Source organism: Pogona vitticeps, chromosome 2 (assembly GCF_051106095.1).
Source record: "Pogona vitticeps strain Pit_001003342236 chromosome 2, PviZW2.1, whole genome shotgun sequence".
Classification (NCBI taxonomy): Eukaryota; Metazoa; Chordata; class Lepidosauria; order Squamata; family Agamidae; genus Pogona; species Pogona vitticeps.
In genome coordinates this window covers 30336730-30408369 of record NC_135784.1, presented here as the reverse complement: position 1 = coordinate 30408369, position 71640 = coordinate 30336730, and the positions used below count along the sequence as shown (strand labels likewise).

Here is a 71640-nt window from a genome sequence, read left to right as displayed (position 1 = left end):
GGGCAACCTCTCTGGGGAAATCTGGAATCTAGAAAAAGTCTATTTATTCACCTGGGCTCAAGCCCCCTCCCCCCGCATTATTTCCTAAGTTTACTCTACCACATGTGATGGTCTTTTGGAGTAGATCATAGATCAATGCAGGAGGTGCACCTACCCATTCAACTTGCAGTCCAATGCTAGGCTGTGCTGTATAGGCACCACAGAAAATACTAAAGCAGTGGTCCCCAACCTTGGGCCTCCAGATGTTCTTGAACTACAACTCCCAGAAAACTTCACCACCACTTCTGCTGGCCAGGATTTCTGGGAATTGAAGTCCAAGAACATCTGGAGCCCAAGGTTGGGGACCACTGCACTAAAGTACATTCCAGAACAACAGAAAGGGAAGTTATCCTATGCTGGCTATGAGAAAAGGAACCCCAAATCCAATACTATGGCATCACTATTGAAGGGCATGCAAAAAACTCACAAGGGTTTATGCTCAGGGCCATTCCTCTGGGGACGGGGTGTTTGTCTTCTCCAGCACACCTCCCTGCCTCTGTTTCTCCTGATTGGATGACACCACCTGCTCTACTCGCTCAAGCAAAAGGTGAGCAGGACGAGGGATGTGGAGGAGGAAAACCTTTGGTTTGCTTTTCTTGTCAGTTCTTTTTCTCGGGGGGAGGGGGGTCCTCTTTGGGTTTGGGGTCTTTTTGGTAAACCCAAAAGGCTCCACTACTGCTACCTCATTCCCAGCACTCTCTACCAGTCTATCTCGACGAGCCGTGATGTCTGAAAACTTTGCACTAAGCAGGCAAGTCACTGTGCAGTCCTCACAACCATCATAGACTCCTCACTCTATGTTCCTGACAATCAAATATCCCACGACGAGAAGCCCCATTCCTTCCTCCCCACAAGGAGTATCCTCCGTGCAAGTGGATACAGGCCCATCACCTGAAGAAGGTTTCCCTCTTGTCCAGATATGTGTCCTCCAGCCCGGAGACTTCCAAGCCCAGCAGCTGAGGAGCTGCTTGCCTGTGTGTAGAACAATGCCTGAAGGTCCCTGGAAGTCTTACTGTGGGCCCTCTCTGTCTCTGCTTCTCCCAGTCTGCAACCAAGACCTCAAGGGAGCGAAACTGTTCCCTGAGTTCATGGAGCTTCTTGCAACAAGGACACACCCATGACTTTTGTCCAAGAGTCATATAGTTATACATATGACTTTCAGTGCAAAACAAAGGATAGCCCCCAAACAACTAGTCTGACTGCATGTAGATATGTTTGTTGCTCTTGTTTAATCATTAAGTCGTATCCGACTCTTCGTGACCCCATGGACCAGAGTACACCAGGTGCTCCTGTCTTCCACTGCCTCCCAGAGTTGGGTCAAATTCATGTTGGTAGCTTCGGTGACACTGTCCAAACATCTCATCCTCTGTTGTCCCCTTCTCCTCTTTTCCCAACATCAGGGTCTTTTCTAAGGAGTCTTCTCTTCTTATGAGATGGCCAAAGTACTGGAGCCTCAGCTTTAGGATCTGTCCTTCCAGTGAGCACTCAGGGTTGATTTCCTTCAGAATTGATAGGTCTGATCTCCTTGCTGTCCAGAGGAATCTAAAAAGTCTCCTCCAGCACCACAATTCAAAAGCATCAATTCTTCAGCAGTCAGCTTTCCTTATGGTCCAGCTCTTACATCCATCCATCAGTACTGCGAAAACCATAACTTTGACTATGTGACCCTTTGTCCGCAAGGTGATGTCTCTGCTTTTTTAGATGCTGTCGAGGATTGTCATCGCTTTCCTCCCAAGAAGCAGGTGTCTTTCGATTTCGTGGTTGCTGTCCCCATCTGCAGTGATCACGGAGCCCAAGAAAGTAAAATCTGTCACTGCCTCCATATCTTCCCCTTCTATTTCCCAGTAGGTGATGGGGCCAGTGGCCATGATCTTAGGGTTTTTTTATGTTGAGCTTCAGACCATTTTTGCACTCTCCTCTTTCACCCTCAATAAGAGATTCTTTAATTGGTTGTTGTGGGTTTTTCGGGCTCTTTGGCTGTGTTCTGAAGGTTGTTCTTCCTAACATTTCGCCACTCTCTGTGGCCGGCATCTTCAGACGACAGCACAGATTCTTTAATTCCTCCTCACTTTCTGCCATCAAAGTGGTATCATCTTATATCTGAGGTTGTTGATATTTCTTCCGGCAGTCTTAATTCCAGTTTGGAATTCATCCAGTCCAGCCTTTCACATGTGTTCTGTATGTAAGTTAAATAAGCAGGAGACAATACACAGCCTTGTCACACTCCTTTTCCAATTTCCCAGTTGTTCCATATCTAGTTTTAGCTGTTGCTTCCTGTCCCACATATAGATTTCTCAGGAGACAGATAAGGTGGTCTGGCACCACCATTTCTTTAAGAACTTGCTATAGTTTGTTTTGGTCAACACAGCCAAAGGGTTTTGCATAGTCAATTAAGCAGAAGTAGATGTTTTTCTGGAACTCTCTGGCTTTCTCCACAATCCAGCACATGTTAACAATTTGGTCTCTAGTTCCTTCAAAAAACAGGCCCTGGCTTCGGCACCCTTCACACCCACAGTCTGGTTCCAATATGGGGATGACACCTTCACAATTTAGAACCACAGCGAAGAAAAACTGGAAGAATTTCTAAACCATCTTAACAACATCCCCCCAAATATTTAATTCACCATGGAAAAAGAAATAGAGGGCCAACTCCCATTCTTAGATGCCATGGTCATACAAAACACTGACCTCCTATTGGGACACAAAGTCTACAGAAAACCCACCCACAGACCGCTACCTACACAAAAACTCCAACCACCACCCACAACAACAAAGACACATAATCAAAACACTGGTATCAGAACTGTGAAGCTCAATTTCTCAGCACCGAACTCAACCATCTGAATTGGGCCCTACAGGCAAATGGCTACTCCAAGAATGAAATCAGAAGAGCCATCAAACCGAGAAAACAACACCAAACTGAAGAGGAAAAACAGCCACCCACAAATAAAGTATTTCTGCCATACATCAAAGGGGTCACGGACCGCATGGGGAAACTTTTGAAAAAACACAACCTACAAACAGTATTCAGACCCACCGCAAAAATACTACAAATGTTACGGTCAGCAAAGGACAAAAGGGACCCCCTCACCACTGCAGGAGTATACCGGATACCTTGCAGTTGTGGACAGCTATATATTGGAACCCCAAAATGCAGCATTCACACCAAAATCAAAGAACATGAGACTAAAACAGACTAAAACAACCGAAAAAAATCAGCAGTAGCTCAACATACCCTAAAACAAGCTGCACATGAAATTCTATTTCAAAATACAGTGGTGCCCCGCTTGATGACAATAATCCGTTCCAGCAAAATCGCTGTACAATGAAATTGTCGTCAAGCAAAATAAAAAAACCCATTGGAATGCATTGAAAACCATTCAAAGCATTCCAATGGGCGAAATACCATCCAGCGAAGATCCTCGTTAGGGCGGCCATTTTGGCTAGAGTTTAAATCTAGATTTTAAATTTCAGTCTAGTTTAAGCTTTCGGCACTAACCTGTGTTTCCCCCCCACACTTCTTTTATCCTAATCCTGTTGTGCTTGGGCTCCTGCTCATGAGGAGACTCTGGTCCTAATCAGAGTAGACCTGCTTAGCCCTGAGCTGTAATTCTCTGCAGGAACAGATCCCTGTCCACTTCCTGCCTTGCTCCTTTTCTTATCTCCACCTGTCTTGAGCCCTGTGTCCTACTTACTGTCTTTTTAACCTCTCTCAGGGGTTAAATGAAATACTGTACACTTAAACATTTCATTTCAACCTGTTTCTTTATGTTTTATGCAGTGGACATGTCCACAAAAGCTTACATTAAAGTACAGTATAATGGTTAGTCTTTTAAGGTGCCACAAATTTTTATCTTTTTTTTTGTCTTGTCTTGTTTCTTTGAGTTTTGCCTGATATTCTTGCACAGGCTAATAGGGCTACCTATTCTCTCTATATTGTTTCCACCTTCATTCTCTCCTGGTCACATAGTGTCCTTCCATTAGGAATTCAGCATTCCTAATTAGGGTTTCTCTTGGATTTCTTTAAACTTCTGGAAGAGATCGCTTGTCTCCCCCCCCCCCAATATGTTGTTGTCTTCTTTTCTCTGTGGTTTTTATGTTCCTTTTAAAAAACCTATGTGGAGTTACCTAAATAAACATAACATTGTCTTTCTTTATTTCCATTTATATAATCTGGCTTTGACCCAGGCAGAGGACCCGCTATCCAGATAAAACGTGGGGCACAGTTATCTGGTGCTGACTTAGAATGGCCTTTGAGGTGAAGGTCCCATGTCTCTTCATCTAGCTCATTCAGATAATTAAAAATCTCTATGCATATAAAGAAAAAAGTGGGTTTGGGAGGGAGGGGAAAAATTGAGACCAAAAACGTTAAATCACAAAACAGAACAAACAAACCACTCGCATAACAACAAAAAAGCATACCAACCCACTTCAGCTGAAAAAAGACGCCTGGTCCAGATAAAGAGCCACACAGAGTTGAAATCGGAAGGCCAAGCTTTCCTAGCCCGAAAGGGTTGCCCAAGGCCTTCAGTCCAATGAAGAACAGTCACAATTATCTCTGAGGTTACAGCCGAGTTCCTCTGGAGTGGCCCAAAGATCAAGGGGCTGCCCCTGAAGGCAAGCAAGGGCTACGGGATGGTCTAGGCCGGGCTTCCCTACAGCAGCTTCCTTGGATTTAAGAAGAGTTGGAGTTACTGCACTCCTCTCTCAAACCACTAGAGGGCAGTCAAAGTCTAGAAAAAGAGACCTTATGACAGATGAGCACAAACCGAACCATGAACCACAAAACCTGACAAATTGGACTGGTTCCTGGTTCGGTTTGCAACCCAGTGCAGGAATCCTATTTTGGCAAAGCAAAAGAAAGACCCAAACTTTTTTCTCTTTGGCATTTCATTTGTTTCAGCAAAATGGATGCCCACCTGCTCCTTACCACTGCCCTTGTCACCTCCACCGACCTGCCCTTGCCCCTGCTGCCTTTGCCACCATCGCCACCACCGTCAGGGGCAGTGGGCCAATTTCCCTTCCTGCAACTTCTACGCATGTGCCCACCTATCACCTGAGCAGCGAGCACATGTGCACTGGCTCTGAGAAGGGAAGCCGGCTTGCTGGCTCTAAGTTTCCCTGCACAAACTAAAAAAAAAAAAAAAAAAAAAAAAAAAAAAAAAAAAAAAAAAACCTGAACCATAATGAACCAGTTTTCTAGGTGCCCATCTATAGACCTTATCCAAAATGTAGAGTAACTAATATTTCCTTCATCCCTGGATCCGATTCCTTCACACCATCACTGTGCAGTTGTATTCTCCCTCCCATATTTCACACTCCCCTTACCTTCCAGGTTTCTGAAGCGCAGTTCCTCCTGATCCCTGTTCTTGTTCAGATAGACATCAAGGACTTCATTTTAAGAGGCACGTGTTCGAAAGACATGTCAAGAAAGAGGACAAACACGTTATACAGTGATTTCACTCATTGTGGAAACAGTCATGAACACTCAACTGAAAGCTCCACAGATTCTGCAGAGAATGTCATTGGCATCACAGCCTCGACTGCTCATTATTCTCTTTAAATTTTTATCATGTACTTTTACAAGAAATGACTAACATTAAAAATGTATTATGTCGATGTTGAATGGCAGACGAGCTGTTTTGGATCTACATGTTTTGTTGCTGCGGAAAAGCAGCCCATTCATCTTGCAATCCAATCTTAAACTTTCCTATGTAGAAGCACCAGAGAAAAGAGTGAAGTACATTCAGGTACAGCAGAAAGAAAAATATCTCCTGTGCTGCCTACGAGGACAGGAACCCCAAATCCATTACTATGGCTTGACTTTTAAAGGCCATGCAAAATAAATAAATAAACCACATGGGTTTGTGCTCAGGGCCAACCCTCCTGGGGAGCCTCTTCTCCAGCACACCTCCCATCCCTTGGTTGGATGCCACGACGCGCTCTACTTGCCCAGGAAGAAGGTGAGCAGGACAAGGGATGTGGAGCAGGAAAACCTTCGGCTTGCTTTTGTTGCCAGTTCTTTTTTTGGGGGGAGGGGGGTCCTCTTTGGGTTTGGGGTCCTTTTAGTAAACCCAAAGGCTCCACATTTTTCATGTGCCTTAATCTCAGTTTTCCTCGTTAACGTCCCTGCTCTGGACCAAGATAAGCCCTACAGCACCTTCAAACCTACTCCAGAGAATCAGAGTCAAGGAACAGGCATCTGCTCCCAAAGCAGGAAGTACAAAAGGGCAAGAGAAACAAATGGAAATCATCAGGTGTGTGCACTTGGCAAATTTCTGCAGTGATCATGGAGCCCAAGAAAGTAAAATCTGTCACTGCCTCCATATCTTCCCCTTCTATTTGCCAGGAGGTGATGTGACCAGTGGCCATGATCTTAGTTTTTTTGCTTCTTGTCCCACGTATAAGTTTCTCAGGAAATAAATAAGGTGTTGAGGCACTCCCATTTCTTTAAGGGCTTGCCATAGTTTGCTGTGGTCCACACAGTCAAAGGCTTTTGCATAGTCAATGAAGCAGAAGTAGATGTTTTTCTGGAACTCTCTGGCGTTCTCCACAATCCAGCACATGTTAGCAATTTGGTCTCTAGTTCCTCTGCCCCTTCGGAATCCAGCTTGTACTTCTGGGAGTTCTAGGTCCACATATTGCTGAAGCCTATTTTGGAGGATTTTGAGCATAACCTTGCCAGCATGGGAAATGAGTGCAATTGTAGGGTAGCTGGAGCATTCTTTGGCACTGCCCTTCTTGGGGACTGGTATGTATACTGATCTTTTCCAGTCCTCTGGCCACTGTTGAGTTTTCTAAATTTGCTGGCATATTGAATGTAGCACCTTAACAGCATCATCTTTTAAGATTTTAAATAGTTCAACTGAAATGTCATCACCTCCACTGGCCTTGTTGTTAGCCAGGTTTTCTAAGGCCCACTTGACTTCACTCTCCAGGATGTCTGGCTCAAGGTCAGCAACTACCTTGTCTGGGTTGTACGGGATATCCACATCTTTCTGATATAATTCCTCTGTGTATTCTTGCCACCTCTTCTTGATGTCTTCTGCTTCTGTTAGGTCCCTCCCATTCTTGTCCTTTATCATGTTCATCTTCGCACAAAATGTTCCTCTAATATCTCCAATTTTCCTGAACAGATCTCTGGTTTTTCCTTTTCTGTTATTTTCCTCTATTTATTTGCATTGTTCATTTAAGAAGGCCCCCTTGTCTCTCCTTACTATTCTTTGGAAGTCTGCATTTAATTTTCTGTAGCCTTCCCTATCTCCCTTGCATTTTGTTTCCCTTCTCCTTTCTGCTATTTGTAAGGCCTCATTGGACATCCACTTTGCTTTCTTGCATTGCCTTTTCTTTGGGATGGTTTTCGTTGCTGCCTCCTGTACAATGTTACGAGCCTCTATCCAAAGTTCTTCAGGCACTCTGTCCACCAAATCTAGTTCCTTAAATCTGTTCTTTACTTCCACTGTGTATTCATAAGGGATTTGGTTTAGATTATACCGGAGTAGCCCAGTGGTTTTTCCTACTATCTTCAGTTTAAGCTTGAATTTTGCTATGAGAAGCTGATGATCAGAGCCAAAGTCAGCTCCAGGTCTTGTTTTTGCTGACTGTATAGAGCTTCTCCATCTTTGGCTGCAGAGAATATAATCAATCTGATTTCAATATTGCCCATCTGGTGATTTCCATGTATAGAGTCGCCTCTTGTGTTGTTGGAAAAGAGTGTTTGTGATGACCAGCTTGTTCTCTTGACAAAACTCTATTAGCCTTTGCCCTGCTTCGTTTTGAACTTCAAGGCCAAACTTCCCTGTTGTTCCTTTTATCTCTTGGCTCCCTACTTTAGCATTCCAGTCCCCTAGAATGAGAAGAACATCTTTCTTTGGTGTCAGTTCTAGAAGGTGTTGTAAATCTTCATAAAATTGTCCAATTTCAGTCTCCTCAGCAATGGTGGTTGGTGCATAAACTTGGATTTTTGTGATGTTGAAAGGTCTGCCTTGGATTCGTACTGACATCATTCTATCATTTTTGAGATTATATCCCATTACAGCTTTTCCCACACTTTTGTTGACTGTGAAGGCTACTCCATTCCTTCTATGGGATTCTTGCCCACAATAGTAGATATGATCATCATCTGAGCTGAATTCGCCCATTCCTGTCCATTTTAGTTCACTGATGCCCAGGATGTTGATGTTTATTCTTGCCATTTCCTGTTTGACCACCTCCAGCTTCCCAAGGTTCATAGATCTTACATTCCAGGTTCCTATGCAGTATTTTTCTTTGCAGCATTGGACTTTCCTTTCACTTTCAGGCACGTCCACAGCTGAGCGTCCTTTCGGCTTTGGCACAACTACTTCATTAGCTGTGGAGCTACTTGTAATTGTCCTCCACTCTTCCTCAGTAGCACGTTGGACGCCTTTCGACCTGAGGGGCCCATCTTCCAGCGTCATATCTTTTCGCCTTTTCTTTCTGATCATGGGGTGTTCTTGGCAAAGATACTGGAGTGGCATTGCCATTTTCTACTCCAGGTGGATTTCGTTTAGTCGGAACTCTCCACTATGTCCTGTCCGTCTTGGGTGTCCCTGCACGGCATAGCCCATAGCTTCTCTGAGTTACTGAAGCCCCTTCGCCACGACAAGGCAGCAATCCTAGTAGATAGCAATGCTAGTAGATAGCAAAAGCAGTTGCTATGTGTTGTATCTGCTGCTATCTCACCTTTACCTTGACATGCTTGCTTGTTCTTTGATTAAGCTTGCTTTTTTTCTTCTTCTGAAGCTAAGGCATTTTGTTCAGTTTTACCAGCAACCTCTTTTTGGTATGTATTTTTTTTTTGTCTTGTATGTTTAGTAAAGTTTATGTTACATTTTTTACATACAAGCTCTCAGTTTTCTTTTATTAAGCCGCGCATGGCAAATGGGTGGTTTCAAGTATGTTTGATATTTTTATAGTAGATTCATATTGAGTTACTTCTTTATATATTGTTTGTTTGCTGTCTTCTTTTTTATCCACCTTCGCTGCTCACTGAGTATCCTACACTGCTGTTTGCCCTCATCCAGCCCATTACTGATACCAAGCACCGGTTTAGAATCAAGACAGCTTCCTTGGGATTATATAGAAAGGAGAAAAAGAGCTGGGTGGTGACACTGAATTTCAAAACTCTGGACAGGTTCTCCCAGCAGTTTCATGTACAGTCGTGCCCCACTTAACTATTACCCCGTATAACAATGAATCCGCTTCACGACAATGTTTTTGCGAACGCAATAGCGATCGCAAAACAATGTTTTAATGGAGTTTTTTCACTTTGCTATGATCGGTTCCCTGCTTTGGGAACTGATTCTTCACATTATGACGATCAAAACAGCTGATCGTTGGGTTTTCAAAATGGCCGCCAGGTGCTCAGAATGGCTCCCTGCTGTTTTTAGGAGGCATTTTTTGCTAGACAGGCACCCGAAAATGGCTGCCGTATGGAGGATCTTCACTGGACGATTAGGCATTTCGCCCATTGGAACGCATTAACCAGTTTTTAATGTGTTTCAATGGGTTTTTTAATTTCGTTTTTGACATTTTCGCTCTGCAGCGATTTTGCTGGAACAAATTAACGTTGTCAAGCGAGGCACCACTGTAGATGTTAAGAAGCATGGGGGGCAAAGCAGAACCTTGAGGGTAAGCTGGATTCCCCTAGCACCACCTTCTGAGTCCTCCCTTCCAGGAAGGACTGGAGCTACCATAAACCAGTGCAAGATTCAGAGACGGTCCAGAAGGATACAATGGTCGTTGGTATAGTAAGCTGTTGAGAGGTCCAACAGGCCCATGCTCCCCCTGTCCAGTACCCAACACAGCTCATCCACCAAGATATATATTGTTAATTGAGAACAATGTTTCCCCTAATTTTCCAGAGTGCTGGACAGGGGCTCCATCCCATGCACATGGAGTTCTAGCAGTGACCAGAAGCAAATGGATGGCAACACTGATTTGGCTGTGCACCTCTGATGCAGCACTTGCAGCCTCACATAATTTACAAGAAACATTGGAGAGCTTAACTGAAAACATCTGACTGCAGAAAATTACAGTTTGCTCACAGAAGCACTAAACTCTACCTTTTGAAATGAACTAAGATAAAAACTATGTCTATGCCTCAGAAGAGGACAAAAAATAAGGAAAGGTATGTAGATTCTTATAGTCTGTTATTGCTTTTATCAAGACAAGCATTCTGTCCTGGAGTTGGCAGGAAAAATACAGAAACAATCAGAACAAGACCAGGTACTTGTACAGGAACAAATGCTCCCTCTGGATGAGACCCATTCTGGTTTTGCCAACTGTTTCTGGGCAGAGACGATGCAATTACCTATCTCCTTGTTTCCTTCATAATCACTGGAGAGCCAGCGGGAGGGCATGAAATCAGACATATTTCCTGAAAGACCCTTCTGTCCTTTAGTAAGATGCCGGGCTACACATTTCTGGAGGCTTTTTGTTTGTTTGCCACACACATAGGGAATAAACCACACTTGTAGAGCTTCTGATCTTGACTCACCTGGAATGACAAGCAAAGCAATACAAGAAGGAAAGGCCAAAATATTCAGGGCAGAATTTTCTTGAAGGACAACTGCACACAGGGTCTCACACATGGAGAAGGAATGGCAACCACATTAATCAACAACACTCTGTAGTGGTTGGCATCTCCTGGTGAGATGATGGATGTGGGGCGTGGAGACCAAAGGGGTTGGGGTGAGAATGGTCTCTGTCACTCCTCCCTGAAATTCAGCACCTGTCTCCCAGCAAGGAAAGAGCACAACGTTCCTCAGATCTTTCCCAGCCTGAAATGCCTTGTTCTGAAGCACCTGTAGCACTGTCGGTGGTGTCTAGAGAGACCTCTTGTCCCACCAAGGGACAGGCAACCTTCCAGGGCCTCCCACCCGTAAGGTCTGAGACTGGGGAAAGATCCCTCCAGCCATGCTAGGCACCTTGCAAAACCAGAGTTTCTTCCCACTGGATCCACCCAGCCTGTGTCTCACTCTCATAATTAGAGAAAGGGGAGAGGAATGGAACCAGGGGCACAGCCACACGTCTTCACTACTGCTTTTCAGATGAGATATAGAGAAGAATAAGGGGGGGGAGCTGGTTGCATAATTTAAAATTGCATGCCTTCAAATCAATTCGAACTTCCAAGGTTTCTAGGTAGAGATGATTTACCATTCCACCTCCTATGGGCATCCTATAGGGCTGTACAGTTTCGGAAGGTAAAGGTTCCCCTTGACATTTTTAGTCCAGTCGTGTCCAACTCTAGGGGGCGGTGCTCAAGCCATAGAGCCAGTGCCTGTCCGAAGATAGTTTCCATTGTCACATGGCCAGCATGACTAGGGAACACCTTTTTACCTTCCCACCGAGGTGGTACCTATTTATCTACTCGCATTTACATGCTTTCCAACTGCTAGGTTGGGACGGGAGCTCACTCCGTTGCGTGGATTCGATCTTACGACGGCTGGACTTCTGACCTTGCAGCACACAAAGGCTTCTGCGGTTTAGCCCGCAGCGCCACCATGTCGGAAACCTCTGCTTAAAGGTTGTAGCTGCACTTCCTAGCAGGAAGAGGCAGCTGCCAGCAGGCGGGGTAAACCCTTATTCTGCCCTTTCAATTAGAGGCAGAGCATAAGATTGGATTTCAGCCAATCCTAGTTACGATTAGGGAACTAGTATCCTATCTGAATTATGTAATCATGCTAAGTAAATAAGTAAATAAAAGAGCTCTTTGGACAGCTGCGCTGTCTACTCCTTGAACAAAGGGGTAGGTAGACAGTAAAATACAGCTTGCCCATGACTACAGAACCTGGCTCTTTTCCCAGGACGTGACAAAAGGGAATCAAACTTCTAACCTCTAATTTGACACAGAGAGAGACCAGCTCAGCTAGCTTGTTGCATACATTGGTGGGTATTGAAAAGCCAGGAAAACAAAGTACATTTGCCATAACAGCTTGGCTCCTAAGACCCTACTGGCTTTTCAGTTATTTCCTTAATAAGGTTTTCTGCCCTGCTCCTTTCTTTAGCCAGCCACGTCATCTGCCCCTTTCCTAAGACGAGTTTCTGTTCAGTCCCTGCAGGCTTCCTTTAGCCAAGGCTGTAGCCGAAAGCCCCGCCATTTTAGAAGGAGGGGAGGCCTGAAGCGAGTCCTCTCTGTTCCCACAGCCAGACGACGAAAGCACCCGCCAGTCCCGCACCGAACAAAGCCAGGAAACCCAGGCCCACACATAGGGGTCGAGAGAAGAGCCTGCCGCCACAAAGGGGGCAGCGAAGGGGGTTTTCTCTTCTCCTGCCGGAAAGCGCGCCACAAAGCCCGCCGCTGCCAGGCTGCCTCTCGGGCCCTGAGGCAGTTGCTCCGCCGGGAGAGTTTGCCCGCCCGAACTTGGGAGGCGAGCGAGGCGACCGACGCCCACCCAAGGCACGGGGCTCGTCCTCGGGAGGCGGCCGTGCCAGGCGGGCCCGGGGCGAACCCTGGCCTTCGACGGCACCCCCTCTACGGCCCCCCCGTCCAAGCCCTCCTGGTTCCTTCTTCACACAAACACCCCCCGACTCCCCCCCCCTGCCCGCCCTTCCCTCTCCCTGTGCCCTCGCCCTGGCTCTCTGAAGGGGAGACGGGGCTCCTTTGCCGGGAATTGAACTCACCGTCCCCGTCGCCAGACTCGACACGCAAGGGACCCCGGAGAGGCGACTGGCTCCGAGCCTAGAGACGGGAAACTACTGTACAAGAAAAACGGCTCTTTCGGTTTCTGCAAGAGCTTTGACACAGGAAAAAAGTAGGGGGCGTAGGGGCGGGCCGTGCCCGTTGTTTCTTTCCGGGTCAAAAAGAATAGGATTGGCAAAGGGACAATGATCTGGGTAGAAGATGAATCCAGGACGCAGGGATTCCGATGATTTTGTATGTTATTCTTCTGGGATCCTAGCCACCTCACCTTCAAATCATAGATCCCCTCTATACCCACCGAGGGCAAGACAGGTACCGTGGATCCTTCAACGCACAGCTTTGAAGTGATGCAGCCTCACTCCACCCCACCCCCCAAAAAGATGAAGAAAATCCTTAAATTTTGTAGCACGCGAAAGACTAAACGAATTACTGTAATTTTAACCTGAGCTTCCGTGGATCAACATCTCTCAAGTCTCTTCCTCAGACGCTGGACTCCCAGGAACTGGCACCTTGAACAGGAGAACTTCCCTGCAGACGCTGGAAGTTGTTTTTTATTTATTTATTTATTTATTTATTTATTTATTTATTTATTTATTTAGCACTGGCTTTTCTTTTCTCCCAAGTTTAGAAGCTTTGCTTGACGCTCCGTTCATCAGAATTTCCACTCTAGGGAGACCCACTTGACATTACCCTTAGGTTTCTGGAGATGCCACCCTGCGCTCATCCTTTTTCCAGAAGGCCTTCAGTTCTTTCAACTACAGGTGCTGTTAAGTCGCCTCCAACTTAAGGTACCCTTATTTGTTTGTTTGCTTGTGTGCAACCTTTTTCCCCATAGAGGACCCAAGAGGGTTCACAACAATTAAAACCATACATTCGTGGGACCTTATGGAGATTAGTGATTCCCAAAATGCCCCTGTCATTAACAGCCTTGCTCAGTTCCTTCATATTCTTCATGTTTTATCTCCAGCTTCCTTAATATTTAAACCTTTTAGTACCAAACCGGCAGCCTTTGAGAGAAAGGGACGTGACACACTGATGTTTTATGTTTCCAAACCTCCTGAAAAGTGTCGGGCAATGCATACACTGAAGGATGGAACTATCCATGTGATTCCGTGACTGGAACAGGACAATGGCAGGCAGAAAAGCCCCATCCAGAGACGTTGATAATATGAAAAGACTGGAATATTCAGGCCAAAGCAGGACAATAGGGTTGATTTATTCCAACAAGAGCTACGGTGCCTTAAGAAATCATGCGTGTAGACTATTTGGCATAAATGTGAGTATTTCTCGTCTTGCCATGGTGCACATATATTATTTATTCATGCATTTATTTTAAATCACCACACCCTACATAAACAGGACCTGATGTGGCTTACAATATTAGCACAATCAAAAAAGCTGAAAAGCCAAAAAAACTCTCAAGCAGTAAAAATTTAATGTATTCATTGATTTCATGTTTGTGCTGCCCGATTAGTGCAAAGCAATTCTTTAGCTGTGGGTTTCCTGCTTTGCCAGGCAGTTGGGCTCAGTGTCCCTAGAATTCCCGCCAGCTCTGTGATTGTATTTCTCAATGTGGACCAGATCAATCTGCCATAAATCCCATGGAAAAGTGGGTATTTATGTGGTGTTTATTGTTCATGTATGTAACTGAAGGGCACAAAACCAAGATTCTCAACATTGTCTGGCAGAGGAAGTTTGTTATGCAGGCACTGGTCCCATGATCTGCCGCCCTAGAGCAGTGGTTCTTAACCTTTTTGAAAGAAACGCCCCCTTGAGCCATTGAGGAAGTTATCATCGCCCCCCCTCCCCACGGTGATGATATCCTTTTATTTATTTGTTTGTTTGTTTGTTTGTTTGTTTATTTATTTATGACACTTAAATCCAATGACCCCTGAAAACAAAATTCAATTCCAAGAAAATGAAATGCCCCAAAAAAGTAACATTTAATGATTTAGTTGCAAGCGAATTTTAAGACGCAAAAAGAAATATTAAAAAGGGCGTAAAAACAAACTGCAATGCAGGAACTAAAACTTTCAAGACAAAAACTCTGAAACTAAATTAAGATTGGAGGAAAATATATATTCATGCACACTGTAAAAAGGCTGTAGCCATCTTCACAGGTTTGGCTTGCTCCAGCGCCCCCCTACCGCCCCCCTTCTGCTCCAGCGCCCCCACACCGCCCCTTTTCGTTCTACTGCCCCCCTGAAAAATGAAATCGCCCCCTGGGGGGTATTATCGCCCACGTTAAGAACCACTGCCCTAGAGCATTTCGGAGATCCTGTGATTCTCATGGTGAGGAAATTTTCTGCCACACTTGCCTGACTCAGCTCTGGAAGTTCTAGGATAAGCCAAATGCAATAACTGGTCGTGCCTCATGTGATTGGTGGGGCGGAAGGCACAAGTGCTAGGACAAAAATGGGTGTTCACACACTATCTTACAAACACACACATGCAGGCATGAGGAAAGAGAAAGAACTGAGCAGACATGCATTCACACCTAGAGAGACCACCTGCTTCTAGCCAGGAAGGGATTTGTCTGAACTGAAGGATGATCAAGCTCCTCCCTACCAATGTGTAACAGAAAAACATCGAAATTACTGAACTGGAATCATACAGAGGAAAAAGTTCCGTGTCAACCCAATGGAGACTCTGCTTTTCTCAGCAAATTTTCTAGAAGCATTTTTAAAAGATCTGGTTGCACAAGAGACCAGGCTAGCAATCTTTTTTTTTTTAATTTTATTATTAATACAAAATAAACCTACGACTACACAAAAAAATATTAAAAATACAAAACAATACACAACAATTACACATGTGCTCCCACCACCCTCAGGACTAGCATTACACTTCATTCAATCCATTTTCACTCCAAAATTTCATTGTTTCTTCCCTTGGTGTATACCCCTTCCCTCTCCAAAATACGTGTTCCAAAAATACATTCCATATTTCCATAAAATCATTAATTTTCAGTTGGCCTCTTCTTATTTTCATATCACATGTCAGTTTATCATTAATTGCTATGTCCCATAATTCTCTATACCATTCCTCCAAGTTTAATTGATTATCATTTCTCCAGTTTCTTGCAAAGGTTAACCTTGCAGCTGTAATCATTATTACTATTAAATCCTTATTTTCTTTCGACAATTGATCTTCCTTAATCACATTCAATAAAGCCATTAACGGAGACATTTGAATATTCAATCCAATTATTTCAGATATTTCTTTAAAAATTAAATTCCATTCTTATTTCACATAACCACCACATATGTAAATACATCCCCTTCTCTTTTTTACACCTCCAACATAATGTTGACACTCTTTTGTCCATTTTAACCGGCATTAAATACCACCTCCATATTACTTTATAACAATTTTCTTTTATCCTTACTGACATGTTCTTCATAATTCTCTGATCCCATATTTTATCCCATTCTTCCCCTATTACTTCTTTATCCAAATCATTTTGTCATTGTATTTTAAATCCTTGTATACCGTTCGACTTGCGTTAATAATTTATATATTTGGCTTACAGTTCCTTTTCTCTCTGTCTTTTCCTCTAGTTTCAATCTTTTTTCTATAATCTCTTCAAATTTTGTAATTTTTCTACATTTCCCTTCTTTAATGTACCTTTCTAATTGGATTAAATTTAACCATGAAATCCCCTCTCCTCCTAATACCTTTTTATATCATCTTTGTCTCTTATCTTCTCTATCCAATTTTTTAATCTACTTATCTCTTTGCTTCTTAGTATATTCTTTAAGCTTTTTAAATTTTCCAGAAAATTCTTTAATTCCACCACCTGAGATAAAGGAGAGATCGAGGGACTCAATAAACCTCTAAATTCTTTCCAGTTTTCTAACATATTTTTAAGGAAAGGCTTTTCTAATCTTTTTGACCTCTTCTCCTATTTTTTCTTTAAACAATATACCTTCCACTCTTTCCTGTATACCCTCCATCTTAATATCTATTCAAGTTAAATTTTTATTACCCTTAATTATATCTGGAATATGTCTAAACTGATTCGCTATGTAATATAATTTTATGTTAGGTAATCCAAAAACTCTCTTTTTTGTGTAACATACCATAATTTTTTTATTAATCCTCACTCGTTTGTTTCCATTACAATAACTAATTATCATTGTCTGCCACTCTTTCAATTGTTTTTCTGTAATCTTTATAGGGAGCATCCAAAATATAAAGTTCAATTTAGAAATTATTTTCATTTTACATAATGCTACCCTACTAAACCATGAAATCTTTAGTTTCTGATATTCTTTTATCCTTCCATTTATCTCTTTTTAAAATATATCCAGATTTATTTTAATCATTTCTTGTAAATTCAAGTAATATTAATCCCTAAATATTTCATAACATTTCCAATTTTACCTTCAAATATTATTTTCATTTTTCTTTTCTCTTCATCTGAGTGATTTAACAATAAACATTCAGACTTCCCCCAATTTACCCTTAGACCCGTTGTACTCTCAAATCCCTTCAAATATATTTTAAGTCTTTCTATTGTTTCAACTGGATTTTTAACTATTAATAATGTATCATCAGCAAATAAATTTATCATACCATTTTCTTTATTATCTATCCCTCTAATCTGTTTATCATCTCTAATTATCTGTGCCAAAATTTCAATTATCATTGTAAAAAATACTGGAGATAAGGGACAACCTTGTCTAGTACCTCGGCCAAGGTGTATTATCTCAGTTATACCGTCATTAACTATTACTCTGGCTGTATTCTGTGAATAGAGTTGGTGGATTATCCGATTAAAATTAGGTCCAAACCCTAAATAATTAATTAATATCTTTAACGAATCCCATTCCACTGAGTCAAATGCTTTAAATATGTCTAATGATATTACTCCAGCCTTAGCATTACTTTCTTTTGCTAGGTACATTAAGTTAAGTACCCTCCTCATTAAATCTGATATTTGCCTACCTAGTATGAATCTGGTTTGATCTTTTTCAATATATTTCCACATAAAACTATTCAGTCTCTTTGCCATTATTGCCGTAAATATCTTATCATCCTGATTTATCAGTGATATGGGTCTATATGCTTCCATATTTATAGGATTTTTATCTGGTTTCAATATTAAAACTATAAGTGATTCTTTCCATGATAGTCGGATTTCTTCTCCCATTAATATCTTATTAAATAACTTTTAATTTTGGTATAAGAATCTTTTTAAATAACTTCTATTACTCTGGGTTTAATCCATCTGCTCCAGGGGTCTTTCCTACCTTTAGATTATTTATAATATCCTCTATTTCTTTCAGGCTAGCAATCTTAACAAACTAATGCCCCAATGTACTTTCCATAGTGGAGGAAATGGCTGAACCATGTAAAGGAAAGGGGAAAGTAAGTCTCTTCTCTTTCGGGAAGATTCTGTGGTGATCCATTTCCACAAAGTTTTCTGCTGTTTAGTGTAACTCTTCAGCACAGGAAAAACTTAACCGTTTCACGTAATGCTCCTCGTCTTTGTCAAAACAAAACTAGTAACTCATTTAGACACAGAGCGGGAAAGTTTCTTATAGCAAGACCAGGACACTGACATCATCTCATAAGAACCATCAGAGATGTAGTGTCAGGTCTAGAACAACACATAAGGGCCAGGAGTGTTGAAATTAGTATTTTAATCCCGTTTCAAATGTCTTGTAGCCCTTATAAAAACAGATTTTATGTGGCAATTTTCTGGACATGGCCGCCTTCTCCAGATTCATATGGAATGCAATATTTAATCCACGGGTTTATATACACAGTGACTTAATTTTTCAGAGTAGAGCACTGTGACAACCCCAGACCTACTGGAGTATGCCACACTCTAGTTATGCTGCCACCAACCATTCCCTATAAGGAGTCACACAGACCAGGAATGGATTTTTAACAAACAAAAGAACAAGGTTTATTTAAATAACAAACAGGGTAAATAAAAAGATCAAGTAAATAAGATACTGTAACGTGGCTTAGTCTCAATCATACATACAACAGTTTGGTTCACACAGAACACTTTAAAGTAAAGCACAGACCCTGAACCTATCAGTTCTGGCTACCTATATAGAAACCTGAACCTATCAGGTATGTACTAACTGACACACAGTTGTACTCAGTCTGACACACAGACTCCAACTCTTCCCTCTTCACACCAGCTCCAAATATTTATACAGTACAGCTCCTCCCCCTGATGTCCCGCCTTCCACTCCCCATAGGATGGAACTTTCCCTCCAAACCCATGACAGACAGGTACCATCAGTGCTGTATGTAACAAGCACCATGAATATGGCCACTGTAACTATAGTCAGTAGACAGAATATGGCCACTGTAACAGTAGTCATAAAAATTCACAGGACTGGCAAGCATAAACACTCTGGAACTAGTACGGTCAATTGCCCCAATTGGCTGATTTTATTACTGAGAGCACCTTTATGTTAGCCAGACCTTCAATTTACATTATCTCTCTTGATTTCTATCTTTTAGTCTGTGGACCCAGATATGAGTCATGATTTACAGTGGCTTTCAGTGGATCCCATATATAAATTATATGCATAAACTATAGGTATCCATGATGTGGATCCCTTATGTTTTTGTGCCTTTGAAGCCACAGGAAGTGCACAATTGATTAATATTATGACCCAGTTTGTGGAGTCTGGTCTGTTTTGATGGTGGACTGGGTGGCTTCTTTTGTAAAAATTGTATGAAATCAACAGGATCTTTTGTTATTATTATTTCATGGATCTAAATGTTGTATTCTTCAGAGGAGTGGAAATAGCCAAAAAGTCCGTTAAGAAACAGGAAAAAGAAGAGACATGCATGCTTGAGATAAGAGGGGGAGGGGAAAAACCTAGCACATGCAAAAAGCAGGACGACAAAAATAGATCTGCTTCCTGGTTGTGGTGATGCATGTTTCTCTGGCGTTTCTGCACAAAAACCCTGTTCCTGTTTCTCTTCTATCTACACAACAAGCTGATCTGCATGTTTGAAAACTAACTAATGGGGGGAAAGTGAAAGATACAGGAAAGCCAACCTACCTAAATTCAGTATAACTGACTTTTTTTTCTGTGTTGTCACAATCACAAAAAAGGTATTCCTTTTCTTAGCCCCCACCTTGTGTCAGGTTTCTCCAAAATGCAACAAGCAGGTGTCCAACCATGCTAAGATCTGGTTTCAGTCCTCTCTTGTATTCTCTCCAGACACACATTGTCCTACAGGCACTGAGCACATACAGTGGCCATGGAGCTATCTTGTCTGTGGGCATGTATTGAGCCATATAAGGGATATTCTGCAGTTTTGTTGACCTTGGGGTTCCCCGAACTTGCTGATGTGCCTCTCTTATTTGGAGTAGATTTCTGGAGGTGTGATGCTGCCTTAGGCTTCACACCTGCAGAAATCCCATCTTCCACTCAGCTACTTCAGAAGCAAGACCACTGTCCTCCTACCCATATGACCAGGCAGTCAGGAACTCTCCCTCTGGAATGCCTCCATCACAAGACATTGAGGGGAAGTGTTATAGTTGTCCTTAATCTCTCTAGTATGAACAGAGATTTGCCAGCCTCCCCATCTCCCCCCTCAGTTTTCTGCTTTGCAAACAAATACTCAACTGAGAGAGCTGCATGGAAGGGAACAAGAAGCACTCAGGAGCTGCTTCTATCCACCCCAAGCTCAGTGGATGGAGTACCAATCCAGTGGGTTTAGTGGAGCCAGGATGCCCAGGGTCTTTGCCCCTGGACTTCTTGAATGGCAGGGACTACGACAGACCAGGGCAAAGTGCAGCCTGAGGGCCACATATGGCCCGCGGATAGTTTTGAACATCAAAACCATTTATAGCTTTTTCTCTAAAGTTGATCAGTTGCTTATTTTTAACATACTGCAAAAAAACTCTTTAGTATTTGTGAAGATTAACAAGTTTAAAATAAAAACAATCATAACATCACTGTTTCATTTTATTTTTAAGTAAAGTTGGTTTGGCCCCCGAACACAGTTCAGATTTTTCATGTGGCCCCCCCAACAGAAATTAATTGCCCACCCCTGGAGTACGACATCAACTAACCCCTCCCTGTTCCCTCAGAGCTCAGCTGCAATATTCAGAGTAGTTGGAAAAGAAATAGATTTTTCCAAGAATATACCTCTGTTTCAAGGCACCCCTGTGATAGTAATACAAAGTATTTGAGTTTGGTTGTGAGTAGGCAATTAAGAGTCATTAACTTTACAAAGGACTAGTCCTCATTTGGGGATGTGGACCCATCCAGTTACCAGCATTTTTGAATCTCCTAGTAGCTGTGTATATTCTGGCTACAGGAATCTCGTGATGAGCACACCCATTTCCAGATTTATCTCTATGATACTGGTGTCACACACTTCCTCTCTTTCGCTACACAAAATATCATTTCCTGGAAAAATAAGATGAGAATTCCTGTGGGAAGAAAAAGATACAGTTGTTTCTCAAGAAAGGATATTCAGTGTGGTGTAAAATGAAGAGAATCTTGCATATTCCATGGAAACTCATGGTATGGGGTGCAACTATTAAAACCACCCTGAAACATCCCATATACCTTGAAAGCCCTGTTTCAGTAGCTATAAGTCAGTTTCATTTGACAATGTATAACATGGCATTATCAAGGGAAGCAACAGGCATTGGGTATGAATCAGTCATTTGCTGTTCAGCCTCAGAGAGATTCCCAGAAAGCAGAAAAGCAAAATGTGCTGCTATATACTGCTCCATGGCACTTAAAAGCATTCTCTGGGCAGTTTAAGATTTAATTAAGAAAACTACACATTCCCTGTCAAGACTGGATACTCAATTTACTGCTCTCGGAAGGATGGGAGGTGGTAAACAACCCCCCCCCCCGAACTAACTCCAGGCAGTATTGCTGTCAAAACAGGAAGACAGAAGTAAAATAAAAGAACAGACATCAGGGGAATATCACAAACCTGTGGAACTACAGAAGATTAATAAGTATATTCCATGGTCTATACATTCCTGTGCGGCTGAAGTTAATTTCAACAGAAGCATTCAACTGACCAAAAAAAAAAAGGAGGTCCGTTTCATTAAAAAAAAGTTTGTTAAATCTTTGCTAGTTCCGTTGATTCAAAATTTCGTAGAAAAGCAGCCATTAGAGCAGAAGAATGAATTTCTCAAAACACAGCCGTTTCAGGAAGCACCCAGTGAAGCTGGGAGTGGCGGAAGGGAAACTCAACATATATTCCATATCCTTTTTGCAATCCTTTTTTTCTCTCTCTTTCTGACACGGTGGTTTTTGCCTAGGAGAAATAGTGCCCGACAGATCTCCTCCATCACAAGAAATATCTTGCTCACTAAGTCACAAAATACTGCTGCTTAATCATCTTTAAACTCCGGCGTCATTTAAAGAAGAGAAAAGCCGGTCAGCTTAAGGGTGATGCTGCCGACCTTTCCCCGGCGCCACCTCCTGCTCCACGCCGTCCATCCGGAGGGTAACTCGGAGTCGGGAGAGGCAAGAACCCAACCCTCTTCTTTCGTCCGCAGCCTTTTCCCCCGCCCCCTGTTAGGGCTCCATTTTCCTTATATGTACTGCGGGTGAAACGGGAGGCAGTAGGCGGCTCTGTCAGTCCGGGCTCAGCCGCGGCCAATCAGGGCCTCCCTGCCGAGAGAGGAGGCGGAGCGTTCATGTGGCGTTTTGAAAGCTGACTGGGCGCCGCTCGGATAGGTCTAATTTCGCCTCTCAAAGTAGATGATTACACAAGCATACCTAGACATGTTTGGGGAAGTTTTGAGGAGAAAGTCAGTTCTTTAGACATAGTTGATGTCCCTGTCACAGATTAAAGTTACTTCTGTCCGGTGCAGTGGAGTGTGCGTGAGAGAGAAAGCAAAAGATGATCCTTCCCTCACACATAACTCGGAAAATACCCTCTAAGTTTTAGTGGTGGGTGGGGAAAGCTGTGTTGACATTCTTTGACATAAATGTAACGTAATATAATGCAATAGAAATAAATTTAAATAAAATGATACGGGCTTCATATATTTTCAAATATAGAAAGCCTCATTGGTTTAATTCTATTTGTTATACCTTTCTTTTCTCAGTGGCATGAAACCTGAGGACAGCTGTTACCAGAAACAGTAGAGAAAGGTACAGCATTGAAATGTTTTTAAAACAATTTCAATGTGTAAACACAGTTTAATTAGCAACGGTTAAAAATGATTCACTAGAAATAAAAATTCTCACGCTAATCCTGTAATTTATGCTGATTCTTGTGTCTGAACTTGATCCTTTATTACAATAATAGTACAATTATTTGGTAAGTCCTCTCCTATCACACTTTTCCCAGAGCAATCTAAGAAACAGGCCTTCCTGTAAATACCTGTAAATAAATCCTAGTATGATTTTTCAGGAAGCTCATAATATAAGCCCTACCCCAAAATAAGCCCTAGTTAAGTGAAAGCCCACCCTCTACCATTGTGCAGCAACCAGAAGATGATATGACTGTATTTGAATAAACGTAGATTGTTGTACGTGAGTCATGGTGGCGCTGTGGGTTAAACCACAGAAGCCTGTGCTGCAAGGTCGGAAGACCAGCAATTGTAAGATCGAATCCATGCAACAGAGTGAGCTCCCATTGCTTGTCCCAGCTCCTGCCAACCTAGCAGTTCTTAAGCATGCAAATACAAGTACTGTAGATAAATAGGTACCACTATGGTGAGAAGGTAACAGCATTCCATGTCTAAGTCACACTGGCCACGTGACCATGGAAACTGTCTATGGAGAAACGTTGGCTCTACGGCTTGGAAACGGGGATGAGCACTACCCCTTAGAGTTGGATACGACTGGACTAAATGTCAAGGGGAACCTTTACCTTTACCTAGACTGTTGTACATGAAAAAAACATCCCTTGAAAATAAGCCCTAATGTGTTTTCTAGAGCAAAAATTAATACAGTGGTGCCTCACAAGACAAACTGTGCTGGAGGAGCCTCTTGAGAGTCCCCTAGACTGCAAAGAGAACAAACCTATCCATTTTGAAGGAAATCAACCCTGAGTGCTCACTGGAAGGACAGTTCCTGAAGCTGAGGCTCCAGTAAATGCATAACTTCAGTGCGAAGAGCTGGAAAAAAGTGCCCGGAATAAGCTTTTCAAAAGTTTCAAGAGGTAGTTGTGTCAGTGTGCATGTGCAAGTATAACAAGCAAAATCCAAAGAAACGTAACAAAGCAATACATTATTTTCACAAATGGACTGTAAAACAAACACAGGACTAATTACTGCATGTAACCAAGGAGTATTTATTTAGAATGTGAAACAGATGTTTTATCTACATTTCATTCAATTCCATTCTGTCCCTTAATATCTGACCAAGTGGACATGTCCACAAAAATTTACGCTAAAATATAACAATTAGTCTTTAAGGTGCCACATGTTTTGTCTCATTTTTTGTTTATTGTTTTGCTTTGTTTTGTTTCTTTGGATTTCACCTTTTTATATAGAAAACTGATGCAAAAAATAGAGTGAATTTGTTATGTATTTATTTGCAAAAAGCAGTGAGAAATGCTAAATACAGTGGTGCCTCGACTTATGTACGTGCCTACTTACTACCATTTTGAGTTACAACCAGCTCCAACCGCAAAATTTTGCTTCGACTTGTGGCGAGAGCTTCTACTTACAAACAGAAAAAGGCAGGAGGAAAGGGTGGGAAATTCAAATTGCTAACTGTAGCTGGCGATGAGGCTGCTTCTTTGTAGCTCTTTTGACCTGGCAGTTAGAGAGTGTGAGATCAGAGGAGGCTTCCTGGTAAGTGTTACATACAGCACTGATGTTACCTGTCTGTCATGGGTTTGGAGGGAAAGTTCCATCCTATGGGGAGTGGAAGGCGGGACATCAGGAGGAGGGGCTGTACTGTATATATATGTGGATCCTGTGTGGAGAAGTTTAGAAGCTGGAGGAGAAGCTGGGAAGAAGAAGCTGGTGTGGGAGTCTGTGTGTCAGACAGGGTACTACTGTGTGTCAGTCAGTACCAACCTGATAGGTTCAGGTGTCTGTATGGTTAGCCAGAACTGATAGGTTCAGGGTCTGTGCTTCAAGTTAAGTGTTCTGTGTGAACCAAACTGTGTGTATGTATGATTGAGACTAAGCCACGTTACTGTATCTTATTCACCTGATCATTTTATTTTCCCTGTGTGTTATTTAATAAACCTTGTTCTTTTATTTGTTAAAAATCCATCCCTGGTCTGTGTGACTTCTTATAGGGAATGGTTGGTGGCAGCTTAGTGAAACTGTGGCATATCCCAGTAGGTCTGGGTTTGTCACATTGATTGGTGTCCAGCGTGTGGGATACGACTGGTCCAGTTGTCCAGTGGTACAGCAAAGCCTTGGCAAGTGTGCCCAGAGCAAGGGGGGTCTAGTCAGGGACAATCTGAGGGCGCGTAGGTAATCTTCTAGGTGTACCTCACGGGGAGGTGCGCTAGTGGAAGAACGTGCCAACTGGGGACTAGATTAGGGAGCTCTGAGGCAACCTGTTTTGGCGGGAAAAAGGCTGAGGCAAAACTGTGTAAAGTAGAAGTGATTTAGCCTGCCTCCTGAGAGGCCTAGCAGAGGGGGGTAGACTCTGGCTCGCAACTGTTGCAAGTTAGTGCTGAAGAACAGCAGCAATCTATAGAAAGCTGGTTCTGAGGCAAAAGAAAAGAAAAAAAAAGTGGTCGCTTTATTTTGAGGCTTGACTTTTGAAAGCAGCCTGTTCTGGGGGGGGGGGGATTATGCCCTTGACTCGAAGCCAAATGGCAGAAATGGGTGAAGTGAAAGACCCACAGGTAGACCAAGGTTCTGAGGATGAATTTGGCTCAGTGCAGGGTGACAGCACGGGAGAACAGAACCCAGAACTCAGGAAAATGCTCATAGCCCAACAGCATGAACTGAGGATGAGGCAATTTGAAGTGGAGGAAAGATTAGAGAGAGAGAAAATGGAGGAAAGGGAAAGAGAGAAACAGAGACATTTCGAATTAGAGAGAGAGAGAATGGAAAAGGAGGAAAGATTAGAGAGAGAGAAAATTGCTCTGGAAAAAGAAAGGATGGCGTTTGAGTTAAGAAAATTGGAAATGATGAACCAGAACAATAATAACAATAGGGATTCTGAGGGAGGCCAATTGTCTAAAGCTGTCCTGAAGAAATTCCCTGTGTACCACAAGGGAGATTGTCCTGAGGTGTTCTTTTCCCTAGTGGAAAGAGCGTTTGTGGACTTCTCAGTAAGGGAAACTGAGAAGATGACCATCATGCGATCTTTAATCAGTGGCAGCCTGGCCGAAGTCTATGCAGAGATGCCAGAGGAGCTGCTAAAAGATTTCGCTGAGTTTAAAAAACTGGTGTTTGCCAGACATGGGATAAATGCGGAACAGCTGAGGCAAAGATTCAGGTCAATCACCAAGAAACCAGAGCAGACTTTTACCCAAGTGGGGGCCCAATTGGTGAGGCTGCTAGAGAAATGGCTATCTCAGGAGGGGACAGAGACCTTTCAGCAGCTCAAAGACTTGATAGCGCTGGAACAGTTCTATTCAGTCCTGCATGGGGAACTGAAATTCCAGGTGAGGGAAAGGAAACCGAAATCTGTGGCAGAAGCAGCCGAGATCGCAGATTTTATTTCCCAAATAAGAAAGCCCTTGGGTGAGGGGAAATCGATGGGAAAACCTAAAGAAACCTACAGCAAGTACTCTCAGGGACCAGGAAGAAACCAGCAAGGGGGAGGGACCCATGGTGAAGGGAAGCCCTCAGACATGAAACCAAGACCTCAGATTTTGGAGGGAAAACCAAAACAAGATGAGAAAGACTCAAAATATAGCAGAAAATGTTATTTCTGTCAGGGAAAGGGCCATCTAATCTCAGAGTGTGAGAAATTAAAGCAGCTAAAAGGAATTGTGCCTCAGGATTCGAGTGGAACCAAGCCAAAAGCTGTGTTCTGTGTCCAGAAAGAGCAAAGCTCCTTGTCACTGAGGGAGCCTGTTGCCATGGCTACTCAATCTGGAACAGTTACATGTGCTGATCAGGCTGAGGAAAATGGTCCTCTTGTGGAGGTCAAGCGCTGCTTGCTCGTGAGAACAGATTCTCAGTTGTTTGAAACCACAGGGGTGGACGTAGGAATACTTGACCATCAGTATCGGGGGCTAAGGGATACTTGTTCCCAGGTGACCCTGTGCCATCCAGATATTATTCCTAGGGAGTATGTAATCCCAAATGAGAGCATGAAGGTGGCAGGGATTGAGGGGCAGGTGATCTCAATGTGACAAACCCAGACCTACTGGGATATGTCACACAGTTTCACTAAGCTGCCACCAACCATTCCCTATAATAAGTCACACAGACCAGGGATGGATTTTTAAACAATAAAAAGAATAAGGTTTATTTTAAATACACACAGGGTAAATAAAACAATCAGGTGAATAACATAAAGTAACGTGGCTTATTCTCACTCATACATACACACAGTTTGGTTCACCCAGAACCTTAACTTAAAGCACAGACCCTGAACCTATCAGTTCTGGCTAACCAACAGACACCTGAACCTATCAGGTTGGTACTCTGACACACAGTAGTACCCTGTCTGACACACAGACTCCCACACCAACTCCTTCTTCCCAGCTGCTGCTTCGTCTGCTTCGCTTCTCCACACACGCATCACATATTTATACAGTACAGCCCCTCCTCCTGATGTCCCGCCTTCCACTCCCCATAGGATGGAACTTTCCCTCCAAACCCATGACAGACAGGTAACATCAGTGCTGTATGTAACACCTCCCCTCTTTAAAAGTTGTTTTGTAGGGGGAAAGCTAAGGTGCTTTTCACCAAAAAACAACCTGTACAAAATACACAACAACAGTTATACATACCATATAATACTTACTTATCCTTATACTCTAAGTTAACCATAGCAATTATGCATTTAAACATTTACCATATACATTACATTAATTTACCTTTATTCATACAACCCCAATTCACAAACAGGTACATTTTACTTTTTGTCATCATTATATACACATAGTCCATGTTCTTCCGCCGTCTTCATTCTTCAGGTCTTCTTGATAAGGCGTCAGCAACACAGTTCACTGACCCTCTGACCACCTTCACTTCAAAGTCATAGTCCTGTAGGTTTAAAGCCCACCTCATAAGTTTGCTATTGTGGGTTTTCATTGTCTTTAACCATTGCAATGGTGAATGGTCAGTACACAGAATAAAATGTCTTCCCCAGATGTAAGGCTTGGCCTTCTGGATCGCGTAGACTATGGCCAAACACTCCTTCTCCACGGTTGCCAAATGTCTCTCACCTTTTTGAAGTTTCCTACTCAGGTAGGACACTGGATGCTGGTCACCATTCTCATCCTCCTGGCACAGAACTGCTCCTACCCCGCTGTTAGACGCATCGGTGTAGATGATGAACTCCCGGTCGAAGTCTGGAGCACGCAGCACTGGATAGTTGATTAACGCCTCCTTCAACCTCTGGAACGCCGCCTCACAGTCGCTGGTCCACGGGATGCGGTCATCAGCCGTCTTCCTCGTCAGATCGGTCAGCGGAGCCGCAATCTCGCTAAACCTCGGGATGAACTTTCTGTAGTAGCCCACCAACCCAAGAAATGATTTGACTTTTTTCTTGGTGTTGGGTCTAGGCCAATCACGAACAGCTTCTATTTTGGCCTCCAGGGGTTTTATCACTCCTCCCCCTACCATGTGACCCAAGTATTTTATTTCTGGGCTACCCAGCTGACACTTGCTGGCCTTTACTGTTAGCCCTGCTGCACTTAACCTCTGCAGCACTAACTCCAGGTGTATCAGGTGATCTTCCCAGGTATTACTGAAGATCCCTATGTCGTCAATGTAGGCCACTGTAAAGTCACTGAGCCCTGCCAAGGTCTGGTCCATCAGCCTTTGGAATGTGGCTGGTGCATTTCTGAGACCAAAGCTCAGGACTCGAAACTCATAGAGACCAAAAGGGCTGCAAAAGGCAGTCTTTTCTTGATCCCTGGGATCAATTCTTAATTGCCAATATCCCTTTACCAGGTCCAATGATGAGATGAACCGACAACCCCCTATGGTTTCAATCAGGTTGTCTAGCCTGGGCATTGGGTAGGCATCAGGAGTGGTTACACGGTTTAATTTCCTGTAATCGACACAAAACCTAATGCTCCCATCAGGCTTGTCCACAAGGACTATCGGAGAGGACCAAGGACTAGAAGAGGGGACGATTATGTTCTCCCTCAGCATCTCGTCCAGCTCCTTCCGCACCTTGTCCCTATAGGGTCCCGTTACTCGGTATGGGGATACTGCCTGCGGGGGTGCATCCCCTGTGTGGATCCGATGCATCACTCCCTTCACTATCCCCGGCTTGTTGGAAAACACCTGTTGATATCTACTAAGCAGCATCCTTAGTTCTTGCTGCTGGTCTTGGGTGAGTGCAGGACTAATCTTTACCTCCTCTGGGTTGTATTTTACTTCCCCTCTACCCTCCCAGAAGGGTAATTCAGCTTCCTCACTCTCAGCTGCTTTTATCGCGAATAAAACCCTCTGTTCCCCTCTGTAGTAGGGTTTTAGGGCATTCACATGAACCACCCTCCTTGCTTGGTTCTCCTCCTGCTCTATAAGGTAGTTCAGGTCTGACATCTTGGAAATGACCCTATATGGTCCTGCCCATTTGAGCTGCAGTTTATTCTCTCTGCAGGGCCTAAGCCAAAGCACTTCCTCCCCTGGGTCAAAGTGCCTCTCTCTAGCTTTGTGGTCATACCATGTTTTCTGTCTGACCTTCTGAGCTTGCAGGTTTTCTGCTGCCAGCTCTAGATTTCTCCTTAGGTCATTCATCAAGGTGTCTATGTATGTCACAACGTCTTGTGGGTCATCCTGGGTGATCTGCTCCCAATTTTGTTTGATCAAATCAAGGGGCCCTTTCACCCTTCTCCCAAATAAAAGTTCAAATGGACTGAACCCGGTACTGGCTTGTGGCACTGACCGATAAGCAAACAAAAGGGATTGCAGCTTCTGGTCCCAATTGTTTGGATTCTCTGCCAAGTAAGCCCTAATCATGCGCATTAGAGTCCCATTGAACTTCTCAGTTAACCCATTACTTTCCGGATGATAAGCAGTGGTTTCCTTGTGCTTAATACCACAGATTTGCCATAAGCGTTTCATGAGCTTCGATGTGAATGATGCTCCCAAATCCGTGATTATCTCTGAGGCAAATCCCATCCTGGACATATACCCCACCAAAGCGTCTGCCACTGTGTTAGTTTCAATGTTAGACAAGGGTATGGCTTCAGGATACCTTGTGGCATGGTCCACAATTGTTAGGATAAACCTGTTCCCCCTCTTTGTGGCCTTGGGCAAAGGTCCCACAATATCCACCCCTATGCATTTGAACGGAGTGTCAATCACAGGCAAAGGGCACAACTTTGCTTTGGTCCTGTCGCGGTTATTCCCCTGCCTTTGACACACATCACATTGTCTACAGAACTCCCTGATCTGCTTCCCTATGTCAGGCCAGTAGAAATTCTGTGTGATTCTCTGCTGTGTTTTGTTCACCCCTAAGTGTGCAGCAAACATGTCAGAGTGACCCCTTTGTAAGATCATGGGGCGATACTTTTCAGGCACCACCAGCTGACTTCTGATCCCATCTCCCCCTTTTGAGATATTTCTCAGGGTTTCTCTATATAAAATCCCCTTTTTCTCCAGAAATCTCACTGGGGTTTCAGGTGTTAGCTGGGCGTCAGTCACCTGTTCAAAACACTTTTGGAGAGTGGCGTCTGCCTTTTGCTCCTGTCCAAATCTGCTGTCTGTGGTTAAGGTTTCCACCACAGCTTCTGAACTCCCCTCTGCTTCCGTCTCTGGCTCATCATTACCCCCCTGAATTGTCCCTGTGGTGGCTTGTGAGCGTGTAATCACTAGCACCCTTTTCACATGTTCAGCCAGGTCATTTCCCACGAGCACGGCTGCTGGCAGAGTCGATGAAATCGCTAGCCGCCAATCTCCCCTCCAGCCTTGAAAGTTGACAGGTACCTCTGCTACTGGCAGAGAGATTACCTGCCCCTCAATACCTGCTACCTTTATGCTCTCATTTGGGATTATAAACTCCCGGGGAATAATATCTGGATGGCACAGGGTTACCTGGGAACAAGTGTCCCGCAGCCCCCTATACTGACGGTCAAGTATTCCTACGTCCACCCCGGCTGTCTCAAACAACTGAGAATCTGTTTTCACCAGCAAGCAGCGCTTTACCTCTATAAGAGGACCACTTTCCTCAGCCTGATCAGCAGAGGTAGCTGTTCCAGACTGAGTAGCCGTAGCAACAGGCTCCCTCTGTGACACTGAGCCTTGCTCTTTCTGGACACAGAACACAGCTTTTGGCTTGGTCCCACTAGACTCCTGAGGCACCATTCCTTTTAGCTGCTTTAATTTCTGACACTCTGAGATTAGATGACCCTTTCCCTGACAGAAATAACATTTTCTGGTGTATTTTGATTCTCTCTCATCTTGTTTTGGTTTTCCCTCCAAAATCTGAGGTCTTGGTTTCATGTCTGAGGGCTTCCCTTCACCATGGGCCCCTCCCCCTTGCTGGCTTCTCCCTGGTCCCTGAGAGTACTTGCTGTAGGTTTCTTTGGGTTTACCTACAGATTTCCCCTCACCCAAGGGCTTTCTTATTTGGGAAATAAAATCTGCGATCTCTGCGGCTGCTGCCACAGACTTCGGTTTCCTTTCCCTCACCTGGAATTTCAATTCCCCTTGCAGGACTGAATAGAACTGTTCCAGGGCTATCAAGTCTTTAAGCTGCTCATAGGTCTCTGTCCCCTCCTGCGATAGCCATTTCTCAAGCAGCCTCACCAATTGGGCCCCCACTTGGGTAAAAGTCTGCTCTGGCTTCTTGGTTAGGGACCTGAATCTTTGTCTCAGCTGCTCTGCATTTATCCCATGTCTGGCAAACACCAGTTTTTTAAACTCTGCAAAATCTTTCATCAGTTCCTCAGGCATCTCGGCATAAACCTCAGCCAGGCTACCACTGATTAAAGACCGCATGATGGTCATCTTCTCAGTTTCCCTCACTGAGAAGTCCACAAACGCTTTTTCCACTAAGGAAAAGAACACCTCAGGACAATCTCCCTTGTGGTACACAGGGAATTTCTTCAGGTCAGCCTTAGACAGTTGGCCTCCCTCAGAATCCCTATTGTTATTATTATTGTTCTGGTTCATTATTTCCAGTTTTCTTAATTCAAACGCCATTCTTTCTTTTTCCAGAGCAATTTTCTCTCTCTCCATTCTTTCTTCTCTCTCCATTCTCTCTCTCTCTCTCTCTAACTCAAATTGCCGCTGTTTCTCTCTTTCCCTTTCTTCTCTTTCCCTTTCCCTTTCCTCCACTTCAAATTGCCTCATCCTCAGTTCATGCTGTTGGGCTATGAGCATTTTTCTAAGTTCTGGGTTCTGCTCTCCTGTGCTGTCACCCTGCACTGAGCCAAACTCATCCTCAGAACCTTGGTCAATCTGGGGGTCTTTCACTTCACTCATATCGGCCATCTGGCTTCGAGTCAAGGGCATAATCCCCCCTCAGAACAAGCTGCTTTAAAAGTCAAGCCTCAAAATAAAACGACCACTTTTTTCCTTCTTGCCTCAGAACCAGCTCTCCCTAGAGATTGCTGCTGTTCTTCAGCACTAACTTGCAACAGTATCGAGTCAGAGCCTACCCCCCTCTGCTGGGCCTCTCAGCTGGCAAGCTAGATCACTGTTGCTACGCAGTTTTGCCTCAGCTTTTTCCCGCCAAAACTAGGCTGCCTCAGAGCACCTTAATCTAAGTCTCCCCAGTTGGCACGTTCTTCTACTAGCGCACCTCCCCGTGAGGTACACCTAGAAGATTACCTACGCGCCTCAGACTGTCCCTGACTAGACCCCCCTTGCTCTGGGCACACTTGCCAAGGCTTTGCTGGACCGCTGGGCAACTGGACCAGTCGTATCCCACACGCTGGACACCAATCAATGTGACAAACCCAGACCTACTGGGATATGTCACACAGTTTCACTAAGCTGCCACCAACCATTCCCTATAATAAGTCACACAGACCAGGGATGGATTTTTAAACAATAAAAAGAATAAGGTTTATTTTAAATACACACAGGGTAAATAAAACAATCAGGTGAATAACATAAAGTAACGTGGCTTATTCTCACTCATACATACACACAGTTTGGTTCACCCAGAACCTTAACTTAAAGCACAGACCCTGAACCTATCAGTTCTGGCTAACCAACAGACACCTGAACCTATCAGGTTGGTACTCTGACACACAGTAGTACCCTGTCTGACACACAGACTCCCACACCAACTCCTTCTTCCCAGCTGCTGCTTCGTCTGCTTCGCTTCTCCACACACGCATCACATATTTATACAGTACAGCCCCTCCTCCTGATGTCCCGCCTTCCACTCCCCATAGGATGGAACTTTCCCTCCAAACCCATGACAGACAGGTAACATCAGTGCTGTATGTAACACTCACTGCCAGTAGCGGAGGTACCTGTGAACTTTCAAGGCTGGAGGGGAGTTTGGCGGCTAGCGATTTCATCGACTCTGCCAGCAGCCGTGCTCGTGGGAAATGATCTGGCTGAACATGTGAAACGGGTGCTAGTGATTACACGTTCACAAGCCACCACGGGGACAGTTCAGGGGGTTACTGATGAGCCAGAGACAGAAGCAGAGGGGAGTTCAGAAGCTGTGGTGGAAACCTTAACCACAGACAGCCGATTTGGCCAAGAGCAAAAGGCAGACGCCACTCTCCAAAAGTGTTTTGAACAGGTGACTGACGCCCAGCTAACACCTGAAACCCCAGTGAGATTTCTAGAGAAAAAGGGGATTTTGTATAGAGAGACCCTGAGGAATATCTCAAAAGGGGGAGATGGGATCCGAAGTCAGCTAGTGGTACCTGAAAAGTATCGCCCCATGATCTTACAAAGGGGGCACTCTGACATGTTTGCTGCGCACTTAGGGGTGAACAAAACACAGCAGAGAATCACACAGAATTTTTACTGGCCTGACATAGGGAAGCAGATCAGGGAGTTCTGTAAACAATGTGATGTGTGTCAAAGGCAGGGGAATAGCCGCGACAGGACCAAAGCAAAGTTGTGCCCTTTGCCTGTGATTGACACTCCGTTCAAATGCATAGGGGTGGATATTGTGGGACCTTTGCCCAAGGCCACAAAGAGGGGGAACAGGTTCATTCTCACCATTGTGGACCATGCCACGAGGTACCCTGAAGCCATTCCCTTGACTAACATTGAAACTAACACAGTGGCAGATGCCTTGGTGGGGTATATGTCCAGGATGGGATTTGCCTCAGAAATAATCACAGATTTGGGCGCATCGTTCACATCGAAGCTCATGAAACGGTTATGGCAAATCTGTGGAATTAAGCACAAGGAAACCACTGCCTATCACCCTGAAAGTAATGGGTTAACTGAGAAGTTCAATGGGACTCTAATGCGCATGATTAGGGCTTACTTGGCAGAGAATCCAAACAATTGGGACCAGAAGCTGCAATCCCTTTTGTTTGCTTATCGATCAGTGCCACAAGCCAGTACCGGGTTCAGTCCGTTTGAACTTTTATTTGGGAGAAGGGTGAAAGGGCCCCTTGATTTGATCAAACAAAATTGGGAGCAGATCACCCAGGATGACCCACAAGACGTTGTGACATACATAGACACCTTGAGGAATGACTTAAAGAGAAACCTAGAGCTAGCAGCAGAGACCCTGCAAGCTCAAAAGGTCAGAAAGAAAACTTGGGATGACCAGGAAGGCAGGGAGAGGCACTTTGACCCAGGGGAGGAAGTGCTTTGGCCTAGGCCCTGCAAAGAGAACAAACTGCAGCTGGGTAGCCCAGAAATAAAATACTTGGGTCACATAGTAGGGGGAGGAGTGATAAAACCCCTCGAGGCCAAGATAGAAGCAGTTCGTGATTGGCCCAGACCCAACACCAAGAAAAAAGTCAAATCATTTCTTGGTTTGGTGGGCTACTACAGAAAGTTCATCCCGAGGTTTAGCGAGATTGCGGCTCCGCTGACCGATCTGACGAGGAAGAAGGCTGATGACCGCATCCCGTGGACCAGCGACTGTGAGGAGGCGTTCCGGAGGTTGAAGGAGGCGCTCATCAACTATCCAGTGCTGCGTGCTCCAGACTTCGACCGGGAGTTCATCATCTACACCGATGCGTCTAACAGCGGGGTAGGAGCAGTTCTTTGCCAGGAGGATGAGAATGGTGACCAGCATCCAGTGTCCTACCTGAGTAGGGAACTCCAGAAAGGTGAGAGACATTTGGCAACCGTGGAAAAGGAGTGCCTGGCCATAGTCTACGCGATCCAGAAGGCCAAGCCTTACATCTGGGGAAGACATTTTGTTCTGTGCACTGACCATTCACCACTGCAATGGTTAAAGACAATGAAAACCCACAATAGCAAACTTATGAGGTGGGCTTTAAACCTGCAAGACTATGACTTTGAAGTGAAGGTGGTCAGAGGGTCAGTGAACTGTGTTGCTGACGCCTTGTCAAGAAGACCTGAAGAATGAAGACGGCGAAAGAAACATGGACTATGTATATATTTTGATGACAAAAAGTCAAATGTGTCTGTTTATTAAACATGTTGGTTTGTATGAATAAAGGTAACTTGATGTATTGTTAATGATAAATGTTTAAATGCCTAATAGAGTGTAAGTATAAGTAAGTATGGTATTGTATGTTATTATATGACTGTTTTTGTTTGTTTTGGGTCCAGGTTGTTTTTTGGAGAAAAGCACTTTAGCTTTCCCCCTACAAAACAACTTATAAAGAGGGGAGGTGTTACATACAGCACTGATGTTACCTGTCTGTCATGGGTTTGGAGGGAAAGTTCCATCCTATGGGGAGTGGAAGGCGGGACATCAGGAGGAGGGGCTGTACTGTATATATATGTGGATCCTGTGTGGAGAAGTTTAGAAGCTGGAGGAGAAGCTGGGAAGAAGAAGCTGGTGTGGGAGTCTGTGTGTCAGACAGGGTACTACTGTGTGTCAGTCAGTACCAACCTGATAGGTTCAGGTGTCTGTATGGTTAGCCAGAACTGATAGGTTCAGGGTCTGTGCTTCAAGTTAAGTGTTCTGTGTGAACCAAACTGTGTGTATGTATGATTGAGACTAAGCCACGTTACTGTATCTTATTCACCTGATCATTTTATTTTCCCTGTGTGTTATTTAATAAACCTTGTTCTTTTATTTGTTAAAAATCCATCCCTGGTCTGTGTGACTTCTTATAGGGAATGGTTGGTGGCAGCTTAGTGAAACTGTGGCAGATCCCAGTAGGTCTGGGTTTGTCACAGTAAGGTAAGGTGCTGCTTTTTGCTTTTTAAAAACTGTTCTGGGTGGGTGTTTTTGCAGCGTGGTTTTGGGCTGGGGTGGTTGTTGTTGTTCTGTTTTTTGGTGATTTTTTTTGCAGCCCCAGTACCTTCTGACAAGGCTTACTCCTTTATTTTTGGTTGGTTTGTTTTTTTTAAAATCCCCAGCACCTTCTGATGGGGCTTTCTGTGTGCTTTATTTTTATTTTTTGGTATTTTTTTAAATGCTGGAATGGATTAATCCTGTTCCAATGCATTTCAATGGGAAATGGTGCTTCGACTTGCGACCAATTCAAGTTATATCCATCTTCTGGAACGGATTATGGTTGTAAGTCAAGGCACCACTGTATGCACAGCAGCAAGATTTTAGGAATAAAATTCAGGCATTATTAAAATTTTAAATGTATCACTTTAAAGACTTCTCGAATTTACTTTACTTCTATCTATGAAAAACAAGTTCTTTTTCCCAGGGGGAAAAAAAGGAAGGGGGTGGGTTCCGAGTCACGAGTTGTGCCCGAGTCATGGGGAAAAAAAACAAAAACAAGTTGAGCCTGAGTTGAGTCACCAGTGCAACTTAAGGGAACTTAAGAGAGGGAAAGGCCTCTCCTGATTAACTTAATACGCAAGCAAGCTCATAAAAGGAGACATGGTCCATGAGATAACTTGGACCCCGGTCATTTAGAGCTTTAGAGGTTAAAACCAGCACTTTGAATTCTGCCCAGAAATGAATTGGCAGCCAGTGGAGCTGCTGTAATAGGGAGGTTATTTCATCTCTTTAACCCGTGCTAGTCAGCAATCAGGCTGCAATGCTTTGGAGGAGCTGACTTTACCAAGGCAAGTGTCACCGTGGTCAGATGAGAGCTCTCCAGGAATGGTCGTAGTTTTAACTCTACAAAGGCACTCATGGCCACTGGCAAAACCTGGGCATCCAGGCTCAGAGGTGAATCCAGGAGCTGTGTACAAGTCCCATCCCAGCAAGGATACCATGGTTGATGGTATTGAAAGTGTTGGATGGTCAAGCAATCTAGATGTAAATTTCAAATGGGAAGGGCCTGCAACACAAACTAACTTGTTTGCTCGTTTGTTTGCATGCTGACCAATTAGTGGGAGTTTGTTGTTCCCGGGTAGGGAGGCTCCACCCCTGTTTCCAGCCCTCCTGGCCATGAGGTGATTGAACCACCATTGTTGGTAACCATTCTTGCACACGCTCTTCACCTGGAAAGATGTAAGAACTCCATGCCGGCCCACTGAGCCTGGAAATCCCTCCAGCCACGTGGGGCCAAAGCAGAAGGACATTGTTTTTGCTATTTTTTTCTGTATCTACCTGAAACCTTCTAAATGCTTATCTACGTGAGTAGAATATAGATTTCTTCCTTTTATACAAAAAAGGCCTCCTGAGTGTTATTTTTAAGTGCTAGTGTTTGGTGAGGGGCGGGTATAAAAAAGGGAAACTTCTTACTAATTCTGCCCAACCGGCTGGCACTTCTTGCTGCACATTTTTACTGGAATTCACACGGGTTTCAGTACCAAACTCTCAACAGAAAGCCACCGAGAGGTCCAGCAGAACCAAAAGAGGCATAGAATTTCTTCTATGTATGTGAGTGGTCTCAGTTGTGGGCTGAAGTTATAACTAATGTTGTTTGGTCATTTTCAATTCTGCATCTGTTTTGCTTTGGGCTGCTTCTGGGTACCCCCCTTGTCTGATCATCTTTTTCATTTACTTTGGCTGTTCCGACATATCCGGTTTGCTGCACATCCAACAGAATGTTGTTCGGCACCTGGCTGAACTGGCTCTGAACTCATTGTCCAAATAAGCACAATCTCCTCCATCGCCACGAACTTCCAACCTGAAACACAAGCCAAAGTCACCAAAAGATGCAGTGTTTTTCACCCTTTGGAAAACAGACACAGGGATATCTTAGGAGAGTGTGGTTCACAAGGTGGAAAACATATACATAGACTGGAAAGATTCTACAGCCAGGGTTCCCTGTCAAAGCTACATGTTCAGTCCCTTTAGGTGTCTACTTGCTAAGTATATTCTATACTTGTTCAGATTTCCCAGGCTTCCTGATATATCACTTTTGTGCATAGGTGGTGTAATTTGGTCTACAAGCTCACCATTGCTATGTTAATTATTCAAATTTAGATCTCAAAGTAAGAATTCAATTTGGGCAAGGTTGCAGTCCTAAAGACAGCATTTTGAGAGTGTAATCAGACAGCAATATGAAGATCATGTTGGACTGGACCAGAAAGGTTCACTTTGGTGGGTGTGATGTTTAAAGCTACCCTGCAGAAATGATCCTTCTGTCCAAATACAATCAGGTGCAAATTGCTCCAGCCAGCTCAGACAGAGAGAGAAAGAAAGGGGGAGGGGAGGGAGAGAGAGAGAGAGAGATATCGAACAGCCCAGCTGTTGGACCAAAAAGGTCTGGATTGAGCATGGAGCAGCATTGGGTTCATTCACAATCTCCTGTGTGCAATATTATCTGGTAACCAGAAAACAGACTGAACCAGACCATGCTGTAGGCACACCCAAAAGTGAACTAAATGACTGCCTAATCACACCCTGACACATAAAGCTGACTGAGAACCAAATGAGGTGCTACAGTCAACACAGCCTTAATGGCAATGCTTTCTTAAAAGGAAAGACTGCCTGTTTATTTGGAATGTGCCCCAATCTGCATTTGCATCAATTAGCTTACTTTTGTATTGCATTTCATCAGCTAGGAGAGGAAAAGGTTTCATTTGCATGCCTGATGTCTCCATCAATAAGAGGAGAAAAAATGTGCATTTCCTTGAATGTGTGATGTGACTCCTACTGTTAAATGATTTGTGTCTCCAGGTCAGTGAAGTCCATTTTGACTAGTCTGGCAGGATGCACCTTCCCAACCCTGCTATCAGAGATGCCCTGCTAAGATCCTGAGGACAGAATCTGGGAACATCTATGGGTTATCAACCATAGGGGTCCACGGGGTCATAAAGATTCAGACACGACTTAACTACTAAACAACAACAAATGGGTTTTCAAAACCTATTATTGGTAGTATCATGAGCCCTCCCTTAAATATGAGCTGTCGAAAACAGAAGTTGATGCTACACCTCCTTTTGGTGAGCAGAGGTACACTCTGTTGCTGCTGCCTCAAGTAAGTCTGCCATCATGACGTGATGGTATCATACTGGGCAAAGAGACCACAGCTGGTAAAATTGCAAGAAACATGCTAAATTTTCTGTATATCTCAGAGATTATTAGAGAAGTAACTGAGAAAACAGCTCAAAGGAAGAAGAAAAATAGCTCACCACGGGCATGAGTGGAAAATAGCCAACCTCTTCATAGTGACTTAGTGTAGAAATCAGACTATGCTTGTAATGATATGGAGAAAAAGATGCATCTAGGGTTACCAATATCTTAACTTCCAAGAAAACATTAGGAAGAGGTAGTAGTAATGATATTTTAATTTCGCTTTTCAATAGAATGTGAAACTTCGGCCTTTCTCCCCATCTGCCATGGTTTTCCACATGTGGAAATTGTGGCATTTTCAGGGGAGGCAAAGTTGCCACTGCCGCCTCATTTGCCCAAGATATAGCTGATTGGGGCAAACACACATTCAAATACAGTGGTGCCCCGCATAACGAGCAATCCGTTTAACGACGAATACGCATAGCGATGTGTTTTTTGCGATCGCAAAAGTGATCGCATAGCGATGTTTTAAATGGTAAAACATCACTTTGCAATGATCGGTAAGTGTTTCGCTTACTGATTATCGCATAACGATGTTTATCCAACAGCTGATTGGCGGTTCCAAAATGGCCGCTGGGTAAAGAAAATGGGCGCCCGCTGTGTTTTCACGCCCTTTCCTCGCTTACTGGGCAGCGAAAATAGTGGCCGCATGGAGGATTTTCGCAGAACGGTTAGTTTTTTGCCCATAGGAACGCATTAAACGTGTTTTAATGCGTTCCTATGGGCTTTTTTGTTCCACATAGCAACGGATCCAATTTTTTTGGAATGGATTATTGTCGCTATGCAGGGCACCACTGTAGTTGTGTGCCTTATTTCCACCTACCTTCATTCTCAGCTTCTGATTCCCCCCTTCTCACTCATTCTCTCCTTCCTTGAAAAAAACAGTCTTCTTTAGCTTCACCTTTTGCTCTTTTGTGAGCAAACCCAAGACAGAATATTTACATGTGAGAGGTTCTGGTAGCAGAGAAAGATGCTGGCCTCTTGGCAGGATGCAACCCATCAGAGGCCTTCCTCTGATGCAGGGGTGGTGCAGACCACAGAAGTGTGCATCTCTGCCATGGAAGGTTCTGGCCTCCAGCCTTCCTCCAACTTGTTCGAGCAGAACGTTGCTCCTGCCTGCTGTTCTTACCAGCAAGGTTAACAACATGGAATGATTACAACTCCACACAGAAACACATTCAGTACTACCCCACATTAATGCAAGGAAGTGACAGTCTAATTGAAATCATTCCCTGCTTCATGGACCCCAATGATCCAGATTTTCCACTTGGCCTTCCCTAAAAATCAACAAATTACAGAGTAGCCAGATGAATCACCCCGCCTTTGAAACACACATGGGCATGGAGAGGTGCCTTCCACTCAAAAAATCCAGCTTCTAGTGACAGTTTCTTTTAAGACTGAAGCATGGAAAGATGCTGAATGTTTTTTGTATGTTCATCTGTTTTTAAAACAGCTCGGTGGTTACATGCAAAGATTCATTAAATATCACAGTGTAATTTGAACCAGAAAGGGAAAGAGAAGGACTCACACTGCAATGTCTCCATTTAGCCATGTCCAGGGCTGACCCGGGAATCTTCTGAGGCCAATCCAAAAGGGGTCCCTCCCCTTGAGAAGGCGTATAAAATCCTGTAATAATGAGAGAAAGTGCCTCTTCAAACCTTGAATGGCTACAAGACAAGGCTTAAGAGCACAGGAAAAAGCATAATGTACAGTGGTGCCCCGCATAGCGAAGATAATCTGTGCAGCAAAAATCGCTGCAAAGCGATTTTGTTGCTATGCGATTTTAAAAAGCCCATAGGAATGCATTGAAACCCCTTCAATGCGTTCCTATGGGCTTAAAATTCACCTTAAAGCAAAAATCCTCCATATGGCTGCCATTTTCGCTGCCCGGTAAGCAAGGAATCGGCGCAAAAACACAGCAGGTGGCCATTTTGTTTACCCGGTGGCCATTTTGGAACCGCCGATAAGCTGTTAAAAAATCATCGCTTTGCGATAATCGGTAAGCGAAACAGAGTACCGATCATCGCAAAGCGATTTTCCCCCATAGGGAACATCACAATGCGATCGCAAAAGCGATCGCAAAATCTTCATCGCTATGCGGTTTCGTCATTAAACGGGGCGCCGGTTAAGCGAGGCACCACTGTATGTTTGAAAACAGGGTGTTGGCTGAATACAACCCTAACCCCCCTCCTTTTTTAAAAAAGGTTCCTGACTAATTGGGAGTTTCTCCTTCATCATGTACATGAGACTTAGGAAATACCTTTCACAAATTAAATGAAAACTATTTTCTTGTCTATATCTATTGATATGCTAAAGGCATCTTCTAACTAGGACTCCAAGAACTTCTTTATTGTAGTTGAGAAGCCCCTTCATGTCCAAAAAAGAACAGCAAAGCAATATCCTACAGTACAGAGCCACTCTCAGCAATGTAAACATTTGCACCTCTTACATTTTCTTCATTTGTAATCCTTGCCAGGGAAGCATGATGTGAAGAGCAGAAGTCCTAGCTGGAGCTCCAGTTTCTCTCTTCCTTCGAAAAGTAATAGCAGTTTCCTTGATACCAAATCCAACGAGGTGGACATGGTGGAGAATGGCGTGGAAGGGGAACATCACCACCGGAGGGCTTCTCGTTTTGATCTGAGAAAGGAATACAGAATTAGAGAACACCTACAGGATTGACACAGCAGGCTTTGAAGCAGGAGCCCAAGGCCCCAAGCATCAGGAGGGCCCCCAAATTCAGCAAGAATGGTTTATCCTATCAAAGTAAGTGGCATAAGAAGAACACATAGTAGCTGAAAGAGCCCAGCCCCTCCCCAAAAGACAAGGCTCAGAGCCTAACCATCTGAGAGATATGTTAACCTCTGAGAGGTATGTTCCCTCTGGGAACATCACGCTGAGCCAGAACAAGGCTTCTCTGTTAATGGGCTCAGAGAGATACAGACATGAAGAAACACCTCTTTATTAGATCAATAAAAGCTGCACCAATTATACTGGTGGCTGCTTCTCCCAAGGCGATTTCATGTTTGGAACTCCAACTCTCAAAACGCCATGGTGGCCTATGTGATTTGAGAACTCTCTGTTGTCCTGTGCCATCAAGTTGGAACCGAATTATAGCAACCTTAATAGACCTTTCAAGGTGAGTACATTATTTAAGAAGTGGTTTTACCAGTTCCACTCCCCCAGTGAGATGCCATGTTCTCCAGAACTGTGCTTTCCAGAAGGTATAACCTCTTCCCAAACAAAAAAAAATTTCCTCATCTTTACACACACACCCCAATTCCATGACAAGAAGCAATGTCAATTGACACACCTTGGCCCACTCTGGATACCAGGAGATTCCAAAATCCAGGGATTCTGGACATGGAAAAGAGGCAGCGGCTCAGGCAGAGCAGAGCACCAGGGAAACTCCCTGTCCAAAAGGATGGAATCTCCACTGGGCTCCCTGGTTTCTGCAGCAGCTGAGAGGGCTGGATATGTTGTTCTGGTGGCCTACTGTGAAAAGTTATATGAAGTGAAAGAGTGAATGGAAACATCTGAGCTACTTACAAATCACAGTGAAGATGATGCATAGAATAAGAATTAAAAGAACTACATTTCCAGCTGGCAGCTTCTTGGTCCACACTAAACCAAAAGGAGAAAAGAAACCACATTCATTACTCCCGAACAGGGGAACCTCTGAGAAAGATTTTCAGGAGCAGCCTATAGTCTGAGCGGGAGGGAGCCGTCTCTCTACCCATCATTCTAGTAGCTGCACATGCTACATTCCTATTTTGTAAAAAAAATCTTATGTTTTTGTTGTTGTTACATGTCATTAGGTTTTCTCCCAAGGCCATGAACTCAACGATCTCTAAAATGTCCTGTCCTTAACAGCTGCTCAGCTCTTGTAAACTTAAATCTGTGACTTCCTTTAGGGAGACAATCTTTCTCATATGTTGTCTTCCTCTTCGCCTGCTGCCTTCTAAGTTTCCCACCATGATTGTCTTTTCCAGAGAACCTGACAGGTTTTGGGCAACCTGAGGAAATTGTTGAATGCAATTCTATAAGTATTAACAGGATCGGAGCTACAAGATATGTGTAGCTAGAGGTGGTACAGCTGAGCTGATTGAGACAGCTGAGAGAAGAACGACAGGATTGGTAAACCCTAGGATAAAGCTGGGAGAACTAGCTTACACACTTTGTTGGTTGTTGGGTTGGTTGTTGGTGGTGTATGCTGTGTCAGAGTTGCTGTATTGAAGAAGATCCTGGAAGAAGCCTATCTCCGAGCATATTGGGAGAAGAACTTGTGGCTTCAGGACTGCTCAACTGGTAAAAGAACTCTGGACTATTTACAAAAGGACTTTGACTGTGAATTATGTATTGAAACTGCTGAACTGCTATGCATGACCAAGGACTGTGAGACCAAGACTAAAGCTGTGTATATATGTAAAAATCCTGTAAATAATACAAGTAATACTTCTATCAGCACTACAAGTGGTTTGGTGTCTTCATCCCAGGGTGCCAATAGCTACCAATAGTGCCACCTGGTGTATCTTGGAAACACTGCACCTCTGTCAGAACCTTGCCTTCTCATGATGTTTCCGAAGTAGGACACTCCAAGTTTTCTTATTTTTTGTCTCTAGAGATAGTTCCGGCTTGATTTGATCTAGGAATCCACTTGTTTGTCTTTCTGGCAGTCCAGGGTATCTGCTAAGCTCTCCTCCGCATCATATTTCAAAATGTATCCATTCTCTTCATGCCAGTTTTCTTAATTCTCCAGTTTTCACACCCACTCATGGCGACTGGAAATACTAAAGTGTGCATGACCTTGGCCTTGGTCTTCAGGGACACATCGTTTCACTTAATGATTTTTCTAATTCTTTCACTCCTCCCTTTCCTAGTCTCAGTCTAGTGAATCCTTGGCTGCAGTCTCCATTTGGATTGATGATTGAACCAAGGTGTACAAAATTTCTAATTGTGAGACCGGCCCTGATCCTCTGCTGGCAAAAGTCGGCTCTCCACCTTTCTGAGAGTCAGGCCAAGATTCCCGATACACAATTAACCTGTGCACTGGGATGTTAGTGGTGGAGATGCAGACAATGTCCTTGAGACCGCAGGTGTGGCAATGGAAGGGACTGGAGGAGGAGAGTGAGGGGGACAAGGAGGACTGTTGGGCTGACGCTGTGGACTAAGAGACGTTCGAGGCCCAGGAGGTACTGGCACTCCCTGAGTGCTCCACCACTGTCTGGAAGACTGTCCACTGCCATGATCCTAACATAGGGAATTGGGTGGACTTCCTGGAAGCTGATAAGGTTCACAAAGAGGAGACCTGACAACAAGACGTTCGGAAGCTGGAGAACCAACAATGGGCATGCTGCCCTCAAAGGAAGCAGCAAGGTCAAGAAGGGGGCTCCCAGCAAACCTGTTCAATGCCAATCTGGTGGCTCTCCGCCTGCACCTCCTCTTTTCATGCCTCGCTATTCTAGAGAGCCTAGTCAGGTCTAGGGAGGAATATTGCACATATGGAGTGGCTGCTGCCAGTGGAGACTATGGAGGGGACGGGGTAGCAGGGGACGGAGCCCATGCTATGCTGCTTCAAGGACAGTTGAGTGCTCGTATTCTGCACTCGTGTTGTGGCACTCCATGTCTGGCCCACTAACGTGGAGTTCTGGAACTGGTAGAGGAGGCGAGATCCTGATTCTCCCAGTAAGAGACTGTGGAGGGGTTTCTACTCCCTTAAAGACTTTGGGAGTGAAGTCAACTCCCTGATGCCCTAAGTTTAAGTTTACTGTTGGCTCTTTGGCAAGTTTTGATTGCTCCAATAAATAACCTGGTTCTACAAGTATTTGTTGTGACATTATGGAGTGGGGTGCAGGGGCTGCTCACACTAAACTACTTCAATTTCTTCATCAGTGAACATTAAAGCTGTATACTTCTTGTTTTGTTTTTCATATTTGTTAGCATAGTCTTGTTTGGATTGTGACAAATTCAGTTTCTGTGGCTTGAAACAATTCTATTGGTATTTCATTTACCCATGGCAATTTATTTCTTACTAGTGCTTTCTCCTCGCTTTCTAGAATAGCAGGTTTTTCAGCATAGGATTCCTCTTCAAAGGAGTCTGTCATCCTTTTATCTCTTCTGCAAAAGCCTTCAGTACATTGTTTCCATCTTCTCCTTATTTTCTCCTGGTAAGACAGTGTGCTGCCATGTTGGTCATTCCACATTCCTAATATTGGCTTCCCCTTTGATTTCTTGGATCCCCTTTTGTTGTTCTCTATTACTTTGTTGTTCTCTTATGCAGGTTTTACCTTCTTTTTTAATCTATAGAGGAGTCATAGAAGTAAACATAACATTGTATTTCTTTATTTCCATGTATATAAACTGGCTTGGATCCTGGTAAAGTTGACCACCTTTGTTCCTTCTGGAATCTATGAGATGTATGACTTGTTGCATTTATTTTTGGGGAGTGGGCACAATATCATTTACCTTACAGTAAAATCCTGTGCGTGCTCTCCCATAAGCAGACTCCATTGCGTTCAATGAGAATGTTTCCAAAATAATTTTATATATTGCAGCTGAATTTATATCTGATCCATTTTACTCTATTTTGTGCAAAGATCAGGAGGTTCTGTGGTTGGGGACAGCTCCTCCATGTACAGGAAAAGAGCCTTCCTCAGATGACAAATTGTCCACTGCACAGAGAGATGGCTTCTACCATATGGCAACTGCAAGAGCTGCTTGCCCATCGGCCAAGGATAACTACTATCTGGTGCTGATTGGATATTTGCCACAGGACTCCTCTGAGATGCCCGACGGGCACAATTACCTTTCTTTAGCTGGCGAAATGGGGGTTTACGAAGGAGGCTTTCATTTTGGATGGGAGCTGACGGTGTTTGGTCCTCGGCCTCAGATAAAGGTATGTCTTCATCTAGAACAAAAATGTTGATTCAGTAAAACGGAGGAACAAAAGAACCACCAGTAGAAGTAACACGTACAGGGATTAACTCATCTCTGCTCACATATGGTTTAAAACTCATTGCATCTTTCACTAGCCTTCCGTAGAAGGTCAACCATCTACTGCCCAGAAGTTATCTCTCTCCTCAGCCTTCTTTTCTTTAGGTTAAACATGCCCAGTTATTTCTTGAAGTTGAGGACCAGTGGGGAACATACAAAAGCAAAGCACCATAACTTTACTGTGGGAGATTGGGAGCTAGTCGTGAATCCTTTCAAACATGGTGATCTTCATATTCTGTAGGAAAACCCCATTGTTATGAAGCAAAAGTTTAGGCTGTTAATTAAATGACATCTCTGAAAGTGGTGCTGTCTCTTCTGATCCTTTTATGTTTTGCTGTGAAGCAGCTTTCCCATTTAAAGCTTCACACTACTACATTTCTGGAAAACTATTCTACAGAAAATTCTCATGGAAAGGGACTTCATACTCTAAGAATAAATAACATCCAAATTTTGAACAGCAATTTAACAAAACATATTATGGTCCACAAATCAGAATGCTCGTATATGGGATTGCTACTTTCCATCACCCATCGGTTATTCCTTTCCCAAGTAACACGTGCAGGGATTAATTCATCTCTGCTTACATATGGTTTAAAACTCGTTGGATCTTCCACTAGCCTTCCGTAGATGGTCAATCATTTACTGCCCAGAAGGACGACTTACTTACTGCCTCGTTGCCACTGCAGCACTTCCGGCCCATCTGCCAAGGATTGCTGCTATCCCCTGTACTTAGGATAGTTGCCACAGGTATCCTCTGGGATGAGTGCTGGGCACAATTACCTTGCTTGAGGTCAGGAAGGGATTTTGAAAGAAGGCGCTCATTTGGGATGGGAGACAACGGCGTTTGCTCCTCGGCCTTGGATAAAGGTATGTATCCATCTAGGTTGTGGTGATATTCTAAAACGCCACCTATGAAGAAGAAAAGAGGGGAGGGGTGAAACAGACAAAAAATGTTGATTCAATTAAAAAGAGCAACATAAGAACATTACAACAACAAAAAAGGATACCAACATACTTCAGTTGAAAACAGGAGCCCTTCTCCAGATCAACAGCCAGAGAGGTGACATCTCTAGGCCAAGCTTTCAGATCCCAAAAGGCTAGGACATTGGTTTTGATTTCACTCCAAGTGCTTCCTTGGCATTAAAAAGGGTGGGACTGACTGCACTCCTATCAGAGTCCACTAGAGGGCAGACAAGTTCTCAGAAAATTGTCCTCTAACCGCAGTGGTTCTTAACCTTGGGTTACTCAGGTGTTTTTCAACTGCAACTCCCAGAAGCCTTCATCACCAGCTCTCCTGGCTGGGATTTCTGGGAGTTGCAGTTCGAAAACACCTGAAAACCACTGCTCTAACGTTTAGAGTGCAACTACCTGATCAAATGCCATGGGATTTGCACACCTGTGAGGTGAATTCAAATTATTTGTACCAACTGCATGGTACAAAACACTGAATTGAATTGGGCCAGCCTTTTTTTGCTCCCAGAATGGCTTTTCTTTGCTGGTAAGCAAGGGCAATGCATTCATTTACCGACAGAGCAAAATGGTAAGAAGAGACAGGGACATCTTTCTTAGGGCCTCCATTCGTTTCGTTTCGTTTAGTCGTTTAGTCGTGCCCGACTCTTCGTGACCCCATGGACCAGAGCACGCCAGGGCCTCCTATCTTCTACTGCCTCCCGGAGTTGGGTCAAATTCATGTTGGTTGCTTCACAGACACTGTCCAGCCATCTCATCCTCGGTCGTCCCCTTCTTCTCTTGCCATCACACTTTCCCAACATCAGGGTCTTTTCCAGGGAGTCTTTTCTTCTCATTAGATGGCCAAAGTACTGGAGCCTCAGCTTCAGGATCTGTCCTTCCAGTGAGCACTCAGGGTTGATTTCCTTTAGAATTGATAGGTTTGTTCTCCTTGCAGTCCAGGGGATTCTCAAGAGTCTCCTCCAGCACCACAATTCAAAGGCATCAATTCTTCGGCGGTCTGCTTTCTTTATGGTCCAGCTCTCACTTCCATACATCACGACAGGAAAAACCATAGCTTTGACTGTTCAGACTTTTGTTGACAAGGTGATGTCTCTGCTTTTTAACATGCTGTCAAGATTTGTCATTGCTTTCCTCCCAAGAAGCAGGCATCTTTTAATTTCGGGGCTGCTGTCTCCATCTGCAGTGATCATGGACCCCAGGAAAATAAAATCTGTCACTGCCTCCATATCTTCCCCTTCTATTTGTCAGGAGGTGATGGGACCAGTGGCCATGATCTTAGTTTTTTTGATGTTGGGTTTCAGACCCTTTTTTGCACTCTCCCCTTTCACCCTCATTACAAGGTTCTTTAATTCCTCCTCACTTTCTGCCATCAGAGTGGTGTCATCTGCATATCGGAGGTTGTTGATATTTCTTCCGGCAATCTTAATTCTGGTTTGGGATTCCTCCAGTCCTGCCTTCCGCATGATGTATTCTGCATATAAGTTGAATAAGATGGGGGACAATATACAGCTTTGTCTCACTCCTTTCCCAATTTTGAACCAATCAGTTGTTCCATATCCAGTTCTAACTGTTGCTTCCTGTCCCACATATAGGTTTCTCAGTAGATAGATAAGGTGGTCAGGCACTCCCATTTCCTTAAGAACTTGCCATAGTTTGTTGTGGTCCACACAGTCAAAGGCTTTTGCATAGTCAATGAAGCAGAAGTAGATATTTTTCTGGAACTCTCTGGCTTTCTCCATAATCCAGCGCAAGTTAGCAATTTGGTCTCGAGTTCCTCTGCCTCTTCGGAATCCAGCTTGTACTTCTGGGAGTTCTCGGTCCACACACTGCTGAAGCCTACCTTGCAGGATTTTGAGCATAACCTTACTAGCGTGTGAAATGAGTGCAATTGTACGGTAGTTGGAGCATTCTTTGGCACTGCCTTTCTTTGGGATTGGGATGTAGACTCATCTTTTCCAATCCTCTGGCCACTGTTGGGTTTTCCAAACTTGCTGGCATATTGAATGTAGCACCTTAACAGCATCATCTTTCAAGATTTTAAATAGTTCAACTGGAATGTCATCACCTCCACTGGCCTTGTTGTTAGCCAGGCTTTCTAAGGCCCACTTGACTTCACTCTCCAGGATGTCTGGCTCAAGGTCAGCAACTACATTGTCTGGGTTGTACGGGATATCCACATCTTTCTGATATAATTCCTCTGTGTATTCTTGCCACCTCTTCTTGATGTCTTCTGCTTCTGTTAGGTCCCTCCCATTTTTGTCCTTTATCATGTCCATCTTTGCGCAAAATGTTCCTCTAATATCTCCAATTTTCCTGAACAAATCTCTGGTTTTTCCTTTTCTGTTATTTCCCTCTATTTCTTTGCATTGTTCATTTAAGAAGGCCCTCTTGTCTCTCCTTGCTATTCTTTGGAAGTCTGCATTCATCTTTCTGTAACTTTCCCATCTCCCTTGCATTTTGCTTCCATTCTCCTCTCTGCTATTTCTAAGGCCTCGTTGGACAGCCATTTTGCTTTCTTGCATTTCCTTTTCTTTGGGATGGTTTTCGTTGCTGCCTCCTGGACAATGTTACGAGCCTCTATCCAAAGTTCTTCAGGCACTCTATCCACCAAATCTAGTTCCTTAAATCTGTTCTTTACTTCCACTGTGTACTCATAGGGGATTTGGTTTAGATTATACCTGAGTGGCCCAGTGGTTTTTCCTACTCTCTTCAGTCTAAGCTTGAATTTTGCTATGAGAAGCTGATGATCAGAGCCGCAGTCAGCTCCAGGTCTTGTTTTTGCTGACTGTATAGAGCTTCTCCATCTTTGGCTGCAGAGAATATAATCAATCTGATTTCGATATTGCCCATCTGGTGATTTCCATGTATAGAGTCGCCTCTTGTGTTGTTGGAAAAGAGTGTTTGTGATGACCAGCTTATTCTCTTGACAAAACTCTATTAGCCTTTGTCCTGCTTCGTTCTGAACTCCAAGGCCAAACTTCCCTGTTGTTCCTTTTATCTCTTGGCTCCCTACTTTAGCATTCCAGTCCCCTAGAATGAGAAGAACATCTTTCTTTGGTGTCAGTTCTAGAAGGTGTTGTAAATCTTCATAAAACTGTTCAATTTCAGTCTCCTCAGCAGTGGTGGTTGGTGCATAAACTTGGATTATTGTGATGTTGAAAGGTCTGCCTTGGATTCGTTTTGACATCATTTTTGATTTTGTATCCCAGGATCCGTCCAATGCATTCCAATGAGAGAAAATTTAAAAAATCACCAAAAATTAAAGACGACTCCGAACAACACCAAATTAAGTTTGCATAGGGTTCAGGAGGTGGGCTAACTATTGCAAGCATTTAAAACCTGTTCCAAACATTGTAAGGCACTTTTAAATGAGCAAAAACGGACTTCGCAAAGCCATTGAAATGTGTTGAGTCGGCTTCAATACATTCCAATGGAGGAAACATTGTTTCACTCAACTATGTTTCCTATGGGTTTTTTCACTTAAAGACGGCAATCCATTCCAATTGGAATGGATTAACCGGTTTTCAATGCATTCCTATGGGAAATGGTGTTTCACAGAACGATGTTTCACACAACGTTGATTTTTTTGGAACCAATTAACATCATTGTGTGAGGCACCACTGTATGTAATTTCTCACTGTGACATTCAAACTGCCTATGTGAACTCAGAACTTTCTGAAACTATTTACATAGATATTCCATCTGGTGCAAAAGCTAAACATAGTAATACTGTGGAAGTTACAAAAGGCACTTTACGGTCTTCATCAATCTGGACAAAACTGAAACAAATGTCTAGATTCAGCATTGCAGAAATTAGGTTTTCTGAGTACAAAGGCAGATCACGGAGTTTACACTAGAGGAGAAGAAATCCTGATGATTTTTGTTGATGATTTAGCTTTTATTGGCCCTGATCAGAAGGCAGTAGATGTTTGAACAGGAAATGGCTAACAAATTTGCTATCAAGAGACTAGGTAAGATTAAAACCATGTTGCCATAAATATTGAACATTTGCCAGAAGGAGGATTTGCTCTACACCAGAGTAATAAAATTGCCTCATTGTTAGAAGCACAGAATATGAGTAAGTGTAACCCTGTTCCATCACCTAAGATTCCAGGTTATTTTGCTGAAAGTGAACAGAAAAGTCCTTTATTTAATGTTGAAAAGTATCAGTCACTTGTAGGATCTTCACAATATCTAGCATTAACCAAGAGACCAGACATTATGTTTTCTGTGAATATGGTTAGTAGATACTATGCAAAACCTACAGAGAAGCAGTGTAATGCGGTAAAACGTATCCTGAAATATTTGAAAGGTACAATGAACTTTGGTATTGTTGGTAACACTTTCAGGAGAACAGGAATTAAAATTTTATCCATACAGTGATTTTGCTGGTTCTACTGAGGACAGAAAATCCATGTCTGGATACGTAGCTAAATATGTTGACACTGTAATTTCATGGAGAACTAAGAAACAATGTTGTGTGAGTCTTAGCGCTTCTGAATCTGAATTCATAGCCTTACAAGAAGTTTGTAGTAATTTAATTTATTACGTAACATTGTTGAAAGGAACTAAATGTGCAGATGGATGGGCCTATAACTGTGATGGAGGACAATACAGCCTGTATTGAGATAGCTACATCGGAGAAAGTAAAAAGCAAGTCAAAGCATACTGACATCAGATTTTACCACATTATAGAGGCCGTAAAAACAAAACTAATAAAGTTGCAATACTGTCCATCTTCAGAAAACCAAGCTGATGTACTCACAAAGCCTCTTACTTTCCAGAAGCCTAAGGAAGCAACAGAGGCACTTGGTGTTAAAGAAATAGGTGAAATATACTAACACAATTGTTATTTAAGGAGGGGATTGTTAGGTCTTTAAGAAGAAGAAATGTAATTAACAATTGGTTAGTGCAGGTGGAGTTATTTAGTCACTGCCTAGTGACAAGAAGGACACAGCTGTGTGGAATTAACTACCATGAGGTGAACCACTAATTTGATTGGTTGGAGGGGGTATAAATTAAGAGGCTGGTTAGTGTGCCCTTCACAGTTCTATTTTGACTATCATGCTTACGTTCTGTCTGTTTGACTGCTGAATGCCTAAGTTTATGTTCCTGTGAGCACTATGTAAATATGTACAGTAAGTAAATATTCTCTGCATTTATTCCTGGTGTCTTCCTGTGTGCCTTATTACTGTATGTGGGAGCTTCCGGTCCAAACCTTTGTAAGGAAAAAGCTTCTGCAGTTACTTTTAAATGCTGACCGAAGAGGCACTTGGAGAGCTTGTCAATAGAAAGAATACTACCCCCACAGACCACACATTTCTTGAAGAGAGCCTTCCCAGCCACATGACTGGGCAAAGCTGTACTTATGGAGAAATTCAAGGAAAATGATGAGGTAAGAGTGGAGAAGCAACAAGTTGAAAGAGAAAGGAAACGTTAGCCTCGTGGCGCAGTGGTTAAACGGCTGTACTGCAGCCAAAACTGTGCTCACGACCCGGGGTTCAATACCAGGTAACCGGCTCAAGGTTGACTTGGCCTTCTATCTTTCCGAGGTCGGTAAAATCAGTACCCAGCTTGGGGGGTGGCGGCAATGTGCAGCCTGCATAATTAACTTGTAAAGTGCCCAAGGAGTGCTTGAAGCACTATGGGGTAGTATATAAGCAGCTTGCTTTGCTTTGTTTTTGCTTTTATTTGCTCAGCTGGAGGTATCTCTGAGGTGGAGAAAAAAGAACAGGGAACTCCCAATTCCTGCCAAAACATAGCTAGACAATCTTCTGGAATGTGGCTCTGTACAGACAGAAAACTTGTGTGTGTGTGATCCATAGAGACCATGATGAAGAACAGTGATTTTGCAAAATGCATCAGAAATCAAAATAATTCCATACGGGATCACCACTTCCCACCACCCATCCTTTCCCTTTCTTCCAAGTAACACGTGCAGGAATTACCTTATCTCTGCTCACCTATAGTTTCAAACTAGTTGACGCCTCCATGAGGCAACAAAAGAGCGTTCCTCGAATAGCAAATCATCTACTGCACAGAGAGGTGGCTCTCTTTCTGACTCTTTGCCATTGCGGGAGCAGCTTGGCCATCCCCCAAGGATTGCTGCTATCCCTTGCTGTGAGGATCTTTGCCACAAGAGTCCTCTGGGAGCCCAATGGACACAATTACCTGGTTCTGAGTCAAAAACGTCTTCCTGATTATGGCTTCTGTTTCCAATGTGAACTGGTGTTTGCTGCCCTGACTCATATAACGATATACCTTCATCTCGACTCCAAGAAAGTTCTAAAATAAAAAGAGGACAGGGAGAAATAGACCAGAGATGTTGAATCACAAAACAGAGCAACAAAAGAACAGTTAAACAATGAAAAGGGATACCAACACCCTTCAGTTGAGAACATGACCCCTTCTCCAGATTATTTATTTATTTATTTATTTGATTTGTATCCCGCCCATCTGGTATGTCATACCACTCTGGGCGGCTAACAGTAAGGATATACAATTAAAATAACAATCTATAAACATCAGATACTAGCAATACTGACAATATACCAAAAATAATAAATGATAAATAGAAAAAAGGAAGAAAATTAAGTCAAATTAAATGCTGGCAGAGGTGACATCGGTAGGCCAAGCTTTCAGATCCTGAAAGAGTAGTCAAAGGCCTTCTGTCATATGAATGACAGGCCTTCCTCAGATGACAAATTGTCCACTGCACAGAGAGATGGCTTCTACCCATATGGCCACTGCAAGCGCTGCTTGCCCATCAGCCAAGGATTACTGCCATCTGATGCTGATTGGATATTTGCCACAGGGCTCCTCTGAGATGCTCGATGCGCAGAATTACATACCTTGCTTTAGCTGATAAAGGGATTCACGAAGGAGGCTTTCATTTTGGATGAAAGCTGATGATGTTTGGTGCTTTGCCTCAGATAAAGGTATGTCTTCATCTAGAACAAAAATGTTGATTCAGTAAAACGGAGGAACAAAAGAACCACCAGTAGAAGTAACACGTACAGGGATTAACTCAACTCTGCTCACATATGGTTTAAAACTCGTTGGATCTTCCACTAGCCTTCCGTAGAAGGTCAACCATCTACTGCCCAGAAGGACGACTTACTTACTGCCTCGTTGCCACTGCAGCACTTCCGGCCCATCTGCCAAGGATTGCTGCTATCCCCTGTACTTAGGATAGTTGCCACAGGTGTCCTCTGGGATGAATGCTGGGCACAATTACCTTGCATGAGGTCAGGAAGGGATTTTGAAAGAAGGCTCTCATTTGGGATGGGAGACAACGGCGTTTGCTCCTCGGCCTTGGATAAAGGTATGTATCCATCTAGGTTGTGGTGATATTCTAAAATGCCACCTATGAAGAAGAAAAGAGGGGAGGGGTGAAACAGACAAAAAATGTTGATTCAATAAAATAGAGCAACAAAAGAACATTACAACAACAAAAAGGGGTACCAACATACTTCAGTTGAAAACAGGAGCCCTTCTCCAGATCAACAACCAGACAGGTGACATCTCTAGGCCAAGCTTTCAGATCCCAAAAGGCTAGGAGATTAGTTTTGATTTCACTCCAAGTGCTTCCTTGGCATTAGAAAGGGTGGGACTGACTGCACTCCTATCAGAGTCCACTAGAGGGCAGACAAGCTCTCAGACAATTGTCCTCTATCTAACTAACACAGCAGTCCCCAACCTTGGGCCTCCAGATGTTCTTGGACTACAACTCCCAGAAGCCTTACCACCACCTCTGCTGGCCAGGATTTTCTGGGAGTTGAAGTCCAAGAACATCTGGAGGCCCAAGGTTGGGGACCACTGCTCTAACACAATGGTTCTTCACCTTGGGTTACTCAGGTGTTTTTGGACTGCAACTCCCAGAAGCCTTCATCACCAGCTGTGCTGGCTGGGGTTTCTGGGAGTTGCAGTTCAAAAACACCTGAGTAACCCAAGGTTAAGAACCACTGCTCTAACGTTTAGAGTGCAACTACCTGATCAAATGCCATCGGTTAGCGATGTTTTCGGTTAGCAGCGATTTTTGCTGCACGGATTAACATCGCTAAGTGAGGCACTACTGTATATCCTACTACATATTTGCCCTGTTTGGCCCTATCAACCCCTATCAGACCTATATCTGAGAGACTGCTCACCTACACTTGCTTTCTATATTCTCTGGGCGATGCCAGACACACACTGATTGGTCAGAATGTCACTGTGCAAATGTCATGTTCTATACCTTCTCATACAAACACCCCACCCACAACACACACATGCGCCGGTACACTCATACTGTGATGTACAATTAGATATTTCTACAATGTTGGCAGATGTGGGACTAGAAGAAGGAAAGAAAACAGAGCTGTGGGGTGGAATGCAAATGACATATCATCCAGTATGAATAGTGAACTTGCAAATTGATCTGCAGCCCCTTATGTGAGCATTAACAGCAGTTTCAAACATAATACAGGCTGTGAATCAAATTGCAGCAAAACTGAATCACTCCAATTTGGCTTTCCAATATAGTCGCACCCTAACAGTTATTTGAAGTTACCTCACACCTGTGTTTCTTTCCCATCTTCACTGCCGTGCACTTCTTTCATCCCATCCTACACTTCTCTCTGCCTTCCTGGTTGTTTGCCTTGTGAAACTCTCAGGGATTTCCTCCTGCTTCATGCAGCCACATGGTTTCTGACATCACTGAACTTAACATAATGTTTGCCCATTCAGATGGAATGTCAAGAGTGACTGCGTTTACCTTCCTGAACTCTCAACTGTATGCCCAGTAGAATCTGCAGAATATCTTTGTCATCACAACCTGGACTGTTCATTTTATTCTTTTGCACTGTTATCTGGCACTTTTAAGATCAGCTGACACAAAGAGTTTTGTTCTACTTGGATCTTGAATTGCTCAAAGTTGTTTTGGAACGGAACATGTTTTGTCTTTTAAAAAAAAATTGTCAGAGAATGGCTCTACTACTTACTTCTAGGCACCAGGTCTATTAAGATGGATACTCCTGTTGTTTCTGAACAGCCTCCAAGCAATCTGTTTGGGGAGATCTGGGGTCTCTCCACCTGCGCCCAAACCTCTCAACTATTTCTCCACCATACATAACAGTCCTTTGGAGTCGTTAATAAATCAATGAGGTGATTTTTCAAGGTCAGCTAACATTCCATCCCTAGGCTGTGCTGTATAAGTGCAGAACAGACTACAGAACACTCAGGTACATAAAAAAACACAACAGGAAGATATGAGATCAAGCCCCATCTCTATTAGACTACATGAAAAAGTTTATGAGGAACTGTACTCGTTGCCTCTCCTCTGAGACAATCTCTTCCCGCACATAATCCTCTGCCTCAGCTTCCGCGGACAGGTTGCCGCCACTTGCTCTACTTGCCCTGGCAGGAGGAGGGGGCGAGTAGGATCTCAGGATCAAAAGGGATCAGCCAACCAGGCTCCCAACACTGGATTACATTCCTCCCTTTCCCTCTCTGCCAGTCATGGGGTAAGTGTGACCAGATCAGTCTGAATAACTGGGCAAGCCATCGAGTCCCTGAAGATGTGAACATATCCAGCCCAAGGTTCCCAATTCAAAAGGCTTACTAAAAAGAAGTAAATAAAAATAGCGTAAGGTCGGGTTAACCAATATGCCCTCCTGCTCCCCTGACCCTTTTTTTGTTCAAAAAGGCCCTTTTAAGGGCATGGGGGCAATTTTGCTATATTTCAAGGGGCCCAGAGGGATAATCAGTGAAGGATGGGGAACCATACCTCCAGCTTCAACATCAGGGTTCTCTGATCCATTTTTTCATGTTTATTGAATGAAGAAAGTACCAGGATAATTAAAACCCACCCCACACTTTTGAAGGCAGAAAGGCTGATTAGTGCTAAGATATTAGCAAAATTCTTAAGAGAAAAAAGCAAGCCATGGACTATGAAGGATTCTGCCTGTTTAGACATGCGTCTTTGCAACCCATGCACACACACACGTAATGCTTGGAAGCAACTAATTAATTAACTGCTTAAGTAATTAATTCATCGATTTAGAGGCAGCTCCATCACTAATCCAGTGCTTTGAAGTAACTTAACTATGAAAAAAAATTATTAAACCTCCATCCTTCAGGACTTTTTTTTTTTAATTATTGTTTATTTGAGACTGAAAACATCTGCCCAGAGCTTGCTCTGGGAAGTGCTAAACTCCACCTTCTGCAATGGGCTGAGGTAAAAATTATGCCTATATTTCAGGAGAGGACCAAAAAAAAAAAAAAAAAAAAAAAAGTAAGGGAAGGCACAGAGTTTGCTGCAGTTTGCCACTGTTTTTATGAAAACAAGAATTCTATCCTAGAGATGGGAGGGAAAATACCTAAGCAATCAACTCAGAATGAGGCACTTTTACAAGACCAAACCTCTCTGTGATTGAGCCCTGGGGAGAGAAGATGCAATTACTGTACCTGTCTCCTCGTTTTCTTCATCGTAATCACTGGAAAGGTTGCAGTTGTGCTTCAGATCAGACATATTTCTTGAAAGACCCCTCTGTCCTTTATTAAGATGTTTGGCTATAAATTTCCGAAAGCTTTTTTTACACACATGTGAGGAGAAAAACCACTCTTGCAGAACTTGTGATCTTCGTTCACCTAGAATTACAAACAAAGCCATAAAAGAAGGATAGGCTAAAAGGAAAAACCACTGGGCCATTCAGGTATAATCTAAACCAAATCCCTTATGAATACACAGTGGAAGTAAAGAACAGATTTAAGGAACTAGATTTGGTGGACAGAGTGCCTGAAGAACTTTGGATAGAGGCTCGTAACATTGTCCAGGAGGCAGCAACGAAAACCATCCCAAAGAAAAGGAAATGCAAGAAAGCAAAGTGGCTGTCCAACGAGGCCTTAGAAATAGCAGAGAGGAGAAGGGAAACAAAATGCAAGGGAGATAGGGAAAGTTACAGAAAATTGAATGCAGACTTCCAAAGAATAGCAAGGAGAGACAAGAGGGCCTTCTTAAATGAACAATGCAAAGAAATAGAGGAAGATAACAGAAAAGGAAAGACCAGAGATCTGTTCAGGAAAATTGGACATATTAGAGGAACATTTTGCGCAAAGATGAACATGATAAAAGACAAAAATGGGAGGGACCTAACAGAAGCAGAAGACGTCAAGAAGAGGTGGCAAGAATACACAGAGGAATTATATCAGAAAGATTTGGATATCCCGGACAACCCAGACAATGTAGTTGCTGACCTTGAGCCAGACATCCTGGAGAGCGAAGTCAAGTGGGCCTTAGAAAGCCTGGCTAACAACAAGGCCAGTGGAGGTGATGGCATTCCAGTTGAACTATTTAAAATCTTGAAAGATGATGCTGTTAAGGTGCTACATTCAATATGCCAGCAAGTTTGGAAAACTCAACAGTGGCCAGAGGATTGGAAAAGATCAGTCTACATCCCAATCCCAAAGAAAGGCAGTGCCAAAGAATGCTCCAACTACCGTACAATTGCACTCATTTCACACGCTAGCAAGGTTATGCTCAAAATCCTACAAGGTAGGCTTCAGCAGTATGTGGACCGAGAACTCCCAGAAGTACAAGCTGGATTCCGAAGAGGCAGAGGAACTCGAGACCAAATTGCTAACTTGCGCTGGATTATGGAGAAAGCCAGAGAGTTCCAGAAAAATATCTACTTCTGCTTCATTGACTATGCGAAAGCCTTTGACTGTGTGGACCACAGCAAACTATGGCAAGTTCTTAAAGAAATGGGAGTGCCTGACCACCTTATCCATCTCCTGAGAAACCTATATGTGGGACAGGAAGCAACAGTTAGAACTGGTCATGGAACAACTGAGTGGTTCAAAATTGGGAAAGGAGTACGGCAAGGCTGTATATTGTCCCCCAGTTTATTTAACTTATATGCAGAATACATCATGCGGAAGGCTGGACTGGAAGAAACCCAAGCCGGAATTAAGATTGCCGGAAGAAATATCAACAACCTCCGATATGCAGATGATACCACTCTGATGGCAGAAAGTGAGGAGGAATTAAAGAACCTTGTAATGAGAGTGAAAGAGGAGAGTGCAAAAAACGGTCTGAAACTCAACATCAAAAAAACTAAGATCATGGCCACTGGTCCCATCACCTCCTGGGAAATAGAAGGGGAAGATATGGAGGCAGTGTCAAATTTTATCTTCCTGGGCTCCATGATCACTGCAGATGGAGACAGCAGCCCCGAAATTAAAAGGCGCCTTCTTCTTGGGAGGAAAGCAATGACAAATCTTGACAGCATCTTGAAAAGCAGAGACATCACCTTGCCAACAAAAGTCCGAATAGTCAAAGCTATGGTTTTTCCTGTCATGATGTATGGAAGTGAGAGCTGGACCATAAAGAAAGCTGACCGCTGAAGAATTGATGCCTTTGAATTGTGGTGCTGGAGGAGGCTCTTGAGAATCCCCTGGACTGCAAGGAGAACAAACCTATCAGTTCTAAAGGAAATCAACCCTGAATGCTCACTTGAAGGACAGATCCTGAAGCTGAGGCTCCAGTACTTTGGCCATCTCATGAGAAGAAAAGAGTCCTTGGAAAAAACCTTGATGTTAGGAAGGTGTGATGGCAAGAGGAGAAGGGGACGACCGAGGATGAGATGGCTGGACAGTGTCTGCGAAGCAACCAACATGAACCTGACACAACTCCGGGAGGCAGTAGAAGACAGGAGGGCCTGGCGTGCTCTGGTCCATGGGGTCACGAAGAGTCGGACACGACTAAACGACTAAACACACACACAGGCTAAAAGTGTTCAGGGCAGATTCTTCAAGAGCAGACTGAGGACCACTGCACACCACAGGACTTGACACATGTAGAAGGGATAGCAACCACATAGATCAACAACAGTCTGTAGACCAGAGCACAGAGTGCTACTCCTCTCCTCTGAAGATGCCGGCCACAGAGACTGGCGAAACGTTAGGAAGAACAACCTTCAGAACACGGCCAAAGAGACCGAAAAACCCACAACAACCATCAGATCCCGGGCGTGAAAGCCTTCGCAAATACATTTAACATGCTGTAGTGGCTGACATCTCCTGGTGAGAGGGAGGAAGGGGGGGGAGGCCACAGGAGTTGGCACGAGGAGGGGCTCTATGACCCTTGAAATGCAGCATCAGTTCCACAGCAAGGAAAGAGCATAAGACTCCTCAGATCTCCCCAAGACTGAAATGCCTTCCTCTGAGGTGTCCCTAGCATGGCAGGTGGGGTGTCCCGAGATACCTCTTTTGTCACCAGGGGACAGGCAACCTTCTAGGTAATGAATACACAGAAGTAGTCTACCATTCCCCTTCTTCAGGGCCATTCTGTGGGACTGTGCAGCTTGCCCAAGGCCACACAGGAGGCACAGCAGGGAATCCAACTCCCAGCCTCTAACTCTGCAGCCAGAGTCTGTTGTCTGTTTGCATTCACTGGTGGAAATTGGAAAGCCAGGAAAATAAAGTACATTTGCCAGAAAAGCTTAGATCCCACTTGCTTTTCAACATTGCCTCCTTTAGTCAGCCAGACACCACCATGATATGCTCTTTCTTTGCTTTGTGTTCATTCTGCCTCTCTGGACTTCCTCTGGCCAAGGCTGGTGGTGTGTTCCATCCAAACCAATTCCTGATTTTTCAGCTATGAAATCCATCTCCTTCCTAGAAGGACACTATTTGCTCTCATCCAGTCCATTATTAATGGCAGACACAGGTTTAGAACAGGAACTGCTTCCATGGAATTAGGTAGAAAGGAGAGATAGAGTTGGGTGCCATCCACATACTAATGAAACCAAATTCAAAACTGGATAACTTCTCCAGTGGTTTCATGTAGATGTTAAATGGCACAAGGGTCAAAACAGAGGGACACCACAGTCCAACAGCTACAGCAACAAACAGGTCACCACTACATTCTGAGTTTTTCCCTCCAGGACACGCCATATGCCTCCAAGTACCATCCCAGATGGACAATTCCATGATCAATGGTATTGAAATCCACTGAGAAGTCCAGCAAAAACAACAGTTTCTGATGACCAAAGCAGTATTTTCCCCATAAACAGGCCTGAAGCCAGATTGAAGTGGATCTAGATAATCTGTCTCATCCAGGCACCTCTAGAGCTGAGAAGCCATAACCCGCTCTAACACCTTGCTTAAAAATGGAATATTAAATATTTAGTAGTAATTATTCAGTATTGTGGGATACAAGGAGGGCTTTTTCAACAATGATTGTACTATTGCCTCCCTCTGACACTGTGACCAACTGCCAAAATCGAGGTAGGCAGCCCAGCTGGCCCTCCACTCTGAAGCTGGTGCTTCTGAACGCCAGGTCTGTATCCAATAAATCCCAGTTTATACAAGACCTTATTCTGGATGAGGATGCAGACCTGGCATGCATAACTGAGACCTGGATGGGTAGGGAAGGAGGGGTCCCTTTGACCCTTTCCTGCCCTCCGGGTTATGCAGTACAGCACCAGGGCAGACTGGAGGGGCGGGGGGGGAGTTGCCATTGTTTATAGAAAATCATTAGAGGTTACTAGGCGCTCCTCGCTTGTGAGGCCGGGTCTGGAGGCTCTCCATGTGTGGATTGGGGCCAGGGATGGTACTGGGATCTTGCTGGGTTACCGCGCTCCCAGCAACCCAGCCACCTCCCTACCGGAGCTGGCAGACTTCGTCTCCACGGCACTGTTGGAGTCCCCGAGACTTTTGGTCCTGGGTGACTACAACATCCATGCGGAGGCAGAGGTATCCAGGCCAGCTCTTGAGTTCTTGGAAACCATGGCTTTCTTGAACTTGTCCCAACATGTTAATGGCCCCACACACATGGGTGGCCATAGGCTTGATCTGGTCTTTTCTACCGAGTGTAGCGAGTGTGGTCTGATGGTGACTGACCTTGTGTCAGTCCCCTTCTCATGGTCAGACCATTACCTGATAAAATGTAACCTCGCAATGGCGCTTCCCCCCTGCAAGGAGCAGGGACCTATTTTGATGGTCTGTCCTCGAAGGTTACTAGATCCCATGAGATTCCAGGATACCATGAGAGGGATTCCAGCGGCACTGTCTGGCGCTCCTGTTGAAGTCCTGGTTGATGGTTGGTTCTCCACCGCCACTAGGGCTGTTGACACGATCGCACCCAAACGCCCTCTCCGGAGTAGAGCTTGGCCAGGACCCTGGTATAGTCAGGATCTACGACCAATGAAGCGAATAAGGAGACGGCTAGAGTGCATTTGGAGGAAGGAACCGACGGCATACAATAAGATTGCTGTCAGGATTGCAACTAACCATTACCTAGCCAAGGTAAAGGCTGCTAGAAGAGCTTACGTCGCTGACCGGATAAGCGAAGCTTCCAACCGGCAGGCGGAACTTTTCCGTATAGTTCGCGATCTATCCAGAATTGGCCAGGGGGAAGGGCCTCCTTCTATCATCTCACCTGACCAATTTGCAGCATTTTAAAAATCTAAAGTGGAGGCCATCCGCCGTGACCTTTCGCATTTTTAAAATACAATGGATCGAGCAGAGATGTCCAGCGCTCCGTCCTGCCCGGTAATTCTTGATTCTTTTCAGCCTGTAACATCAGAGCTGGTAGACAAGGCGCTTGATCGCTGTCAGGCCACCACTTCTTCTCTCGACCCTTGTCCAGCCTGGCTAATCAAAGCAGCCAGGCCGGTAACAACTGAATGGGCCACTGCAATAATTAATGGGTCTCTCCAGGAGGGCAAGGTACCCCTTGCTCTCAAGGAGACACTCATTAGGTCCATTAGGAAGAAACCAACTCTGGCGGCGGACGAAATTGGCAATTATAGGCCCGTCGCCAGTGTGCCCTTCCTCAGCAAAGTGGTTGAGAGGGTGGTGGCAGACCAGCTTCAGGTGCTCTTAGATGAAACCAATGCTCTAGACCCATTTCAGTCGGGCTTTAGGCCGCGCTATGGTACAGAGACGGCACTGGTCGCACTGTTGGATGACCTGTTGAGGGAGGCCGATGGGGGCAATGTGTCCTTGTTGGTCCTCCTCGACATCTCAGCTGCCTTTGATACCGTCAACCACGGTATCCTCCTGGGGAGGCTCTCCGAGTTGGGAGTTGGTGGCCTGGCACTTGCCTGGCACCGCTCCTTCCTGGAGGACCGCCCCCAGAGAGTGCAGATTGGGGAGAATGTCTCGGCCCCGTGGAGTCTCAATTGTGGGGTTCCACAGGGGTCGATCATCTCCCCATTGCTGTTTAACATCTTCATGAGGCCGCTGGGCGGGGTCATCAGAGGGTGTGGGGCATCGTGTCACCAGTACGCTGATGACACACAGGTCTACATCTCTTTTACTCCAACTTCAGTGGATGCCGTCCAGTCCCTCCAGCGCTGCCTGGACACTGTACTGGTATGGATGCAGTCAAATGGATTGAGGCTGAACCCGGACAAGACGGAGGTCTTGAGGGTGGGTGGCCCTCCCGTCAGCGGCATAGGTGACTCCCTTTCTTTTGGAGGGACGACCCTTGCCACAAAGAGTGAGGTCTGCAGCTTGGGGGTACATCTGGACCCGGCGCTAACCATGGAAACCCAGGTGGCGTCCGTGGTCCATTCTGCCTATTTTCATCTATGGCGGATTGCCCAGCTGTGGCCATATCTTGATCGGAGGGCCCTCACTACTCTAGTCCACGCGCTCGTAATCTCGAGACTAGACCATTGTAACGCACTGTACGTGGGGCTGCCTTTGAGGCTCAGGTGGAAACTCCAGATGGTCCAGAATGAAGAAGCCAGGCTTATTAGTGGGGTGAGAAAATATCAGCACATCTCCCCCACTCTGGCTGCGCTGCACTGGTTACCTATTCGTTTCCGCATTTACTTCAAAGTATTAATGATTACATATAAAGCCCTATCCCCTTCATGGATTGCTGCCTTGTCATGGCGAAGGGGCTTGAGTAACTCAGAAAAGCTATGGGCTATGCCGTGCAGGGACACCCAAGACGGACAGGACATAGTGGAGAGTTCCGACCAAACGCAATCCACCTGGAATAGGAACTGGCAATGCCACTCCAGTATCTTTGCCAAGAATGCCCCATGATCAGAAACAAAAGGCTAAAAGATATGACGCTGGAAGATGGGAACCTCAGGTCAGAAGGCGTCCAACATGCTACGGAGGAAGAGTGGAGGACAAGTACAAGTAGCTCCAGAGCTAATGAAATGGTTGGGCCAAAGCCGAAAGGACGCTCAGCTGTGGACGCGCCTGGAAGTAAAAGGAAAATCCAATGCTGCAAAGAAAAATACTGCATAGGAACATGGAATGTAAGATCTATGAGCTGGAGGTGGTCAAACAGAAGATGGCAAGAATAAACATCGACATCCTGGGCATCAGTGAACTAAAATGGACAGGAATGGGCGAATTCAGCTCAGATGATTATCATATCTACTATTGTGGGCAAGAATCCCGTAGAAGGAATGGAATGGCCCTCATAGTCAACAAAAGAGTGGGAAAAGCTGTAATGGGATACAATCTCAAAAACGATAGAATGATGTCAATACGAATCCAAGGCAGACCTTTCAACATCACAATAATCCAAGTTTATGCACCAACCACCACTGCTGAGGAGACTGAAATTGAACAATTTTATGAAGATTTACAACACCTTCTAGAACTGACACCAAAGAAAGATGTTCTTCTCATTCTAGGGGACTGGAATGCTAGCGAGCCAAGAGATAAAAGGAACAACAGGGAAGTTTGGCCTTGGAGTTCAGAACGAAGCAGGACAAAGGCTAATAGAGTTTTGTCAAGAGAATAAGCTGGTCATCACAAACACTCTTTTCCAACAACACAAGAGGCGACTCTATACATGGAAATCACCAGATGGGCAACACTGAAATCAGATTGATTACGTTCTCTGCAGCCAAAGATGGAGAAGCTCTATACAGTCAGCAAAAACAAGACCTGGAGCTGACTGCGGCTCTGATCATCAGCTTCTCATAGCAAAACTCAAGCTTAAACTGAAGAAAGTAGGAAACACCACTGGGCTAGTCAGGTACAATCTAAACCAAATCCCTTAGGAATACACAGTGGAACTGAAGAACAAATTTAAGGAACTAAATTTGGTGGACAGAATGCCTGAAGAACTATGGACGGAGGCTTGTAACATTGTACACGAAGCAGCAAGTAAAACTATCCCAAAGAAAAGGAAATGCAAGAAAGCAAAGTGACTGTCCAACGAGGCCTTACAAATAGCAGAGAAGGGAAACAAAATGCAAGGGAAATAGGGAAAGTTACAGAAAATTGAATGCAGACTTCCAAAGAATAGCAAGGAGAGACAATAGGACCTTCTTAAATGAACAATGCAAAGAAATAGAGGGAAATAACAGAAAAGGAAAAACCAGAGTTCTGTTCAGGAAAACTGGAGATATTAGAGGAACATTTTGCGCAAAGATGGACATGATAAAGGACAAAAATGGGAGGGACCTAACAAAAGCAGAAGACATCAAGAAGAGGTGGCAAGAATACACAGAGGAATTATATCAGAAAGATGTGGACAACCCAGACATTGTAGTTGCTGACCTTGAGCCAGACATCCTGGAGAGTGAAGTCAAGTGGGCCTTAGAAAGCCTGGCTAACAACAAGGCCAGTGGAGGTGATGGCATTCCAGTTGAACTATTTAAAATCTTGAAAGATGATGCTGTTAAGGTGCTACATTCAATATGCCAGCAAGTTTGGAAAACCCAACAGTGGCCAGAGGATTGGAAAAGATCAGTCTACATCCCAATCCCAAAGAAAGGCAGTGCCAAAGAATGCTCCAACTACCGCACAATTGCACTCATTTCACACGCTAGCAAGGTTATGCTCAAAATCCTGCTAGGTAGGCTTCAGCAGTATGTGGACCAAGAACTCCCAGAAGTACAAGCTGGATTCCGATAAGGCAGAGGAACTCGAGACCAAATTGCTAACTTGCGCTGGATTATGGAGAAAGCCAGAGAGTTCCAGAAAAATATCTACTTCTGCTTCATTGACTATGCGAAAGCCTTTGACTGTGTGGACCACAGCAAACTATGGCAAGTCCTTAAAGAAATGGGAGTGCCTCAACACCTTATTTATCTCCTGAGAAACTTATACGTGGGACAAGAAGCAACAGTTAGAACTGGATATGGAACAACTGATTGGTTCAAAATTGGGAAAGGAGTACGACAAGGCTGTATATTGTCCCCCAGCTTATTCAACTTACAGTGGGGTCTTGACTTAAGAATGGCTCGAGTTCACGTTTTGACTTAAGAATCACTCTCATAGGAAAATATTGTCTTGACTTACATACTTAGATTTGAGTTAAGAACTGAAAAAAACCACGTGGGAGGCAGGGAAAGTGCAAAATTTGAACTTTCAGTTAACTCTTGGCCAGTAAAAAGGGTGCCTGTCTGCTTCCTCACTCCTCCCAGCGTTTAGTGAGTGGATTGGGAGACGGTCTTCAGATTGCCTGGTACTGTACTGCCTGGACTGTATTTTTCCTGCCTTCCCTGAACATTTCTTGACCTAAGAAAAAAATAAAAAAATATCCCCCTCTCGTGGTTGAAGGCGGAATTGCAGCTTCCCATTAGTTTCTATGGACGGAAAAGAGCAGATACGGATTAAATGGTTTTCAATGCATTCCTATGGGAAATGCAGATTTGACCTGCAAACGTTTTGACTTGAGAACCGCCTTCCAATACGGATTAAGTTCTCAAGTCAAGTCCCCACTGTATATGCAGAATACATCATGCGGAAGGCAGGACTGGAGGAATCCCAAACCAGAATTAAGATTGCCGGAAGAAATATCAACAACCTCCGATATGCAGATGACACCACTCTGATGGCAGAAAGTCAGGAGGAATTAAAGAACCTTGTAATGAGGGTGAAAGAGGAGAGTGCAAAAATGGTCTGAAGCTCAACATCAAAAAAACTAAGATCATGGCCACTGGTCCCATCACCTCCTGGGAAATAGAAGGGGAAGATATGGAGGCAGTGACAGATTTTATTTTCCTGGGGTCCATGATCACTGCAGATGGAGACAGCAGCCCCGAAATTAAAAGACGCCTGCTTCTGGGGAGAAAAGCAATGACAAATCTTGACAGCATCTTAAAAAGCAGAGACATCACCTTGCCAACATAAGTCCGAATAGTCAAAGCTATGGTTTTTCCTGTCGTGATGTATGGAAGTGAGAGCTGGACCATAAAGAAAGCAGACCGCCGAAGAATTGATGCCTTTGAATTGTGGTGCTGGAGGAGAGACTCTTGAGAATCCCCTGGACTGCAAGGAGAACAAACCTATCAATTCTAAAGGAAATCAACCCTGAGTGCTCACTGGAAGGACAGATCCTGAAGCTGAGGCTCCAGTACTTTGGCCATCTCATGAGAAGAAAAGACTCCCTGGAGAAGACCCTGATGTTAGGAAGGTGTGACGGCAAGAGGAGAAGGGGACGACCGAGGATGAGATGGCTGGACAGTGTCTGCGAAGCAACCAACATGAATTTGACCCAACTCCGGGAGGCAGTAGAAGATAGGAGGGCCTGGCATGCTCTGGTCCATGGGGTCACGAAGAGTCGGACATGACTAAACGACGACGATGATAAAGCCCTAAACGGTTTGGGACCTCAATATTTGGCAGATCGCCTCCTCCCACCCAGATCTACCCGAGTCACCGGACATAGCCAGCAGGGATGGGGACTGACGCCGAGGGAGGCCCGGAAGGAGAAAAAAGAAACCGGGCCTTCTCGGTGGTTGCCCCTCGCCTGTGGAACACACTCCCCGCTGAAATCCGGCTGGCACCCTCGCTGGGGGTTTTCAAAAGCCAATTAAAAACTTGGTTGTTTAAACAGGCCTACCCCCCAGTCAACTAAGTCATTTTCCTGTTCTCTTTCTCTATCTTTTTTCTTTCTTTCTTTCTTTCTTTCTTTTGTATACCACCATCTTGGAAACCTTTTGTTTAGAACTAATTAGGATAAATGCATTTTATATGTTTTTTAACTTGTTTTAACTGATGTAAGCCGCCCCGAGTAGACGTTGTTCTGATTTATTTCCAGCATGGCTACAATTCTGCTGTTCAATCAACCAAATGCGAAACCTTTTATTTGCCAACCAGCTCCACATTCTTACTTTCTTTAACTGCCTTACCTGGTTCTGACTAATTGCCTGGGTTGCTGGACAGATCTTTGGGTCTGTGTCCCAAGTCCGAGTCTTTGATATCATGTCCATGTCTCATTTAAAAATCAATTTTTCCCCAGAAAAAAAAGGGAGGAGGAGATGGGTTCCAAGTCAGAAGTAGAGTCTGGATTTATTTAAAAAAAAAAAAAAAAACTTCACAGCAAGTCTTGTGATTTGAGTCCCCATCTCTACTAATTGCCAAGGATATATCTGCAGACGGCAGTCATTACTTACCTTATTGTACAACATTTGGAGACTATGTGTTCTCTGTGTGTGTGTGTTTGTGTACACATATATGTGCGTAAGTATTATTTTATTGGTTTAGTCTCATCAAACATTTACCTCTTATTAAATCTTATCCAGCGACAAAAAGGCTTTTTAAATTGTGCAAAAATATCTGCTCAAATGGTCGAAATGACTAGATAGGCAGGGTATAAATACAATAAGTAAGTAAGTAAGTAAGTAAGTAAGTAAGTAAGTAAGTAAGTAAGTAAGTAAGTAAGTAAGTAAGTAAGTAAGTAAATAAATAAATAAATAAATAAATAAATAGTTTGGGTGCCATGGCTGAGACAGGTCACAGGATAAGTAACAACATTCTCATTTGCAGTAAGGCAGAATTCCTCTCTCTCGGTCTTTCTTTATGCAATCACAGAATTTCATGCCAGCCCCGCACCAGCCCTCCATTTCCAAAATTTCCCCTACGTCTTTTGATTTCTTTTAACAGTGACAATCAAATTAGGTTTCATTTACATAAGAGAGGCAGTAAGAGTCTCCACTCTAACACGTCTGATGAAGTGGATTAATTCACAAAAGTTTGCAGTGCAGAGTAAAAGTCAGTCTTTTAAGTCGCTACCTTGTTCTTGTGTTCTGTTTTTTGTATGACAACAATTAAACAAAATATCTGATGTGTAAGGTGGAATCCAAAATGGAAGAGGAGCGCCCGAGGCTTGATGGCTTGGGCTCTGGCTGCTGGTCCAGGATGGTCTCCCCCTCCCTCTCTCCTTCCCCTTTCCCTCTTGCCTCTCTCTCTAAAGGAGATCCGGGGCTCCTTTGCTGGGAAGTGAACTTACTGTCTTGTTGCCGGAGTCAACGCGCAGGGACCCGGGGAGTCGAGAGACGGAGAAAGGGGATCGATCACCCAAGAAGAAGGGAAATGTTCCCAACCCGCAAAATCATTTCTTTTTTTCTTTTCCGATTGCAGCTGCTGGCGTTTGTCCCAGAAGGAGGGGCAGCGAGGCGGAGAAACACACGGACTCTCGCAGTACTGTAGTCGATTGGTTAACGTGACTTCTTTCGGTTTAAAGCTCCTTCTTCTGTCTGAGGCGGGGCTTCGGGGGAGTGCCCCTGTTGAAAAGGCCGAGACTCTCGCTGCAGCCTCTCAAAGTTGTTCCTCTTTATTTATTTATTTATTTATTTATTTAACGCACACCTGGCCTGTGGGTCCCAAGTTAGAAGCTTGACCGGCCAGTAATCTGGAGATGGACTTGGTGACTCCATAAAGTTCTCTTAGATGCCACCCACCCTCCCTTCTTTTCCAGAAGGAAAAGCGTTCAGTCTTTTCCCTTTTGAGCCCCTGTCAAATCGCCCTCGACTTAGGCTGAGGGTGTTTCTTTGTCTGTCTGTCTGTCTGTCTGTCTGTTTATATTATTTCCCAAGGCAACTGACAAGCGCAATTGAAGCTACCTTGTTCTTGTTCTTGGAGCAACCCTATGAATTAGTGTTTTACAAAAGGCCCAGGTATTAACAATCTTGTTTACTTATTGCTCTTATTAGTCATGTTTTATCTCTGGCTTCCTGGGCATTCTAATATATTAAAGTCCTGGTACTGAACTACTATAGCTGCCTTTGAGTGAAGGGGGTGTGACACATTCATTTTGTATTTTTATGTTTGCAAACTGTCTCGAAAGTAGTGGTTGTAGGTTTTTCGGGCTGTTTGGCCGTGTTCTGAAAGTTTTTCTTCCTAACGTTTGGCCGGTCTCTGTGGCCATGGGCATCTTCAGAGGACAGGAGCTAGAACTCTGTCTGATTAAGAACAGGTTACTTACCTGTAAGCATGGTTCTTCAAGTGGATTCTCTATGAATACACACTGATGGGTTAAACAGCGCCTGCGCTGGTTCCTCTCGGAATTTTCCAGAGCTATGAGGAAAAAGATACAAAGTTTGAGTTGCCCTGCACTGCGCAAGTGCAGCCCGCCAAAAACCCCCAGTTCCATGTGCCCGCACATAGAAAGAGTTGGAAACTCAGTCAGCAGTGATGGACACGTGGGGAGGTCGGGCGGGTCGTGTGTATTCATAGAGAATCCACTTGAAGAACCATGCTTACAGGTAAGTAACCTGTTCTTCTTCAACATGGTTCTCTATAAATCCACACTGATGGGTGACTACCAAGCTACTTACAGGATGGTGGGCTGTCACTGCAGCAGTGATGTAAGGACAGCCCTCCCGAATCTGGTCTCATTCTTGGCCCTGAGGTCCAGTCTGTAGTGCTTGATGAAGGTAGACACACTGGACCAGGTAGCTGCTCTACAGATGTCGGGGATGTCTACCCCTCGCAGCAGGGCTGTGGATGTGGCAACAGCTCTTGTAGAATGAGCACGCAGGTTTTCAGGGAGAGGTTTATACTGTAACTCATAGGCCAAAGAGATGGTGGAAACCAGCCATCTGCACAAAGTTGAAGTTGAAGCAGCAGTCCCTTTGCGTTGGCCATAATAGCATAAGAACAGTCTTTGGACCCTTCTAAAATCTTTGGTCCTGGATATATAAAAGGATAATGCACGACGAACATCCAAACAGTGGAGCGTGCGTTCAACATCTGAAGAGGGTTCAGAAAAAAGAGTAGGTAACAACAGGGGTTGGTTGACATGAAAGTCCGACACCACCTTGGGGAGGAAAGAAACATCTGGGTGTAACACCACCTTGTCCTTGAAAAATTGAAGGTAAGGTGAATCAGCACGGAGAGCAGCCAGTTCACTGGCTCTGCGGGCCGAAGTGATAGCTACAAGGAATAAAGTCTTAAGGGAGAGAAACTTTAAGTCACAGGTAGCCTTAGGTTCAAAGGGAGGACGAACCAGAGAATGTAGCACAGTTTGTAAAGACCATTGAGGCAATGGTCATCTCACAGGAGGTCTTATGTTGGATAGACCTCTGAAAAAGGCTTTTACAGTCGGATGGGAAAGCCATTTGGAGGACTGTGATCCCAGAGGCTGGAAGGTAACTATCGCAGATGTATACGCCTTTAAAGTGGACTTAGTCAGACCTAGGT

General features: G+C 44.1%; 2 protein-coding genes and 1 long non-coding RNA gene across 4 annotated transcripts in view; 1 reads left to right on the top strand and 2 right to left on the bottom strand.

The window, feature by feature from the left end:
- LOC110069876 (uncharacterized) overlaps nt 1-13657 on the bottom strand; it is an 86969-nt gene extending 73312 nt beyond the window's left edge. Inside the window, exons 1-3 of the mRNA XM_078386113.1 lie at nt 13586-13657; nt 12685-12742; nt 5368-5430 (exon numbers count right to left, since the gene is read on the bottom strand). Of these exons, the coding sequence (XP_078242239.1) occupies nt 5368-5430; nt 12685-12742; nt 13586-13657 (193 nt within the window). The remainder of the gene's footprint in view (nt 1-5367; nt 5431-12684; nt 12743-13585) is intronic.
- Nucleotides 13658-24361: 10704 nt separating this feature from the next.
- On the top strand, nt 24362-36500 carry LOC144587588 (uncharacterized). Its single transcript, XR_013542737.1, has 2 exons — nt 24362-24470; nt 36033-36500. It is a non-coding gene; the product is annotated as an uncharacterized LOC144587588 (long non-coding RNA).
- On the bottom strand, nt 36193-69688 carry LOC110070780 (uncharacterized). 2 transcript variants are annotated; one of them, XM_078388720.1, is made up of 11 exons: nt 69449-69688; nt 57694-57876; nt 54485-54613; nt 54099-54197; nt 53419-53532; nt 47056-47184; nt 46088-46189; nt 42832-42906; nt 41735-41922; nt 40814-40911; nt 36193-37894 (listed from the first exon to the last, which is right to left on the bottom strand). In XM_078388720.1, the coding sequence occupies exons 2-9, from the start codon at nt 57755-57757 to the stop codon at nt 41789-41791; spliced, it is 846 nt and encodes a 281-aa protein (XP_078244846.1). In that variant the 5' UTR covers nt 57758-57876; nt 69449-69688; the 3' UTR covers nt 36193-37894; nt 40814-40911; nt 41735-41788. The 2 variants fall into 2 exon arrangements, with proteins under 2 accessions (XP_078244846.1, XP_078244847.1); XM_078388721.1 differs by having other exon boundaries at nt 54485-54601.
- Nucleotides 69689-71640: the final 1952 nt, after the last annotated feature.

Excerpts from the sequence above, each read along its gene's own strand:
- LOC110070780 (XM_078388720.1), bottom strand. The coding sequence starts at position 57,757 with ATGTCTGATCTGAAGCACAACTGCAACCTTTCCAGTGATTACGATGAA. Across the intron at positions 54,614-57,693 it reads TGAAGAAAACGAGGAGACAG|GTGGCATTTTAGAATATCAC; the intron begins GTACAGTAATTG and ends TCTTCTTCATAG. Across the intron at positions 42,907-46,087 it reads ATTTCGCCAGCTAAAGAAAG|TGTGGACCAAGAAGCTGCCA; the intron begins GTAATTGTGCCC and ends CTTTTGGTTTAG.